The 71,650-nt window shown below is 29.8% G+C and overlaps 6 protein-coding genes and 1 pseudogene across 18 annotated transcripts in view; 5 read left to right on the top strand and 2 right to left on the bottom strand.

Moving 5' to 3' along the window:
* The first annotated feature begins 26,796 nt into the window (after positions 1–26,796).
* LOC111279686 (transcription factor bHLH128-like) lies at positions 26,797–33,443 on the top strand. 5 transcript variants are annotated; one of them, XM_022866678.2, is made up of 6 exons: positions 26,797–27,343; positions 29,454–29,773; positions 30,024–30,155; positions 31,476–31,541; positions 31,721–31,789; positions 33,039–33,443. In XM_022866678.2, exons 1-6 carry the CDS (start codon positions 27,022–27,024, stop codon positions 33,090–33,092), a joined length of 963 nt encoding a protein of 320 aa, XP_022722413.2. In that variant the 5' UTR covers positions 26,797–27,021; the 3' UTR covers positions 33,093–33,443. The 5 variants fall into 5 exon arrangements, 4 of the variants coding, with proteins under 4 accessions (XP_022722413.2, XP_022722414.2, XP_089612153.1 ...); XM_022866679.2 differs by having other exon boundaries at positions 26,883–27,343; positions 29,445–29,581; XM_089756027.1 differs by having other exon boundaries at positions 26,888–27,343; positions 29,454–29,581.
* A 77-nt stretch (positions 33,444–33,520) lies between these two features.
* On the top strand, positions 33,521–36,161 carry LOC149510951 (uncharacterized; annotated as a pseudogene). The gene is made up of 2 exons (XR_016334504.1): positions 33,521–34,373; positions 34,492–36,161. The product of XR_016334504.1 is annotated as an uncharacterized LOC149510951 (transcript).
* A 3,113-nt stretch (positions 36,162–39,274) lies between these two features.
* Positions 39,275–43,247, top strand: LOC111279967 (ras-related protein RABA5c-like). The gene is made up of 2 exons (XM_022867053.2): positions 39,275–39,737; positions 42,571–43,247. Exons 1-2 carry the CDS (start codon positions 39,404–39,406, stop codon positions 42,888–42,890), a joined length of 654 nt encoding a protein of 217 aa, XP_022722788.2. The 5' UTR covers positions 39,275–39,403; the 3' UTR covers positions 42,891–43,247.
* A 2,027-nt stretch (positions 43,248–45,274) lies between these two features.
* LOC111279308 (pirin-like protein) lies at positions 45,275–47,931 on the bottom strand. The gene is made up of 7 exons (XM_022866326.2): positions 47,618–47,931; positions 47,457–47,506; positions 47,314–47,352; positions 47,197–47,225; positions 47,016–47,078; positions 46,796–46,899; positions 45,275–46,227 (listed from the first exon to the last, which is right to left on the bottom strand). Exons 1-7 carry the CDS (start codon positions 47,842–47,844, stop codon positions 45,744–45,746), a joined length of 996 nt encoding a protein of 331 aa, XP_022722061.1. The 5' UTR covers positions 47,845–47,931; the 3' UTR covers positions 45,275–45,743.
* Positions 47,932–50,532: 2,601 nt separating this feature from the next.
* Positions 50,533–56,126, bottom strand: LOC111279684 (uncharacterized). Of its 4 annotated transcripts, none has more exons than XM_022866673.2 (6): positions 55,781–56,125; positions 55,501–55,669; positions 55,071–55,143; positions 53,593–53,642; positions 51,469–51,582; positions 50,533–51,241 (listed from the first exon to the last, which is right to left on the bottom strand). In XM_022866673.2, the coding sequence occupies exons 1-6, from the start codon at positions 56,061–56,063 to the stop codon at positions 51,091–51,093; spliced, it is 840 nt and encodes a 279-aa protein (XP_022722408.2). In that variant the 5' UTR covers positions 56,064–56,125; the 3' UTR covers positions 50,533–51,090. The 4 variants fall into 4 exon arrangements, with proteins under 4 accessions (XP_022722408.2, XP_089612683.1, XP_089612685.1 ...); XM_089756557.1 differs by having other exon boundaries at positions 55,501–55,697; positions 55,782–56,125; XM_089756559.1 differs by having other exon boundaries at positions 55,501–55,692; positions 55,781–56,088.
* Positions 56,127–58,356: 2,230 nt separating this feature from the next.
* On the top strand, positions 58,357–66,512 carry LOC111279683 (aspartic proteinase 36-like). 5 transcript variants are annotated; one of them, XM_089756408.1, is made up of 11 exons: positions 58,358–58,751; positions 58,853–58,982; positions 59,567–59,814; positions 60,781–61,008; positions 62,090–62,252; positions 62,341–62,414; positions 62,818–62,905; positions 63,680–63,755; positions 65,071–65,142; positions 65,674–65,723; positions 66,335–66,512. In XM_089756408.1, exons 1-11 carry the CDS (start codon positions 58,522–58,524, stop codon positions 66,401–66,403), a joined length of 1,428 nt encoding a protein of 475 aa, XP_089612534.1. In that variant the 5' UTR covers positions 58,358–58,521; the 3' UTR covers positions 66,404–66,512. The 5 variants fall into 5 exon arrangements, with proteins under 5 accessions (XP_089612537.1, XP_089612534.1, XP_089612536.1 ...); XM_089756410.1 differs by having other exon boundaries at positions 58,361–58,751; positions 66,290–66,399; XM_022866670.2 differs by lacking the exon at positions 66,335–66,512 and having other exon boundaries at positions 58,364–58,751; positions 59,684–59,814; positions 65,674–65,906.
* Positions 66,513–68,360: 1,848 nt separating this feature from the next.
* The window catches only part of LOC111279681 (importin beta-like SAD2), a 9,226-nt gene continuing 5,936 nt past the window's right edge, over positions 68,361–71,650 (top strand). Inside the window, exons 1-9 of the mRNA XM_022866665.2 lie at positions 68,361–68,637; positions 68,739–68,874; positions 68,972–69,059; positions 69,183–69,332; positions 69,640–69,802; positions 70,371–70,555; positions 70,646–70,819; positions 71,250–71,395; positions 71,476–71,599. Of these exons, the coding sequence (XP_022722400.1) occupies positions 68,548–68,637; positions 68,739–68,874; positions 68,972–69,059; positions 69,183–69,332; positions 69,640–69,802; positions 70,371–70,555; positions 70,646–70,819; positions 71,250–71,395; positions 71,476–71,599 (1,256 nt within the window). The 5' untranslated portion in view covers positions 68,361–68,547. The remainder of the gene's footprint in view (positions 68,638–68,738; positions 68,875–68,971; positions 69,060–69,182; positions 69,333–69,639; positions 69,803–70,370; positions 70,556–70,645; positions 70,820–71,249; positions 71,396–71,475; positions 71,600–71,650) is intronic.

Here is a 71,650-nt window from a genome sequence, read left to right as displayed (position 1 = left end):
CCGACCAACTTTTGACTCGATCCATACGTAATTTTTTTTATTTTTTTTATTTTGATTTTATTTTTTTATTATTATCTCTTAATTATTTTAAAATTATAGAAAAATAAATAAATGATTTTTTTCTTTCTAAAGAAATAAGTAATAATTTTAATAAAGTATAAAATCAAAACAAATAGCAAATTTTACATAAAATCAAAAAAATAAAAAATGATTAAATCCCTAAAAATAATTATTAAGGAAAATGGAAAGAGTTATTTTTTTTTTTCTTACTTTTACAAGAAAAATATTTCTTAAATTTCACCAAAGTAATAGGATAATTCAAGAAATTATATTTTGCTAAAAAAATGCTACAAATAAATAAAATAAATAATTGATTATTTGAATAAATCTTTTAAGATATAATTTTTAAAGAAAATTAAAAGAGTTCAATTGTTTTTAATTATTGCGAGTAAAAATATTTTTGGATTTCAAGACAATATAAAATTTAATTTACTACATGAAGATTTATTTTTAAAAAATCAAAAGGAATAAATAAATAATAAAAATAAAGTAAATAAAAATGCTTGCTTGAAAAAAAAATTTTAGTGGAAATTTTTTAAAGAAAATTGGAAAATCTTATTTTCTTTAATTATTATCTAAGAAAAAAATGGTTTTTTGGATTTTGCCAAAAAGTCACACTACAAAAGTTTAGGTTTTTAGTGGCCTTTTTTTTTTTAATATTTAGCAGCGTTTATAAATGCCATTAAAAGATTTACGATGTTTACAAAATACGTCAGTTAAAGTGTTGGCTATACACGCATCGTAAAAAATAATGGTGTTTCTATAAAACATCACTATATTAGCAACATCTGTATCTAAAAAATGCTGCTATATTAACGACATTTGTATCTGAAAATACCGTTATATTAGCGGCTTTTGTATTTGGAAAACATCGCTATTTTAATGGCGTTTGTATCTTTGAGATATCGCTAATTTAGTGACATTTTTATCAAAAAAACTCTTTTACTTTGGTGGCGTTTGTATAAAAAAATGTCGTTAATTTAACGATATTTTCTAGTAAGAGCATCGTTACTTTTATTGACATTTTATGGTACAAACATCACTAAATTATTCATTTAGCGATATTTTTGACCGCAAACACCGTGAAATTAAGAAATGTATTTTTTTTAAATAAAATTTTTTTGTTAATATTTATTATTTTCATAAACGAGCTTAAATTCAGAAACTGAAAGTAATATAAACTTAATTCACATTCAAATATGTATTTAATTAACATAAAATTTAATAATTAGTATAATAACATTCAAATTTTTTTAACACATTAACAAAATAAAAATTAAGATGTATGAAATTAATGATTGTATAGATTTTTAAGGCTACCAAATGATGAAGAAATTTTTTCACCTTGGTCACTAGCGTACTCAAGAACTTATTGAATAATATCATACAATTTTTAACAATTCATTGTAAGCTTTTTTTATATTAAAAAATATAAATATTTACTAAATATAATACCTGAGTTGGTGGACCACCGAGATCAGTTCTTGAAAATTATTGTTACACAAAATTCATAAGATGATCGAATCGATTATGCAACTGCTGAAATGTTGCACGTTATTGCTCTATTTTAGCACATTCTTCCTTAATTTTGGCATGCTCCTATTCTCTTTTTGCTTCCATTTGCTAGAAATGTTGTTGCATAGTTTACAACTCCTCTCTCAATAATGAAATGTCTTACGAAGACTGACTTGCTGAGAATATAAATTGCTAAGAGCTACATCCATAATAGGTAGATGGTGTTAGATCCAATCCAAGGCTTCAGACCCGTCCATGCTTTTCCTTTTTAGCAACTTCTATGAATATCTAATTGTTCAATTCTTACATATTGAGAGAACCATCAGATGTTACTTCAATCTCAGCAGCCATTTTCACTTTCACTTTCTCCTGTAAATTAGTCATATACAACTATCACAATTTTTTGTGTTTCGACATTCATGTAAGATTTTTTTTTTATATGTGTTAAGCGAAAAAGTTTCACACATCTAATTTTACCACCCATCTCAATCTCTTATACAAAAACATATGTTATTTAATAGGATACATATCAACCATAACTTATTCATGCATATCAACCCTGTCAATGAAGTTTCAAAATTTTAAATAATTTTAATATCATGTATTTATATTTTGGCCCCTGAACAACAAAATAGTCTTAAACAGGTGCAAATAATAAAGCATTTTATCCTTTCATACGTATCGATCATGAAAGCCAAATTTAATTATTTGGACAAGTTTAATATCATGGATTGAAGCCATTCAAACTGTTGAAGGCCATTCAAACTGTTGAAGGCCATTCAAAAGTTTAATTTGTATTTTTGCCTTTCAAAGGCAAAAATAGTCCTAAATAGACATAAACGATAACTTTTTCACCCATATCAATTGTAGAAACCAAGTTCAATCAATCAGACAAGTTTTATATCAAGTATTGAAGCTATCCAAACTATTAAAATACAACAATAACAACAAATTTGTATTTTTACTTAAATAGACGTAAACAATAACTTTTTCATACATATCATCTGTGTCAACTAAGTTTAAAACTTTCGATAAGTTTAATATCATGTATTGAAAGTATCCAAACTATTAAAAGAACAATAACCATTAATTTGCATATTTACCTTTTAACGACACAAAAAGTTCATTCATTGGAATAAGTTTAAAATCATAAACTTACTATTTTTTTTTTGCTTTATTGCAAAATTTTTTGATCACTTGTGTGGCTATATTTTTGTTGCTTTCTACTATCAATCCCAATTTGTTCTCTTTTCTGTCATAAAAAATAATTGCGTATATGATAAAAATACAAATATTACCAACTTAAGGCATAAAACACTTTCATTATTTTATTCTACTATACAAAGTTATAAATTAGTACCTCTTCTTTTCATGAGAATCAAAATCTAACTAATTGTTCATATTGCCCCCTAATCACATTACTGGATAGATATTCCATTTCTTTTTCAATGACTTAAGCACAAATAAAGTTGATATTTCAAGTACAAATCTTGACTGTAATAATATAATAAAAAAAGTTTGAATAAGTAAATAAAATATAAAATATTTATATTTTTATATGTAATTAATTATACTAATACCTCAATAAAGTTTAAAACATCAGCGTTAACTTCTACGGGAACTTTATGCCATGTTTCATAATGAATAGGTAATTTTATTCTATTACGAGCAAGCATGCCTAGAAATCCAACCAACAGTTGAGCCTCTTCACCAATTGATTACCTATCAGAGTTTGTAAATATTATAATACATTCGTTTGGAGGTAGTATAAATAATTCCTTCAAAGTTGTCCGACTTTTGGTCTTCTTTTGACCATTATTATCAACTGTAAAAAATAAAAAATAAATTTATAAAATGACAATACTTTTATCATTATAATCGAATTCTAAATATGGGTTATATGATACCTACATTCAAATTTAAAGCATAATTAATTGATGGACGTATTGCTAGATCCAATATCAGTTGAAGGGTTAGAAGTGACTGAGTTAGATCCAATAGTACGTTTATTTTCTTCCAAAGGATTCAATCCATAGCCAATATCAAAAGGTGCCACAGACGGTTCTGAACTAATATCTCTAATATGTATTCCTTTCAATCTACTCTTCGTATTATAGCTTACCTGCATCATAAAAGTGAATATATAAAATATATTAGTTTAGAACATATATAAAGACATTGGGAAGTTAAGAAATCATAAACTACAATATATAAAGAACATATCGATTTAATTAAATCAAAAGATAATGTATGATTTACAATACAATAAATATATAATAGCAAATGCGATATTAATTACATATAATCATTTACATATAGATGATCCATCAGGTTCATAAATGTCTTCAATAACATCATCGTAGACCCATTAAGCATAGGTACTGGAGATATTTTCGTCCAAATTTTTTCAGCAAAAAGATAACATTCAATTCCATGTTTAACATCATCTCTGGTATCTAACTCCATATCAAATAAGTCTCTAAGTGTGTTTCAAAGAACAATAAACTAACCCAATTATTTAGGATCTTCAAAATGAAAAACTTGTTTGACTTGAGATGAAAAAATATAAAGTTCATCAATGAATTGTTGTCCAGTGTAAATTAATCAAGAAAAATTCACAAGTGTAAATCCATACTGATATTTCTTAATATCTTTTTTACTATTCACACCAGCCCAATCACCCTAAAATAGCATAACTTTCCACTTGCCATAATAATCCAACCCAATGATGTCATTAATCATGCCATAATTGTCAATATTTCCCTCTAAACGGTTTGTGTCCCTAGTACTAGCATAGCTAGTAATTGATGAAGTAACAACAACTCATGAATTTTATGTATTTTTAAATCTCTCACAGGATTTAGTGTGAATTCTAAATCCATTAACGATGAAATCTTTGTATTGTTTCACAATCCTGTTCAGACCTGGTGAAAGACAGTTCACTTCTTCACTAACAAGCCTTCCATTCCAAACCTATAAAAGTGAAATAAATATATATTATTAATGTTAGTTATACCGTAAGCATTCTATGTTGATTTTTCACAATGAAAAGTATGGCATTACTTGTAGTTGCTCATAACCATTCATGAAAGTTTTCGATGAATAACTTATCAAGCTCTTGAAGGTTTGATCATCAATAATGTACAAGAGCTCTCAAATTATTTCTATATTCACTACAAAACATCATGATAAAGTATTAACAATAAAAAAAAAGATAATAAATTATGCCTAATGTAATGAATAATTCCCTGCTAAAAAACTTATGTGTGAAACGATTCAATTGAGTCATGATGAAAAAAAAATATATCGATGTGTTTATGCCCAAGATTTATCATCTAACTCCACCATTTCAGCTTTGCCTATTGGTTATCCAAAACTTTGAAAAAGATAACTGTAGGCAGAGTCAGTATGTTGTATACCAATATTTCTCGATGGTCTATTAAATCTTGTTTCACCATCTTTCAAATAATGAGAACAAAATGTCATACATTTTTTTACTAAATATCTTTCAGCAATAGAACTTTTTGGATAGCGTTTGTTGCGATAATAAAACTTAACCTCCCCAAAAATCAATCGCATAAAACATTAGTCATATATCTTTTTAACTAGAGGGCATGATCATCAATAAAACTTAATCAATCTATTAACAAATAATACCTTTCGATAGGATACATCATCGATAATAAATCAGCTCATCAACTTTTGCTTCATATGAAAGGTGGATAACCAAATACATCATAATAGTAAAAATTTTGGAAGAAAAATCTTAATCGTGGCTCGATCTTGAAGTTTGTCAAGTTCTTCCACATTCATACATTTCTTACATAGAGATTTAAATATGTTACTCAATTCAATTACCATAGAAGTGACTTACTTTGACATTGATGAATATAAAGCAATTGGAAGTAAGTCTTACATCAAAATGTGATAATCATGTGACTTTAATGAAAAAAGTTTTCATTCTTTCAAGTTCATACATCTCGACATATTTGACGTAAAGCCATCTAGAACTTTGACATTTTTTAAAACCTTGCAAAACACATCTTTTTCAGCTTTAGAAATCTCAAAAACAAGCAGCAGGCAATCGATATTTGCCATTAAAAAGTAACTTCTGATGAAGGTCAAGGCGAATCCTCATATCAATTAAGTTAAGCTAACTCTTTAAGTCATCCTTTAATCTTCTATTCACATTGAGAATTGTCTCGATAAAATTTTTGTAAACATTCTTCTCTATGTTCATCAAATTAAAGCTATGGCATAATAAATTATATTCTCTATAAGGTAACTTAAAAAAGATACTTTTTTCACAACTCAGACTTATTGGGATCATCTTCTTCATCATTCTCTTGATCATTTTGAACATCAAGATCACCAACTTGAGTATCAATATCACCACCTTACGTAATATGAGGCCAAATACCTTCAAAGATATCACTAATTCTTTTTCTTGATTGAGTCATTTTTTCATAAGTGAAATTGATATCTTTTAACTTTGACAAGATATTAAACCCACTAATTGGTAAAGGCAATCTCCTCAACTCTTTAATTTCATCAAAGAGATATTTTTAGAATTTAAATCAATTATTATCATCTAACCATCGATGCTGTCTCATATAACAAAACTTCTTACCATTAGGTAATCACTTCGAACATGTCTGTGTAGCACAATATGGACAAGTATAACGAGCTTTTCTACACCAATTAGATAAATCACATAAGTAAAAAAATCATTGATAGTTCATAATAAAGCAGCAGGCATATTAAAGTTCTCTTTTTTTTAATGCATCATAGGTCTCAAATCCTTCTATAATTGCTTTAACTCTTTTATTAGAGGTTGTAAATAGATGTCTATATCATTACTCAGACCTTTCTCTTCAAAAATTATCATAGACAATATAAATGATTGTTGTTTCATAGCAATCAATGGTGGTAAATTATAAGTAATCAATACAACTAGCCAAGTACTATAAGAAGTACACATCATTTTGAACGAGTTGAATCCATCAAATGCTAGTCTAAGCATAACATTTCAAGGATTAGATGCAAAGTCTAAAAACCTAGAATGAAATGATTTTCATGCAAAAAAATCTATAGGATGCCTCAATGATCCATCATCCACCCACTTCTTATAACGCCACCTTATTGAATTTATAGTTTTGGAAGACATAAAGAATCGTTTAAGTCTTGGTATTAATGAAATATAGCATAAAACCTTAACAGGCTTCTTTTTGACACAGACTTCATCACCATCCTCATTCAACCTTTTATCGAAATTTTTATCCACCTAACGAGAAATACCATACAAATGATAAGATTCTTGATTTTTTCTATCACCCCAATACAACATGCAATCATTAGGACAACTATGAATTTTATCATATCTGAAACCTAAATCTTTGATCATCTTTTTTTATTTCTTACAAGATTCAGGGATTTTTATAAAAGGAAACATTTCTTTCAGAAACTCTAGTAATAAAGTGAGAGAGTTTTCATCCATCCACATAAGATTTCAAGTGAAAATGATGAACATGGAAAGATAACCTTGAATGCTTTCTTCTCTCATAAAGTTCTTCATTCATACCCTCAAGCAATATATAAAACTTTGATGCTTCTCTTTTAGGTTGTTGGTCACCTACACCTATCTCAGGTTCACCAAATTTATTCATTTCAATATTGAACTGATTAAATCTATCATTTTAGGAAGAAAGATTACAAAAATATTGGTTAAAAATGTTAAAAGCATCTCGCAACATGCTTTCAATGTCATTTGCTATAAAAGAATTATGTCAGTGTTGGAGAGCCCTTGAAGTTAAAAGAACTCTAGTGGAAGACCTTGACGGAACAGACTCTCCATAAAAATACCAATTAACATATTTCGAGAGAAATTCAATACAAATTAAATTTTAAAAACTTCACGCATTTGCCAATCGATATTAGCACACTTCACACATGAGCATAATATCATATCATCTCCACTTGTATTCTTAAATGCAAAATTAAGAAATTTTTTCATTTCATCTCTGTATTCTTGACTTTTGCATCCAACTCTTATCAATTTAGTACTTGCTACATTATCAGACCAAATGTATATAAATAATTTATATAAAAATGAACATGTAAAATACTTTAGTTTACTATTTTTTAAACAAAACATAATAACAGGATCGATACTTATAGAATACCATAACTCCTTGTTGTGAAGTATTTTATCAGCTACTTAATATTATGAATGTTAAAACTCTACTGTTAATGTAGACAGTACTCAAGAGTATTTGTAGTTGAGGTGAAATAAGGTAAAATAGGTACAAGAAAAACCCAAAAAAAAAAATGAAAGGGAAAAAGAAATGGATGATAGGTTACAAATGGGTATTTGAGGAAAGTGGGTTTTGAAAAAAATTGTTTAAAATAAAAAAAAATCATGAATTGTAAAAGTTAAAGGAATAGTCGAATGAAGAAAAATCTAAAGTAAATAACTAATGAATAGTCAAAATAGAGTTCTAAAAAATATTACTTGAATACTAAAAGTTGAAGGAAAGGGAAAGCAAATTGTAGTTGGTCTAAAAAGAGAAATAGAAAAATAACGAAGATGAAGCTTGAAGTTGGTGATTGGATGCACTAAGTTTGAGGACAATTTTATTGGACTGAATTATTGAAGGCGTTTACTAAGAAAAACGCCTTCAATAATTTTTTCCTAAATATTTTTTGAATATATTACAAGCCTCTTCAATAAAGTCGTAATAGAATTATTTGGGATTATTAAAGGTGTTTACGCCTCAAAAATGCCTTCACTAATTTCATCTAATTTTTATGGTGTATTTATTGAAGGCATTTTTAACATAATACGCCTTCAATAATTCTATCATTTTTATCTGTGAATATCAGTAAAGACGATTTTCTACTAAAAATACCTTTAATAATTTTTTTAAAAAATTGTTTAAGATTATTAAAGGCGTCTTCTGTACAAAACGCCTTTAATATTACACTATTAAAATTTTAAGAGGTTATTGAAGGTGTTTAATCCAGAAAAACATCTTGATTAATTCGTTTTAATTTTTGAAAGAATTTACTGAAGGCGTGTTTTGCATTAACTCCTTCAATAATTTGAAGGGAATTATTGAAGGTGTCTTCTAGTGAAAAATATCTTCAATGTTTCACTACTCAAATTTTAAAATGGTTAGTGAAGGCATTTTATTCCAGAAAAACGCTTTCAATAATTTTTTTAAAAAAATTTTTAAAATTAAAGGCATTTTCTAGTGAAAAATGCCTTCAATATTTTACTATTTAAATTTTAAGATGGTTAGTTGATGATTTATTCTAGAAAAACAAATTTACTAATTTCTTTTAATTTATGTACATAATTATTGAAGGTATTTTTTGATAACAAACACCTTCAATATTTTTTTAAAAAAAAATTTTGAGATTATTAAAAGTGTCTTCTAGTGAAAAACACATTTAATATATTAGTACTCAAAATTTAAGATGATTAATGAAGGCGTTTATTTCAAAAAAATACTTTCAATAATTTTTTTAATTTTTGTATATAATTATTGAAGGTATTTTTTGAGAACAAATGCCTTCAATAATTTTTTTTTTTTTTAATTTTTAGGATTATTAAAGGTATCTTTTAGTAAAAAATACCTTCAATATTCTATTATTCAAATTTTAAGACGGTTAGTGAAGGCATTTATTCTAAAAAAAAGCCTTCACTAATTTCTTTTAATTTCTGTACATAATTATTGAAGGTGTTTTTTGAGAACAAATGCCTTTAATAATTTTTTAAAAAAATTTTTGAGATTATTAAAATGGTCTTCTAATGAAAAATGCCTTCAATAGTTTACTACTTAAATTTTAAGACGATTAGCGAAGGCGTTTATTCTAAAAAAATGCCTTCACTAATTTCTTTTAATTTTTGTACATAATTATTGAAGGCGTTTTTTAAGAACAAATGCCTTCAACAATTTTTTTTAAAAAATTTTTGGGATTATTAAAGGTGTCTTTTAGTATAAAATGCCTTCAATAATTTTAAAAAAATCAATAGTTTACTATAATTTTTTGAAGGAATTTATTGAACGCATTTTTTACATAATACGCCTTCAATAATTCTCTCCATTCTTATCACGAAAATATCAGTGAAGGCGATTTTCTACTACAAATGCCTTCAATAATTTTTGTTCAAAATTATTAAAGACATTTTTTTAAGGAAAAACACATTTAATAATTTCCTTTGAAAATTATTTTTTGGATTACTAAAGGCATCTTTTAGTAAAAAACACCTTCAATAATCTCCAACTAAAATTGTAAAGGGATTATTGAAGATTTTTCTTCTAGAAAAACACTTTCACTTATAATTTTTATATTCATTCCCCTATCTTAAACATCCAAATCACAAACTATTAGTATAAAGAATGATTAAAAGCTACATTAATCAACCAAACCAAACCCATAAACACATTTGTTTTAGACTTTTGGTTTCTTTATCCCTATCGTCGCCACCGACTTTCAACAAATCAACGGTGTGTACCACTTTGTTTACCTATATATCTTTATTTTTTTATTTACTGCATTATTTATATTATTCGATAAAGGTATTTTTTTTCGATTTCTTACTATTTACATATGCATATATATTTTTATTAATTTCACCATAAGCATAGTCGTCCAAGCACCTTTTATTGCATGTATGCTATTTTTATGTAGTTTTCTTTAAATATTGTGGTTCATTAACCTTGTTATATGATATTATTTTGCTGAATGGTATTGTATGATATTGCTAAACTGAATCATATGCTGAATGGTTTGCTGAATGACATTTCTGAATGGTTTACTAAAGGGTGTGTAGACACCCAATTAGGTCCAGGCCCAGATCAATTAGGCCTGGCCCAAATGGGTAAGGCCGAATCCAATTTTATCCTGTATTATTATTTTTTTTTCTTTTGTATTTTATGTATTTTATTATTTATTATTATTATTATGTATTAATATATGTATATATTTATTTATTTATTTATTCATTATATTAGATTTATATGTATTTTATTTATATAGTTATATATTTATTATTATATTATATATATATTTTTTTGTAATATATTTTTGGGTTTATCTTATTTTATTTGTTATCATTATTTTTTAAATTATCTGTCAATTTTATCTGATTTTTTTTTCGATTATCAGATATTATTTTTTATTTTTTTATATATAATATCTTTTGATTTATCTTTTCTAATTATCTAGTTTTTTTTTTTTATTATTTTGGAGGGCTAAGATTAAAAGTTGAAGAATCCCACTGTGGAGGGGAATTCAATCAGAAGAGTCCAATTGGATTCAAATATTGAATCCCCGTCCAAGGAGGAATTGGGATTGATCAGGAACTCCTGATCAACCCCTATAAAAGGCACCTCCTGGAACAGATGAAGAACACGGGAAAACAGTAAGCAAAGCTACTGATTCAAGAGAAAAGGAGGCGTATAGGAAGCTAAGGAAAGTTTATGAGTGTTCTGGGAGTGAGAAAAAATTTTTAGAAATTTTTGGCGAAAAAATTTTCTGGAAATTTCTGGGAAATTTCCATATTCCGGTGAATTTTTCGACAAGAGTTGAATTTTTCGGCAAGAATTTCGGCCAAATTTGAAGTTTTCGACGACCTGCCCAGTTTTCAGCGAAGAATCCCAAAAACCGGTGATCTTCTGGTAACTTTCGGTGAACTTCCGGTGAAATTTTTCAGATTCCGGCGATAATTTCCAGAATCCGACGAAATACCCACCGGAGTTCTTCAGCCCTTAGAGAGAAGGAAGAGAAAAAGGAAAGAAGAGAGAGAGAGGAGAGGGGTGTTCTGTCGAAAAACGAAGGGAAATGCCTTTTATATCCTCCCAAAACGACGTCGTTTTGGCTTTAAGTTAATCAGAGGATCCGCGCGTTTTGCCGAAAATCCGACCCGACCCGAGCGTCGACCCGCTTCTTGACCCGCGCGTGCCTGCCCCCATCCGAGTCGAGCCGAGCCGAGCCAAGCTGCCAAGCCGTTCCCTCCGAGCGATTTCCCTGCCTTGAGCCGAGCCGAGCCGATAGCCGAGCCGCTTCAAGTTTTTTTTTTATTAATTAATTAATTAATTAATTAATTTATTTATTTATTAGATTAGGTTTATTTAATATTATTTTTATCTTTATTTTATTTTTATTTTTGTTTTACTTTTCTTTATTTATTTTTATTTTTATTTATTTTTTTATTATTCTATTTTCTTTAAATAAAAATCAAAAATTCTAAAAAAAAATATTTTTAGGGAAAAGTTGAAAGTATCAATTTTCCTTAAAAATAAATTTCAAAAAGGGTTTTTGAGGAAAAGTTGAAAGTATCAATTTTCCTTGGAAATCAAAGTTTCAAAAAAAAATATTTTTGAGTAAAAGTTGAAAGTATCAATTTTCCTTAAAAATAAATTTCAAAAAAATATTTTTAGGGAAAAGTTGAAAGTATCAATTTTCCTTAAAAGTAAATTTTCAAAAAAATATTTTTGGGGAAAAGTTGAAAGTATCAATTTTCCCTACACAAGAATAATCATCCTCTCCTTCCTTTCTATTTTGATTTTGATTTTGATTTTTTATTTTGATTTTTTTTTAACTAATCCGACGACGGAGCCTCTGCAAGTGAAACAGTGGTTTTTCTTGCATACTCTTGAGGTGAGAGAATTTTCTCAATTTTTTGCTAAAAGTATTAGAGTCAATTGAGAAAATTTTCCAATAATTAATTACTTGGTAAGATTTTAAGGCTAATTGGATAACACAAATTTAAGCTGGTACCATCCTCTGATGGACGTTGTGAGGGTGCTATAACCTTCCTCACACGTAACCGAACTCCCGAACTGTTCTGGTTAGCAGACCTGAACCTATTCTTTTTGGGACCCTTAAACTTAGGTGTTCCCTAAAGGGACAGATTCCATAGGTGGCCAATCGCACCTAGACAAAAAAGATTGGTGGCGACTCCCAAAAAGTCAATGTCTAGCAATAGATCCCCGGATCTAGACGTTATGACAGGGTGTTTCTGAACACATTGTTCATTAGTTTACTAAATGGTGTTTATGTACGTAGCATGGTATTGGTTATATTTAATTATGTACAGTGTTAAATTTAGACAGTCATTTTGTGTAATTCGTATAATTATGGTCAAAATCATAGGTATTATAGACTCTAAATAACATCATTCTCTTTCTATTAAACATGCACAAAACACATATGTAGGGTAAAAAAAAAAAGAGAAAAGGCTCAAATAAACAAATTAAAGTAAGTGACATAAAAATTCATATTGAATTCAATCAAAGTGGATAGCTTATATCTGAAGGAGCTACTAAGTTGGCTACTCAAATTGGAGCCATCATTCGTAGTAGGATTTCAATTACGTACACTAGTTAGCGATGAGTTTTTGATGATCTAAAAGATGATATATGACAGTCGGTTGTGGTATGTTTAATCAACTATTTCATAAAATTTGTTAAATGATCATTTAATTAAAATTCAATGTGTGTATACTAATTGTGTTAAATTATTTAGAAACGGTTCGACATCCCAACTGACAATAAAAGGAATGTATTACAATCTGTTGGGAAAGCATTTAGAGACTTTAAAAGTGATAACGCAATATATTTTACCGTTGGCTGATAAAGGTGATGTATTAGATGTTCCACCTGCGTCATATGCAATGTAATAAGTGTTGAAGATTGGACAAATTTTGTTCGATATTAGCTTTCAGAAGATTTTTCAATATATAAACCTATTACCAAAAAAATTATTTATAAGTCTTTACGTAATATATCTTTTGATTTTCATTATGTGATTGAAGTAATTTCTTTCTTTTGTAGAAAATTAAAAAAAAACTAACGAAATATTCAGGCCAACCAACAATATCACCATCGGACAATAAGAAAGGGATATACAAATGTGAGGTATGAGCTTGTATGTATTCACACACTTGTTTTATACTCATTAATGAATATTTATGAACATTCATTTTATACATTCTAATTCTTATATTACGATAATTTAATAGGAATCAACGAGCTCTAGCATCAAAGTTTTCATATGGGATGTTTGAAAACAAGAACATCTACAGAATGATGGATCCTTTACAGATAAAGCAACCAAAAAAATGGCAAAAAAGATTATATGTATAATTACTTTTTTAATATCATGTAAGATTGACATTGTGGTTGTATGCATGATTGTATACTAGCTTGTAAAGATTTATTGTTACAGCCCATCTTATTATTGTCTTTCAGGATGATTATGCTGTCAAAGTCAAATTTGATGAACTAGCAAGCCAGTATGACGAAGATCCATTGTCTTTAGCATTAAGAGCTAAAGAAAGGTCTGGTCGGGTTCGAAGGGTTGGTAAATTTATCTTATCATCAAAGTTTTTTAGTAATCAACCCAAAACCCCATGAATGACAAATGCACAATATGAAACAATCATTGAGCAATAAACAACAATGACTTAATGACCAAGAGCAACATCTCAATGAGCAACAGTAAAGACTCGCTACTTTGGAAGCCATGTTGGCAGCAATGCAACATAACATGTCAGTAGGCTAGTCAGATAGCGTCGTCCACGTAGGATAAGCTTTCGTTGCAAGTCAGACAGTGAACCCAACCTTTGCTACCACCCATGAAATATGATTTTGTTTATAAGTTTAATATTAATTTGTTTATTATATTTATTAATTTGGTTTTAATACTTATATTTCATTAAATATTATAGCAGGATGTTAGGACTCAGAGTATGACCCTTGCTCAAGCGACCATGGATGAATTATCTAATTATTCGCTGAAGCATTTATCTAGAGGAAACTTCATAACCATTGAGTTTGAGAAATGGTTATTTGATAAACCATCATTTTTTTACATTGGTGTGGAGAAGGTTAAAAAATTTTATGAATCGGATGAATTATCAGCTGTTAATATTATTGCTTATATGAGGTTAGCTTATAAATATAAATATCACACTCAATATGTATTAATCTATATTACGGTGTAATACTAACAAGTATTGTTGAATGTTATCATGCAGCTTCTTATATATAGAGCTTAATGAGAGATAGTTGACCAACAGATTTAGATTCATTGATCCCAATTTCATTAGTAAGTAGAGTGACACAGTTGCTTATTATGCTAATCATGTGATTGAATGCATGAAAAGACCAGCTAATTATTATTTGCTTTCGCATAATGCACAGTAAGTTATATTCATATAAATAATTATTCCAACCTTACCCAAATTTGATATGATGCATAATCTGAGTATATCATTGTTATTATTTTACAGTTTTCATTAGGTGCTTATTGTGATTGACACCAAATCTTTAACGTCATACTTACTTAATTTAGTTAATCCAATGACGATACCTAACCCCAAAATTCAAACTTTTATAAAGAGGTATTACATTTTATTATATTATATATCTTTTATTTCTTCATAAGTAATTTTATTTATGTATTAAGTAATTTTTTTCCTTTCAATTTAGGGTAATGTCTGCATTCAATAAGAAGAAAAAGAAATTGAAATAGGTGTCATTATCAGTAAATGTGAAATTTATTCTTTTATGCTGAATTTGTGTAGATAAATATTTTTTAAACCTGTTTAATTTAATTTTCAGATATCTCGTCAATCCGATAATGCTGAATGTGAATATTATGTCCTTCATTTTATGCGAGAGATAGTTTTATATGATTTTATGACCACACTATTCAAGGTTAGTATAAATTTCATAAACTCGTTATATCTTTAAAAAAATAAAAAGCTAAATTATGTTCTAATTTATTAACATTTACTTTTGATTTTTCTTTACGGGAAAAGTAAAGAAAGCTTCATGGTAGAGGAACTAGATGAAGTCTGTAAAGAATGATGTGAATATGTATTATCATTTATCAATATTGATAAACCTTGAGGTTAGACATTGTTGGTTGAATGTAAATAAATGAGAAACAAATTGTTATAATGTTTTTAACATGCCATGTTGAATGAAAAATTTAAGTTTGTAGATTGAGGTATTGGTTTAATATTATTAGTATATATTTGTTTTATATGAAAACACTATATGTACTTAATATGTTATTGAGTACGATTGTTTCAAAAAAACATATTAATATGGCAATGTTATTAGTTTTAAATTCGGATGTATGGTCAATTTATTGAAATACAATAATGTTCATTATGTAAATTTCAAAATGTAATTCGTAGTATCACATATATAAACCAAATATTTTTTTGGGCATAAATATACAACTGACTTTAAATATTTTTTAGGCATAAACCTACAACTGACTTGACATATACGATATCAAAAAGTTTTTTTGATGGGATTAATGAAAGCGTTTTTAGCAAGAAAATGCTTTGAATTATCCATAACAAAATGCTATTTAAGGCATTTTTAAACAAAATCTCCTTTAATAATCTCACTTCAAAATATATTATGTGGAATATTAAAAGCGTTTTGGGATAAAAACACATTCAAGAATCTATTTCAAATATTGTGTATGGATTATTGAAGGCATTTTTGACAAAAACTACCTTCAATAATCTTTGTTAAGAATTTATTAATTGGATTATTGAAGGCACTTTCATCCAAAAATGCTTTCAAGAATCCATTCCATATTTTTTCTATGGATTATTAAAGGCATATTTAGCAAGAAAATACTTTGAATAATCCCTAATAAAATGTTATTGAAGGTATTTTTTATCAAAACTACTTTCAATAATCCTACTAAAAATTTATTGTGTAGAATATTAAAGACGTTTTGGATCAAAAACGAATTCAAAAATCCGTTCTAACTTTTTTGTATAGATTATTAAAGGCTAGGTTCTTACATATATTCTCAAGACTAATTTTTTATAATATCAAAATTTGTGTCTGGGTCCATTTCAAATTTCTTCATCCTTAATTCCACATAGTTGGTGTATTTTTCCTTGAATTGACTAAGAAAAATTAAAGATTAATTGAATTATATTAATTTAAATAAAAAACTTAATAATTTATATAATTATCTTTAAGACGTATAATTCAATGAAAAACATATTACTTATGATTATTATATTACTTAATCAATTATAATTTAAAATTATATAAAATCTATCAAAATTTTATATAAAATCCATAATTATAAATTATAAATCTTTATATATTTTTGAATTATAATTAAATAAATAAAAAATTACAATAAAAAATTACAAGTAAAATGTTATTCATTTGATAAATTTAATAGTTAAATCTTAATATCTCTAATTTACCTTAGATTATAATTTTAAAAAAATAATAAGTATCAGATGGAAAATTGAAAAAAAATTTTCCCATGATTTCACGGCAATCCCTTACACCGTTTAAGTGGAGGCTGCCGAACCAATTGAAACCGTATGATCGGATGATTAAATTAATAAAATATCCTCAAGTCATGTTTCTCCTGTTTCAATTCCGACCATGAAAATAAGTAAATAAATAATTAATACCAATTAGCAATTATGAAGCCAAAAATTTTGATTTTTAGATTTTGAATGCCGATTTATGGGACCTTGTCTTAGACATTTTACTGAGAAACATCTGTTTCTGTTGAGTGAAATCATATCATTGTGAAAGTGACATCCTCTGATTATGTTTGACATTTTCTGGTTTTAGTTTCAATCAAGCAAAACACAACTTGTGGCTCTAAATGTTCATACAGTAGAATGTTGAGATTAAGTTGTTGACCAGCATAAGTAATTGTTTCAAACTACGTATGTTGAGGTTACTAATAATTAAATTTCAACCACAATTATTAAGATTAAAATAATATTTTAATTTGAAATTTTCGAATTTGAATTTTAAGAATGAAAGGGTCAACTATTACCAACTTATTTTTCATCATGTAGAATGTTGTCGTATCAAATTAAAAGAATTATTAGGTTTTGTTCTAAGTTTAATACTAAATTTATTTATGATGAAATTAGGTCGGATCAGATCAGATTGATTTTTTAAAAAGTATGTCCAAGATTCAAATTAATGTCCAGCTTAAAAATCTGAAATTTTTAAAAAATATTTTAAAAAATATTTGAATTAAAATTAAATTAAATTAATTTATTAACAAACAAAATTTTAAATTTGATAGATAGTATTCAAATTCAAAACCTCATATCCAAAGTTTGGTCTGAGCCAAACTGGGCTTGAGGGTGTTTATTTTTTATTAAAAGATATAAAAAACTCCTGAATTATAATAAAATAATTATATAAATCTTTTTCTATAGTAATAAATCAATTTCTCAAATATTTATTTGTGTTTGATTAAACTTTTATTTGGATTAAAAAATTAATATCGTTAATTTTTTTACATCAATAAAATAGATGAAGTTTATCATATGTCTCGATTAATATATGTAAAAGTTAAACAAAATAATTTTTTTTTAATTTTCTCTTTCTCTTTTTTTTTTAAATCCTTCTAAAGGCTTAATTGACTATAATTTAAAGATTAATTGGTTTAATTTTCCATGTTACTACATTTTATCCAATTAAGGTTTCAATTGAGTTTAAATAAAAGATTAAAGAATCTATTGATTGTAATAAAATATTAAGAGTTTAAATGATATTTTAATTATAGTTAAAGGGTATTTTATATCCTTTAACCTTTCTTTTTCTACTCAATATATATATATTTATATGGATGCTTATAATTATTTTTCTATATTTTATGCAGGGATTTATTTATTAATTTATTAATTTATTTTTCATGAATGTACTAATTGTAAATACCTAATTTTATCCCAATTGATCAAAATGGATTTGGATTACATTCATGATTTTGAAGTGTCCAATTTAAATTTATTCGGGCATTTTTATCATATTTATTGTATATTAGATCTAATTATTATATATTTTTATTGATTAATCATAAAAAAAGTAAAAAAAAAAAAAAGCAGTTAAAATCTTTTTAACTCTGACAGTTGAAATCAAGCTGCAAAAAAATTTTTCTTCCTCCCTTCCTTCTAGTCTTAATGCAATTATTGCATCGAATACCAGCTACTTTCCTTTCACCAAAATTTATAGTAGGATTCTATAAGGCTTCGAAAAATCACCTCCAATCTCAGATTTTTTAAGATTTGGATTTATACTCAACACTATAAATCCAGCTTCTCAAATTGAAAAGAGAGAAAGAAATAGGGACGAGGATCCCTATTGTCATTATGCAAAAAAAAACACTAATCCACACAAACAACAAAAATGTTAATATTTACATCCCTATTTAGGGAACTAACAAAAAAAAAGCCAAAAATAAAATTTTTTATTTAAGCCATTTGGGATATTTCCTTGAAAAACCAATTTAAGAAAAGTGTTTAAAAGATCAAGGGGAGCATTTTGGGAGTTTTTGAGAAATTTTGAAAATTATTTGGGTGGTCGAAATCTGAGATTTTTTTTTTAATATTTCAACGATAGGTTAAATTTTTTTGCCACTAGAATTTGGACAATTGGCCAAAATCTAAAAATTAATTGAATTTTCTGGTGCCGCTGAAGTTTTTGACGATGACACATTAATGACCGACTGAAAATTAAGTTGTCATAGTGGCCGACGAAAGAGGGAAGAGTTTTAGAGAGAGAAACTCTTTGGGAAGACAAAGAGAAAAAAAAAATTTTTTAAAAAAAGGATCTTTTATAGTTAACCAAAATAACATCGTTTTGGGACATCTAACTTACGCCCGACCTAGTAGACCAATGCACCAATCCTCTTTTGAGTCGACCCATATGTAAATTTTCTTTTTTTTTCTTTTTTGATTTTGTTCTTTTTTTATTATTATTATCTATTAATTATTTTAAAATTATAGAAAAATAAATAAATGATTTTTTTCTTTCTAAAGAAATAAGTAATAATTTTAATAAAGTATAAAATCAAAACAAATGGCAATTTTTACATAAAATCAAAAAATAAAAAATGATTAAATCCCTAAAAATAATTATTAAGGAAAATGGAAAGAGTTATATTTTTTTCTTAATTTTACAAGTAAAAATATTTCTTAAATTTCGTTAAAGTGATAGAATAATTCAAGAAATTATATTTTACAAAAAAATAAAAATGCTACAAATAAATAAAATAAATAATTGATTATTTGAATAAATCTTAGAATATGTAATTTTTTTAAAAAAATTGAAAGAGTTCATTTTTTTTTATTATTGCAAGTAAAAATATTTTTGAATTTCACTAGAGAGTTGGGACAATTTAAAATTGTTTTTACTATATGAAGATTTATTTTTAAAAAATCCAAAGGAATAAATGAATAACAAAAATAAAGTAAATAAAAATGCTTGCTTGAAAAAAATATTTTGAGTGGAAATTTTTTAAGGAAAATTGGAAAATCTTATTTTCCTTAATTATTACCAAAGAAAAAATGGTTTTTAGGATTTGGTCAAAAAGTCAGAATAATCCTAAAATCAGTTTTATAAATGAAAAATAAAAAAAAATCTCATGATAAAATTTTAAAAATTTTGTAAATGGTCAAATTTTTCCAAAATTTTCTAAATGAAAATATATTCTATAAATTCGATCAAAATATTAGAAAATTTATAGAATGTAAAAATAATAATTTTTATAAAATAATAAAAAATGTTTTCATAAGTAAATTTTTAGAAAATTAACTTTAAATATTGAAAAGATCACATTATCAAAATTAAAAGATAACACATATTTAGTTGATGTCGTTTTTTGAATAAACGACTAGGGTTGACAACTCAACCCGAGCCCGACGGGTTTCGATCCGAACAGACCTTGTAGGGTCGATTTTTTTTTTTTTAGAATCGAATTTCTAGTCGGGTCGAATTTTACTAAGAAAAAATCAAGGTCGGATCAGGTTCGAGTTTTAGGTAAACCCGACCCGATACTATTTAAAAATTATTTTTTAATTTTTTATTTATATATAATTATATTTTTATATTTAAAAATAATATTTTATATTAAAAAATAACATTTTATTAATTTCGAAACGAATCAAATATAGTTTATACAAATATCGAGTAGTGCGAGTGTTTTTTTTTTTTCTCAAACAAATATATTTTATTAATATGGATCACAGGTACATGTGTCAAACTAACAATACTGCAGTACACCTGAAACAAATTGCATTATTCCAGTGCATATACATTCTTCTATAACCCAGCATAAAACAAAATTGTAGAATCCACTCCCATTTTAGCTAGTAAATCTGCAAAAGCATTGGCCTTCTTAAAAACATGTACAAAGTCCACCTATCCTATTTTTCTCTCAGATGATCGATCTCCTCCAGCTTTTCCACAGCTCCCATGGTCTGTCATTCTAGAATAGCATTAACAGCCTCTTTTGAATCTGACTCAATAATCAATGCTTGTTGCTCCCTCCATGGAGATGTACAAAAAATTTCCATTGCTGTTTTATTTACCAGTACTTCAGCGCACATTGCCTCTGGCAAACGTAAGGGACCATAAAACGTATCCCTTATATTACCTTTATCATCCCTTAAAACTCCTCCACATTCTGCCAGTCCTGGTTTACCTTTTGGCTAAACATCCACATTAAATTTCAACACATTCCTTGTCGGGCATTCCCATTGAACATTCTTTCTCTTCCCTGAATCCTGAACACCTAGGCTGCTTACATTCGGTTTTGCCCACCATTCTGCCTCTTCAATCCCTTTTCCTTCCTTAACTGCCTTAATCCAAAATAATGGTCTAAGTTTAATAAGCTACACCACTTCATCCAGGACCCGATCCTGATTTCGTAAAGTATAATATAATTTAATTAATTTTAATTAATTTTAAAAATTTTTATTAAAAAAATATTATTAAATGATCAATCACAACTAATTAAAAATGATTAATAATGATTTCGTAAATTTTCATTAAATTTAACAATGAGTATGTCTCAGACAAAAAAATCATTATGACACTAATAAAGAGTTTATGGATTAAATTTATTGATTGTTGTAGTTTTATTTTTACACATTATTAATCTACTTAAAATAAAATAAAAAAAAAAAACAAAAAAGGCAAGATTAGCTGTTAAATTTGAAATATAGTTTAATTAATTAATATAATTATTTTTAAAAATAATATCTAACAAGTTTAGAATTGAAATCTTAACACTTTCAATCTTTACAGCATCTTCTTTATGAAAACTAAAAAAAAAAAAAAAAAAAAGCCTAGCTGCTATTACTTCTAGCTAGCTTATCCAGTAAGGTCAAGAATAATGCACAGTGAATTATTACGTAGACGTAAACTTTAGAATGGTGCAAGTGAATTAATTTGCATTAAGAAAATGTTTTAGTGGGACATAAAAAAAATTATTTTCTGATTTTCAGTTATGGGGCCACCTTTGTCTGCGAAAGCCTAAGCAAAGAAAGTTGGGTGAAACTAGAAATTTGTCAACCATACATAATTTTTTCATGAAAGTTTTGTCTTCAATATATATGTATTAATTACCCTTAAAAATAATTTTCCTACTCCCTAGAACTTTGTTTAATAGGCCAAGAAACACATGTCCTTAAAAATTTCTTAATCTTGTGATAATTAAAGTTATTTAGCACATGAAAGTAATTGTGACTTAATTTTCTTCTCATTCACTGTGGACAGCGTGTTAAAAGTTATTTTCTTACTTTCCAAACATCTCATTTTCCGCAGTTAATTATGACAATTGATCATTGCTTTGACCGGTTCAATGGATCTTAGGCAAATGCTCAGCCGAAATTGTTTATGTTTTCTTATTGTCAACCATTTTATATAATTATTAGCTTAACTAGATTTGGGGTCTATTAAGGGCTGCAATTCGGGTAGGGCAAATTTGGGTACTAATCCAATTTTATTACTATGAATATGTTTGGATAAGATCGATTGAATTATGTGATAAACTCATTATTATTTAAATTTAATTTGATCTAATTTGAAATTTTTAATTCAAATTATACCTCTAAAGATATTTTTTGTATTCAAAGTTTTAAATAGTTATCAACAAGTGATTGGTTCAATCGATTAATGTCGTTTTCTTTTATGAAAAAATCTTGAGTTCGAATCTTATCGATGGTTACTTATTGAGATCATATTGAATCTACGACTTATAATTAATTGTCTTAAATTATTAGATACGACATATTTTACTCTAACTTAAAGAACTGAATAACTTATCTATCTTTGAATTTTTTTTTTACAAAAAAAAAATTTAAATAGTTTGTGAAGTAATAACTTACCTATCTTTGAATTTTTTTTTTTGTTAAAAAAAACGTTTTAAATAGTTTGTGAAGTTTGGATTTTGATTTTGGAAGTATTAGCGTCTGGGTTGGGTTATAATCAGTAACAGGAGTTTTCGGTTCTAATTAGTTACAATCCTAGATAAACGTGATGAAAACATATAAAGCACTTTTCTAACAGAAATCAACAGTTAAATTATATGAGTTTTCCTTTTCTTTTTTTTTTTTAATTTGGACTAGGATGTTTTAATTAAATGGTTCAATGTCATGAATATTTTTCAAATTATAATAAGATATTTAATATAATATCTAAATTTTAAAATTTTTTAATGTAGTATTTAAAACATGAATATGTTAAATAATGTAATATTTATTTTTAATGTGATTAATTTTAAATATTAATATATGATAAATAAATAATTTTTTAATTATCACATTAATTAATATATTCATAATCTAGATATCACATTAAATATTTTTAAAATTTAAGTATCGTATTAAATATTTTATTATTATATTAATTTTAATTAAAATAAGATGTTATATCTATAATTCACACATGTTTATGAGTTTTGTTTATCCTCTTTCTCTATATAAAAATATATATAATATAGGTGACGGACCAAGTTGCAAGAAAAAAATTTATATTTTTTTAACCATTAATTTCAATAAAGTTAATCTCATTCATTGAATTTATTACAATTAATCATTAAAAAAATATTAAAAAATATAAAACTTTTTTTATATAGATGAATCCTTCCCCATATATATTGTTAGACCCAAGCTAAAAGCTCAAGCTAAAATCAAGCAAATGAGGTCCACAAAAAGGTTGTCTAGACAAATATAAAAAATATTATTTGCGCGTCACTTGTTTTAAATAAACCCATCCATAGATAAAGAAAGCATGTATACATTTAACCTGACCCGAGCCATACAATTATATTTTTATGTATAAAAGCTTCAAGGTAAAGGGTTGGATGATAGGACAAACCTCACTCAATACATAACTATCCTCCTCGCTTGCATTACCTTCTTTGCATGGTTGCTAACTTGAGCGATAGAACATATCTCAAAATTCTAACTCCGACATCCTTTGATCGTTATGTTTTTAGCAGGTTATGGACCTTATAATATCAATTCAAAAATATCTTAACTTATATATTATATTGAGATCGAGATCGAGATAGAGATAGAAAGAGAATTTTATTCAAAAATACATTGGCTTGATACTAAGGAGAAAGTCAGGAGTAAAATCAAAGGTTGAATTCCCGCACCATAATTATTGCAGATGAAGAGAGCATTGGATTTTGTTTTAGAGTATTCATTGAATACTTTTGATTTCTTGAACTGATAGGGCCCTTGGGCTAGAGGAATATTCTTTTCTCCACCTTACCATGTCAGTTGCTCAATTTTTTTCATTATTTTAGGCCTGCAAATAATCGAACAAGTCATTCATCAATGGCCCACCTCAACAATTATAAGCCCCAATAACTCCATTTTATTATCATGCACCATATTGTTTGTAAGTAAGGTGATTGAAAGGGGATGGCTATCATGGTCAGTTAGTTGTTATTAGAGTTAACATTTTGAAGTTTTGGGTTTGAGAAAATTTACATGTGTAATATCTTCTTTAGTAAGGTAAATAGTAGGATATGAGAGATTTAAAAATAGATTAAAAACTTTAAAAAAAAAAAAAAAGGTGATTGAAAATAGCCTTTAACAAGGTTAAAGTGTTAGCATGATGCTCATTTGTATATTCTTATGAATTTGACTATTTTTAATTTTAATGATTAAAATTTAAAATTTTAATAATTATAAATATATAAAAAAGATATAATCTTATTAAAGATATTTTTGTAAAATATTATTTACAAAAATATCTTTAAAATCTCTTCATTCAAAAAATTTTAAAGTATTTTGTGTTTTAATTAATAAATATTTAAAGTAAAATTAAATCAAAATAAAAAATTAAATCACAAAATATATAAAACAATATTTATAGAAAAATATAATATTTGAATCTCCTCTCATCTCTTAAAACTTTCCATACATAAAAACCAAAGAAAACTAGGAGAGTTGCCTAAAAAAAAAAGACTAGAATAGTTTAAGAGAGGTTTTTTATTGGCGGAGAAGTCCTTGCTTTAGACGGAAAGAAACCCACCATTTTATTTATTTAATTTTATTTATAAAAGGAAAGTTCCAATTGCAATATTGTGAAGTTTTGATTGGGTAAAAAGTGAACAAAATTAATTGGCTTTTCTTTTTTCCATGAATTCGATTTATATTTGATAATTATTAGTATATATAAATTATAAAATAATTTTTTAAAATTTTATTTAAAAAATAAATTTATTTTTTAATAATATATTATTACATAATTTATTGAAATTATATAACATCATATACAAACACTGTGTCATTATCGTTTATCCAAATTACATGGTCAAGTTGCTATTAATAAAATGGACATCAATCTTTGTCAACAATGCTAGGTTAACTGATCTTTCCCTCAAGGAAAAAGGTCAGTGGGATTCAATGTATGAGTGTAACCCAAAAAATGGTCCCATCTTTATTAGTTTGACTTTTTTGGGAATAAAATTTTTTTTTTAAATAAATTTTTTATGGTGTGTGATATTTATGGTGTGCAGGATATTTTCTTTAATAATTGAATTTTTATTTTGTGGTGTGTATGATATTTATAATAAAAAAGAGAAGATATAAGAAAAATTATGAATTTAACTCTTTGATTTAGCTTAGAATTTTATATTTGATTATTTTAATTATGGTTTTGTTGAAAGAAAATCATAACGTAAAGTAAATGAGAAACATTTTTGATTTAATTATGAAGAGATTTTCATGTAAAATTATGAAGAATTTGAATTAAGAATTTCAAATGGTTTGATTAAGGTTAGGAATGGCAATAAGTCGAGTCGGGGTGAGTTTTTGTTCATTTCAAATTCGATTCGATTCGAATTTTTTTATTTTTTTAATATCTGAACTTGAATTTGATCTGACTTAAAATTAATAAAATATTATTTTTTAAATATAAATATTTAAATATATAATTATACAAATATATATAAATAAAATTTTAATTTTAATTTTATTTTTATATAATATCGGTCGAATTTACCTAAAAAAAAATTTTTTTTTTTGGTTTTTGGATGATTTTAATGAAAAAGATTTTTTTAATTTTATTTGACTTTTTTTTAAATTTTGTACTTTCAAAATTATAATATTGACATAAATATTAAAATATGCAAATAGTAATATTTTTATATAGTAATGTTTTAATTAATACAAGTATTTATTATTAAAATGTAAAAAATATTATATTAATATAAAAAATTAAAAGAAATACTACTAATTACTAGAACATTATTTATAGTAATATTTTAAAATAATATTATTTATAATAATATTTTAAAATATTTAAAAATGTATTTTTTATTATTAATATATTATTTATATTAGTATAAAATAGTAAAATAGTGATATTTATTATTAAAATATGAAAATATTTAATCATTATAATAGTAAAAAAATTTTAAATTTAATTATTTGAATTCAATTATACCAATGGAGTAAGAAAATAAATTAATTAAACAAAATATTAGGCAACTTGATCAACGAAGGAACTTAGAAGAAATTATGTAAAAATCAATTATATAATAATCAAATTTGAAAATTAAAACTATATATCGATAAAAATTAATAAAAAAATTAATAATAGTAAAAGTTAATAAAAAATAGTAACTTAGCAAAAATTTCATCCATATTATTATTATTATAATTTTCAATAAAAATTCTTACTTAAATAAAGTGTAAAATATATTCAAATTATTTGAAAATTTTTATATTTTTTATGTAATAAAAAATTTTAATTTATCAATTTAATTTTAATAAGGAATTTTTTTAATTTGACTTAAAAATTATACTTAATTTTGGCCAATTTGGTAATGAATAAAAAAATAAAAATATAAGAAGAAAGCAAGTGAACCATGCCAACTATAATAAAACAAAGCAAAAAAAAAAATTAAAAAAATAATTGTGGTGATGTAACAAAAATCACCATGGCGTGACGGAAACAAAACCTCAAAAGACATTTCCCGGTCAAGCAATAAGCATGCCTCCTTTCCTTATGTCTACTCCCTAGAGCTTTGAACAAAGCTTTAATTTTTGTTCTCCCCCTTTCTGTCTTCCTTTTCTTTCTAATTCTTCCATTTCTGAGGTAGAGAACCATGTACCCAGCATCTTCGTCTCAAAAACCCATGGCTCAGACCGGGTTAACTCGTTACGGTTCAGCGCCGGGATCTCTTCTAACCACCGCCGTCGATTCCGTCATCGGAGCTAATTCTAACCTTGTCGGCCACTACTTCTCCACTGACTCATCGTCTTTAACATCAGAGTCAACTTGTAAAGTCAGCTCATCCAACGATCCACAAGAGCCTAAACCTGCTGCTCCTCCTCCCCATGGATCTTACCCCGCACCTTCTTCCTCCTCTTTGCTCAGACAACGTAGCTCTCCTGCTGGTTTCCTTAGTCACCTCAAAACCGAAAATGGTAATGACCGTTTTGTCCTTGTTATATTTATTAATCATTATCCACTTAGGGGTAATTTCGGCATTTTAACTTTCTTTCGTTTGGTTGGTCGCTTTGCTTCACCTGAATAATTCACCGGCATTGGCCGTTGACCCAATTTGACATCGACAAAAATGTCACATCTCATTCAGTTTAATAGCAAAAATAACCCTAGAAGAGGAATAATCTGGTGGGATGATGATCCAGGGAATTTCCATGTAGCTTCCCCTAGGATAGTTTGGTTTAATAATTTTGATGTGGTAACATTTCCTCTTTGTTAGTTATTTATTCGTTGGAGTAAATATAGTTAATCGTTAAAACTCGAAACTTAATTTAGTTGGTTCGTTTCGTTCCATCGTTAAGAGGTTATATTTTAGCATCTGTAACCCTTTCTTTTATCTCGGATTACGATTTTTTTATGAAAAATTAGTTAATAATTGCTAGTATTTTTTATTTGGATGTAACTTGTTATTTTGGTAGAGTATTTAATTTTCTTTTGTTCTTAAATTATTTATGTTACTAACAATATGTTATAATAATTCTAGATTTGACCCTTTCTTTATCTTTTTTTTTTTTGGTTTCTTGGCAACACTATTTTTTTTAATCTGAAAGTTATGGAAATGTAATGTCCAAATGTTATATTGTATCCTCCATTTTAATATTGATCAAATATTTTAATGCTTGAATGAAGCAAAGATGGGTTATTTTCAATGCTTACAAAAAGTTTCTAGTTATTGCCAAAAGAAAAAAAAATTATAGTTTATCGAATTGTTTTTACTCACATGAAGAGATTTCATCAATTTTTTATGACTTGTTTTCCTAATTGTTCTTGCAACATTCCTTAATTATCCTTTAGAAATCTACTTTTATCCTCGTAGAATTATATTTTTCTTGATACATTTCATAGAATATGTTTAAAAAAGTTAAATTTCAAAAGCAAATGGCATTTGAAGCTACTTAAGGTGGCATTCAGTAAGTTTGGGTTCAAGTCCGAGCATATGTAATTCCTTTTCTTATTTACAACCCGCAGTCTCTTTTGTATAAAAAAGAAAATAGGGAAGAATAAAATTAATGGCTAGGCAAAGTTATAGATAGCCAATCCATGCAGCCCACTATTTCTTTTGCTGGCAGAATCTTACAGGGTATCTGTCACATGCCTTAACCCCACCGGTTTCTTAGTAATCGAACAATATGCTTTTATTTTACTTTATCAAAATTGATATAGATGCATAAAATAGTACATGCTTTGTGGGGTGGAGCTTGGACATATTGGATGTGCAAGTTGGACAGGTTGGAATAAAGATAGGTGAGCTTTGTACCACTATCTGATAGATACCAGTAGGATAATAGGGACTTGAAGCTTGCCCTATTCATATTTTTTAACTCTTATATTTAGAAAAATTATAACAGTGAAGTTTTTAAATTTCATGAATGGATTTATAGTCTTATCTTACCTCACATTCATTTAATTACAAATAAGAAAATTAATAAGTTAATGTAATTACTTAAGTGGACGTATGTCAATAATAAAAACTTGCTTTAGTTAGTAGTTTAAAAATTCCATTGTTTGTGTATATTTTAATAATTTTATATCTAAATGCATATTTTACTTGTTTACTTTGAAAATTAAGTTAGATTAAATAACCATATTACTAGATAGAGTCTAGATTATTTGTTCTATAGATATGATAAACATGTAGAATGACAGAGGTAGAGCAGTACCAAAAATAATAATAATAATAATAAAAGTAATGCATAATATTAAGGTTGCATTTTAGAAGTATTGAAATTGTATTCATTTCATTTGGGGATGAATGTTGCGACAAAAATATATTCACTGATTTATTATCATTTTCAAAACCATTTGCTAGGTTGTAGATTCCAAACTAAAACAAGTTATAGATTTCACATGAATTTCAACCATTCCGAAAGCTGCCTAAAACTTTTTTTGTTAAAAAATGACCAAGTTGAGTTGGTCTAACCCAAACATGGTTGAAATTCGTATTACCTGACTTTGTGATGCATTGATTCATTATAGAATCTGATTTTTTTTAATGGATCACATGGAGTGAATTAAACACAGTGATTGCAGGTTTCTCTCTTACAAGGGGCACCGGAAATTACAGCTCCCAAGCTGATGCTAATGGTGGCCATGGAGTGTCAAGATTGAAGTCTCAATTGAGTGTCACTAGACAAGATTCTCTTTCTCAGATATCTGAAGTAAGTGAGAATCTTGTTGATGGTGTTATCTCTAGCAGTAACCATCAAAATGCTGCACATTCATTTGCTACTGCTGGGTTTGGAATGGATTCATGGGATACAAATACCATTATGTTTTCTGCCCCACCAGGGAAGAGAGCTAAAAATATTGATAGCGAGATTTATAACTGTCTAAATGCCTTGGAAACTCAGGTAGATTTTTCTTCTCATTTTAAATGACATCAAAATCAAGGAAGAATAACTTAATGCTGTTTGTTTCCTATATCTTGTAAGAAAATGAATATTTGGGAGTTTATTAATTCTCATACTTAGCTCAACATGGTTGTTTGTCAAGTAGGAGCATGATATTGTCATCACCTTGATGAATAACAGTGTGCTTTACAATTATGTTCTTAACTTCTCATTATTGGCCTTACATACTTGCATGCAATCTTTATTTCAGTTTAGCCTGCCCCAAACAACACTTGAGATGGCTGCAGTGGAAAAGCTGCTACATATTCCTGAAGATTCTGTGCCCTGTAAAATCCGAGCGAAGCGTGGCTGTGCCACTCACCCTCGAAGCATTGCTGAAAGAGTAAGTTAAATTTCAAGAGATAAAATTACTAGTGACAGGTTGGTATAATTTCTTAGAAATCAAATTGCTTATTCAAAGGTTCATATGACCAATCTATAGCCTTTCAAATGCTCAGTTCCATCAAACTTTACGTTATGTCTCAGAAAGTTCAACGTCTTTCTTATGTACCTTGCACTTGTAGGCATTTGTAAGGGCTATTGTCAATAGTGTATGATGCAGAAGTTATATTGCTATTAGCTTTGCACTTATTGCTAGACATAGCGATTCGTGTATTCTTGTCATGTAAAATATTGAAATTCGTGTATTCGTGCCATTTTTTTTTCATGAAAATTGCGTGTTACAATTTATGTGGACATGAAAACATGTATACATTTTTTTTTTGTTAAACCCATATATAGTTATTGCTAAAATTTTAAATCGTGACATTTTCGTGTCCCTTTTTCTATCATGTCATCACATCGTGTTTTGGATTATCAAGTCTACTTATTGCATCCATGAATCCTATGAATCGTTCATTTCTTGCCTTTCGTTCCACAGTGAAACTTTTGACATTGTTAGGCATGATACAATATGGAAGAATTGGATATTCATTGTCCCCCTCTTTTTTTCTTTTCCTTCTCTTTTGGCTTAGAATTTTATTGGATGTGCACATGAAAAGCTCCAAGAATATTTTTTGAGAGTGTCCATTTATAATATATATAAAAATCTAAAAACGAATTTATCAATTTTATTGACGAAAAGGGTGTTTGTAGGAAAATTTTAGGTGTCCAATGGAAATTTTCTTTCAAATTTTCTTACTTTTGGTATCTATTGGAAAATTTTGGGGTGTCTAGTTGAAAATTTCCATTCAAGCTTTAATTTTTTCCAATTTTTGGGGGTGTCCTTGGATACCTGCCACCGTTGTCAGCCATATTCCCTGATGCTTTCACTGGAGTATAAAGTGCTCATACCTGCACAAGCATGGTAATTTCTGCTCATTTGTGGAGTAGGTGACAAGTGTGATAGGATAAGAGTGCAGCTAATAAGTGCAGGAATATGATCTTTACTTCTACTTGTTTATTCTATAGGTGTAGAAGAAGCTATTCTAATGGTAATAGAAAATCTTAGTGTGCCATTTGATCATATGTACGATGGTTGGATTAAGTGACAATTCTCATTAGCATTTTTTCTTATCATTGTCTTGGAGAAGATACTTGCATTGTACTCTATAACTTACAGTTGGTTATTAAGATACATGAGCATAGCATATACATGTTTTTTCTTTCCCCTAAGGAATGTCCAATCATACAGTGCATCATTAAACTTCTTGTATATGTACAGGAGAGAAGAACGAGAATCAGTGGGAAGCTGAAGAAACTACAAGAGCTTGTTCCTAACATGGATAAGGTAATCACTTTTTTCTATAGGGGCTTAGAGTGAGCCTATATTTAGGTTGCTTTGAATCACTTGTTTCCTTAACAAAGATTGTGAACTTATGGTTTCCAGATTATTGTGTAAGGGATCCATTTGCAATGTATATATGTTACTTTTGATGTAGATAACATATCTTTAAAATCTTCTTGCAGCAAACGAGCTATGCAGACATGCTTGACTTGGCTGTGCAGCATATTAAAGGCCTTCAAAATGAAGTTCAGGTTCGTAAATGTGTCTTGCTGAGTAGTAATTATTATTATGCTTTTTTTAGCATAGAAAATTGTTACTTTGAAGACCCTCAAATTTGATTGCTATGATTCTGAACATGATTGGTGCTTTTTACAAAGGGTCAGCATTTGAAATCTATCTATGATATATGTGTTTGTATGCACATGTGTGCACATGCACAACATTACAGAACTGATACATTTGAAATCTTGATGCATTTAGTGCATTGTACAGTTCATTTTAATTCATTAACTTTCTTACCATTATTTTGTATTGTATCCAAAGAGAATAAATCCTGTGAATTGGAATTCAAGGGTATTTACATAATTCAGACTGTCCTTGGAGACTCACCCTCAAAGATTAAGCGTGTTGCATTAGGCTTGAGTTGTGTGCAGCAATCTCATTAGCAGGAACCATGGATCTAATGCTTGAGAAAGGCCTCGATGGAAGATCCATTCCCAGGCCTTTCTCAGAAAGGCATATAATGTCTAGGCACCTGCTTTTCTCATGACCAAGCTATTTCATCAGGCCCTCCTATAAGGATCATGATTATTAACACTTAAAACACTCTGGACCTTTTGCTATCATTAACATATTTGCTACAAGCTGGAGTATGGAGTCCTTAAATGCATCTAGAAGTGAAATATACAATGTGGAAAATCACTTAACCACTTTAGAATTTTAGCAATCTAGACTAGAGGGCCAAACTGAGTTTTCTGGGACAAGTGCCTTTAAGAGATAGCTTTGATCTGTTCATTGTCTATGAACAGTTTCCATTAATTTCTTCTGCATGTGTTACTTCTAAAATAAAGCAATGGAAGGAAAATGTGGTATATGGTAACCATGGATCTGTTCATTGTCTATGGTTGAAATTGTAGTCTGCTGTTTATATTGTCTGCAAAAGTGTAAACATGAATACCCTTTTTATCTTTTTGCAAATAGGCTTTGAAGTTGGGCATTTTGATTATCTTTCCTTTCCTATAGACTTAACAATTCGTGTATTTGTGTTATGTCTATTTCATGTCAAACACATGTAAAACATAAAAATTGATATGTCATATTTCGTGTCGACATACCAAAAAACTAAACTCATTTTGTTGTTTTTGCCAAATTCATTTATGATTTTTATCAATTTTAAACCCTGTGCATTCACATCTGTTTTCATATTGTTTTCATGCCATGTCTAAAATTGTCATGTCTATTTATAGTTTTTATTTGATATTTGTATTTCCTCAATTGCAGAAACTCCACAGAGAACTGGAAAGTTGTACATGCGGATGCAAGGAAGGCTCATGATGGTTGCTAACCAGGTGTAAGGAGACAATCACTGGTCTGATTTCCAAAATTTGAAGGTGTGGATATGCTTAGTGAATCCAAAACGCATTTTGTTGTCTTTGACTTAATAATGCTGCAAAGTAGAGTTATAGATTTTGAAAATGTATATAAATTAAAGTTGCATTGTTCCCTAGTTTAAGATGAGAGGTAGAGTTGAAAAATGAAAAAAAAAAAAAAAACACAAAGAAATTGTTAAATGCAACTTGTACTTAAGTTTCCCTTTCTTGTTAGATTGAGTGTCAGATCTTGTACCACATGTTTTGGCTTTTGTATTTTAGATGGGAATAAAGAATTCATTTGATGTTTGGGGTATTTGATATTTATTCATGCAACAATCTTATAAAATGTCAATGTTATATTATATGATTGATTATTCCTATTAACTATTGCTTCAAATTGTGTTTTCTTCTTCATTGTGATTTTTAAATTAGCAAATATCTTTTATAACTAAGATCATAATGAATCAAATTATTTGTAATAATTACATTTGAATTGAAAAAAAAAATCTATTAATTTTTATATATTATTAAAAAAAAATTTAATTTTGTAAATGGAGTAAGGTAAGTGTAAATGTAAGTTTTACATGAATCAAAATGATTCAATGTAAGTATTATACATTTAATTTTGATTTTAGGATATTTATAGATGAAGGAGACAAATAAAAAATAATTTAATTTATTTTTTGAATTTATTAAATCAATAATTAAAAATATAAAACAAAACTTCGACATTGATGAAAGTTGGCTCTGATGGTAAATTTATCAATTTAAAATATAATATAATCGAATAATATGAATATAAAATATGCAAATAATATTATTTAAAATTTTAATAGTTATTATATTTAAATTTAATAAAATTAAAAAAAATATTTTTTATTTTTCTTTTAACATAAATTATAATACATATTTCATAAAATACTATATAAATACACAAACTTTAAAATTTTACACTGTATGAATTGCCAAATTCGCTCTTGGACTCAGGGTTCTCCTTTGTCACAATGACACATGTCCCCTCCTTAAATTTTATAATTTACCCAGAATTTAATTTTTGCAGTAAAAATAAAATGAAACATAGGTACAATTAGCTTCGGACGAGCAGCTTAACCAGAAGTATCCTACATCAGAATTTGAGAACTAAACCAAAGTAAAACGATTCTGCTCTTCTACTTATGCCGTCTGTTGTTACAGTTCGAGTTTAGCTTCTCCTTCTTCTGCTTTGCTTGTTTTCAAGATATGGGTAAGCTTAATTCTTCACTAATTCTTCGTTGGATTGTTGATAGTAGAAGGAGGACTCTTTCTTATTTCAGCTCTTCTTTTTCTTGCTCTTTTACCACCATTGCTACCCACATATTCAGAACTCCATAACTGTAAGGGGAAAGGGAAAGAAAGCATGATTGTTTTGATAATGTTGATGATGCCCTAACTTTGTATAATCAGATGGTTGAGAAGAACCCAAGGCCTTCCATTGTCGAATTTACTAAATCATTAGCAGCTATTGTGAGAATGAAATATTATGCCCTTGTTGTTTTTCTGTGTAGCCAAATGGAATTATTTGGAGTTTCCCACAATGTTTATTGCTTGAGCATCTTGATTAAGTGTTTTTGCCGTTTAGGTCAAGTTGATGTTGGGTTCTTTGTTTTGGAAAAAATGCTGAAGCTAGGTCTTGACCCAAGTGTTGTAACATTCTCAACTTTGATCAATGGGTTCTGTACTCAAACTAAGCTTGCTCATTCTGTGAGTTTGTTTGATGTAATGATTAGAAAAGGTTATGAACCTGATTTAATTACTTACAATACAATACTTAAAGGGCTGTCTGAAACCAACAATACCGATAAAGCTGTTAGGTTGCTAAGGATTATGGAAGAAAGAGGTTTCCAACCTGATATTGTAGTATATAATTGACTTGCCTTTGTAAGAACATGCTGCTAATAAAGGCTTTCTACCTCTTCTCCGATATGAAGGGTAAGGGCATACCACCAGATACTGCTAACAATTGCTTAATTCATGCTATGTGTAATTTGGGCCGGCAGGAGGCAATAAGGTTTTTAAATGAAATGGTGGCTACCAATATTCCACTTGATGTTTTCATGTATAGTACATTGGTTCATGCACATTGTAAGGTGGGGATGGTTTCTGAGGCTGAAGATATTGTTGAAACAATGATAAAGCAAGGCATTGGCCTGTCATTGTGATGTATAATGCATTGATTGGTGGTCATTGCTTGGAAAACAAAATATATGAAGCCAAAAGAGTATTTGAGTTGATGATTAAAAGGGGTTGTGCGCCTGATATATTTAGTTACAACATCATGATCAATGGATATTGCAGAGCTAGCAGGTTGGATGAAGAAATGAAACTTTTTTTGTGAAATATCTTGAAAAGTACCAATCGCTAATGCTGTTACATACAACGGTGTTATACAAGGCATGTGTCAATTAGGAAGATTTTCTGCTGCACTGGAAATTTTCAAGGAGATGTGTGCTTCTGGTCAAGTTCCAAATCTAATGACCTATTCAAATTTTCGTTCAAATTGTTTCAAACAATGCAGAACAGTGGGTTGGAACCTCATGTTGTCCACTATAGTATCCTAATTGATGGCTTGTGCAAAGTTGGGCATATTAAAGTTGCAATGGAATTATTTCATGAACTCTCTGTCATAGGTTTAAAACCTAATGTTTACACATTTACTATAATGATCAATGGACTGTGTAAAGAGGGATTGCCAGATGAAGCATACCAGTTGTTTAAGATAATGGGAGATAATGATGATTGTTTGCCTGATAACAGTTGTTACAACATGATGATCCAGGAAACAGCTATAACTCAAAGGCAATGCAACTTCTTAAGGAAATGGTTGATAAGGGCTTTTCTGCAGATGCATCCATTGCCACCTTATTTGTGGATCCCCTCTTGCGATGTAATAGATTGGTCGTGTTGAAATGTTTCACGGTTTGTGTGAAGATTGTCACTTTGCAAATGTGAATTGATTTTGTCATAATCAATTATGCTTATGTTATAGATTCAAGATTTTAGAAACTAGAAATTAAGATTGTTCATTTCTATATTTCAGTTTAGATGTTGTCCTTTTAGCATTAAGCATAAAAGAATACTAAATCTCATAACTTTTTAAGATTATTATATTGTATTTTACATTTTGATTTTGAGTTTGGTAAACAAAGCATCATTTCACTTAGCCAAATAAATATATGTTATCATATTCTTACTTTCCGGGGTGGTTTGAAATAGAATTTTCTTTTTTTTATTTTTTTTGTACATATGAGGTCGTAATCTAAGGATAAGAGAAGAGGTTACAGGTGTTGAGATTTGAACTTCAAATCTATTAAATGTTATCTCTTAAAAGATAGTTGCAAATACTAACTGAAGTAAGCTCCGAGTTCGAATTTTCATTCTCCTTTGTCCATGATCCAAACTTGGGTCTCATCAAAAAGTAAGAACGTGGTTAGAAATAGAAGAAATTACAAGGGCTGGTTCCATGGATAAGGTAATCACGTTTTCTATACTGGACCTCAGAGTGAGCCTATATTTAGGTTGCTCCTAATTATTCATTTCCTTAACAAGGATTGTGAACTTCTAGTTTCCAAATTATCGTGTAAGGAATCCAGCCTAATTACGATGTATATATGTTATTTTCGATGAAAATAACGTATCTTTAAAATCTTCTTGCAGCAAACAAGTTATGCAGGCATGCTGGACTTGGGCATGCAGCATATTAAAGGCCTTTAAAATGAAGTTCAGGTTTGTAAATATGTCATGCTGAGTTACCAACTGTTATTATTATTATTATATTTTTTATTCTGTTTTGGCATAAAAATTTGTTTCTTTTAAGACCCTCAATGTATAATGATATGACTCTGAACATGATAGGTGCCTTTCACAATGGGTCAGAATATGAAATCCATCTATGACGTGTGTGTGTATATGCCCATGTGTGCATGTGTGCAACGCTACAGGACCGATACATAATGTCTAGGCAACCACTTTTCTCATCACCAAGTTATTTTATCAGGCTTCGTATAAGGATCGTGACACACATAACATACTGGTTATTTTGCTATCAATAACATATTTACTACAAGCTGGAGTACAGAGTCCTCAAATTCATCTAGAAGTAGAATTTACAATGGGGAAAATCACTTAAATAGTTTAGAATTTTAGTAATCTAGAACAGAGAGCCAAACCAAGTTGTCAGGAACAAGTGCCCTTTTGTAGCGTAAGGGATAGCTCTGATCTTATTCATTGTCTATGACCAGGTTCCATGAATTTCTTCTGCATATGTTACTTTTAAGAAAACCATGCAATATGGTAGGAAAATATGGTGTATGCCTTTTGTTAATAGATGAACCTGAAATGATGTCTGTATTCTACTTTTCTGCCTCAAAACAATTAACAAAAAGCTATTCTATTTGGTAGTGCCTGTTAAAAATTTAGGCTCCATAGCATCTTTGTATCCCACACATGAGAGATTATTGGTGTTTCGTTCAGTTTTTTTTTTCCGTAACTTGAATATAAATGAAATGAATGTAAATATTGAGATTCGAATCTCAAGCTTATTGATTGTCATATCTGAACAAATTGACCCAATCTCCTGGTTTTGTTAATCAAGAGCCTTGATTGCATAGATGGTGGTAGAACATAAAAGATGTCAATGGGAATATTGTAGTCTACAGAATTTACCCACACAGTTTTCATATATGTCTGAGTTTGCTGTAATTAAGAATAAGAACTGAAATGGCATCAGATTATAAAAGATAAAAATCATATGAGGTATATATTTGTTGTATAACATAGCCTTAGACCAAAGCAAGAGATTATAAATTTCATTAATTACATTATTCTCCCGATGTTAGAAGATAGTAGACTATGAGGCACGAACACGACATTCATCCTCTCATACAGGGTTATACGAGTTGATATTATACATAGATGGACACATTATAGAAAATGAACACGTTCTTCAAACGTTTTGATACGACAAATCACAAAGTTTATACTAGAAATTCGGGCAAGAAAAATCAATTGGATCATTTTTTTTCATCCAAAAAATTTTAGTAGGCAAACTCACAAGAAATACCATAAAGGCAGTCATTTTTTGTAAATATAGAGAAGCAAATTTTAGTAAGAAAACTCAAAAAAAAAAACAAAAAGGCATTTGTTAGGATATATGGTGATTAAAAGAGTATAATGATTTTTTTTTCTCTTAAGATTTTTAGTAGATAATTAGAGATATCTTTATTTTTTATGTCAATTTGACATGTTAGATTGATCTGATATGATCTGATATGATCAATGTCATTTCAGCTCAATCATGTCTTAATTATATTTTTTTTAATTTACCTAAAAATATTAAGATTCAAATATCATGAAATCAGGTTTATCCATTCATTTTTTTTTACTTTTTATTTTATTTTTTTAGACTTGATTCTTACTTGCATGCGGGATAGAGTGTAAATGCAAAAAATATCACTTTAATCAATTTTTTTTCTGTATTTATAAAAATATCCCAACAGTATCCTAATTTTTTTAAATATAAAGAAGCCAAATACAAAAACGAGAAAGAAAGGAAAAGGGTCTGAAGGATAATGGATTTTGATTCATTTGAAGAGAAAAAAAAAAAAGAGAAAAAGAGAGGGGTGCTTGGGGGAAGAACCGACAATAAACTAAAAAATAAGGTAAATTCAAGAATTTAAGTATATTTGTTGATTACTTTTGGTACGAGGCAAATAAATTAAGACTTTAAAAAAAAATCAAAGAAAATGAGACGGAAAAATATATCTCATAATCTCAACTCTAAAAATAAAAAAGAAAAAAAATAAGAGTAAGACAATAAAATTGGTTGAAAATCTAAATTGATCATATAATAAGATTATAATACCAAAAACAAATAAACATACAAACCCATGCAAAACACATTTAAATTACTCTTAACGGCTATGGTCAATGTCAATTATATATTCTTCTTCTTCTTTTTTTTTTTTTTTTCCTTTGTAAAAGAATTAAATTTCTATTACCTTCCTTGTGTATATAGTATTTTTTTTTTATATAGAAAGATTAACAATCTACTAAAGTAATAATACTAATTTATTAAAAAAATCTCATCGTGAGCCCACTTCTCACGTTCATTCGCTGTATGTCTTTGCCAGCTCAGCTTCGGACAGAACTCCCCAGACATCCCATGATCCCATCCCTTCTCTCTGACTTGCTTTTTCAGACACCAAAATCCCACCGCACAAAACCAAAGCCAAAGTCATGTCAGACGACGAAAGTGGAGGAGAAGAGTACCTTTTCAAGATAGTAATAATTGGAGATTCAGCAGTCGGCAAATCCAACCTCCTTTCACGCTATGCTCGAAATGAATTCAACCCACATTCCAAGGCCACCATAGGAGTTGAGTTTCAGACCCAAAGCATGGAACTCGATGGCAAAGAAGTTAAGGCTCAGATTTGGGATACCGCTGGTCAAGAAAGGTTCCGTGCTGTCACTTCTGCTTATTACAGAGGCGCTGTTGGTGCTCTTATTGTTTATGATATTAGCAGGAGAACCACCTTTGATAGTGTCGGTCGGTGGCTTGATGAACTCAACAGTAAGTTTGGTTATTACTTTGTTTGCTGGTTTTTTAACTACCCTTTTCTTGGTTCTCGTTTTCCTATCGGGTTTTTGATGTTTGCTGGACTGAGTGAATTATATGGATTTTTAACAGGTTTTATGGTTTTGCTTTGTCATTGGAGGATTTGTTGGTTTGTAGTTGTTGGTTAGATGAGAATCAGGATCAGGGGATATCTTTTAGGTAATATTGACTGTTTAACTTGATTGGATTTTAACATTTGATTTTGGTGGATTTGGCACTAAAAAGCACTAGTTATAAGAAGATCAATTGGAATTTTTAGTTGGTTGGTTGTTCTTTGGTCTTCTTTTGTGTGCCTTTTTCAGGAGTCTATCTTGATTTGTTGATTCAGTTGGTTATTGTGTGTTGGAGTAATAGATCTGATTCTGTAATGACTGTAGTTTAAGGCTAAAGTTAGAAGAAATAACAAGTGTTTCCTAGAAGAAAGTAGGAAAAGCTGGCTAAGGACTGATTTCCTGATGCTTTTTTTACTTTCATGCTCCCTAGGGTGGATTTTATCCGTTAATGTGGCATTTGTTCATATAGGATATTTGTTAACTTGCATGTTGCAAATTCTTACCTTGTCTTGTGGATGCATATTGCTAGATAGTGCACTTTTTCGGGTGGAATTATTACATGTGATTTTCCAATTTCCCTAAATGGTTTTAAGAGGCAATACAAGAACGGATCTTGGATTTAGTTGTTCGTCTTGTTTGACTGTTTATTGTGCTGGAAAGTAGAGACAACGTGATTTTGGTGATAGTCAATTTCTCCTTTTTCCCCCTTGGTTTCCACTGATATTCGTGCTTTTGTCTTTTAGAACATGAACCAAGGTTATCAGAATTAGGATTTATCATGAAATTAGTTTCTGTCTTTGAGTAAAACTAAAAGAAAAAAAAAAAAAACTGTAAGAGTAGAATAACACCAAAAATGATACTTAAATACTCAATCTACAAAACCATATTTTATTCTTTTTTGTTCCATAAAATCTGATCTCCTTCATATATATTATTAACCCTGTAATAACTTCGCAAGCACTCATATGTCATCTTACATATCTCTACTGGCTAAGTGAGCTCTATGAAACAATAAGTAGTTGCCAACCAATAGGCAACTATATAAAAGAAGCTATATTTACAATATGATTTATATTTCCTGCTCGGTGCTCTGTTACCTATTTTGAGAATATGAAAAAGTATTATCCAGTGAAAGATAGATAGAAACCACAATCCTAGCTTCTTTGTGAGTAGTGTACCTAACAGATGCAGTACCACCTACTTGCTAATACTGCGAACAGAAAGCAATTCATATTGGACATACATAACCTGAATCAATAGAATCTTGAGGCCATGTGGGTGGATGCACAGCCAACCAAGTCAATTATACCTATTACTTTCACAAAGCAATCCTAATTAAGCATCTCCTTGGAAAGAAAATCCCTTACCATAAATGCACTTGGAGTTTTACTAGTGTTCTCCATTGAGATTTTTTAATCTTTTTCTTTTTCAAATGAAACCATCATGAGTATAGATTATGAGAAGAGTTCCAATACCTTTATGGTAGGGATAATTTTTAAGGCATTTAATATCCTTTTCCCTCGAACCAAGATTTGCACATGCCACCTTTAGGTCTTTCATCATATCTTAATTTTTGAATTCTCATCCAGATCGAAAATTCATTGGTAAACCATTGGATCAACTAAGAATTTACCACTTGCAACCAATTACTCTATCTTATGGGCATAACTTACATTAAGCAAACTTCCTAACCGAAAATCACTACCTCTTAGTTCATAGACAAATCCATTTACACAAGATCTATATCTCTTTTTCTTTTTTCGATGCAGGAGAACATTGAGACATGAATCCTTAAAACGTCTCTAATTTTGGCTGGTAAATTTCATTGTTTGGCTTGTGTTTATGTATCTCTTCTAGAGTTAGAAATAGGTAAGCATAGAATCATTTGCTTGATAATGATTCCTATGTGTAGTTCTTTTTGGTTGGCATCTAGGGCTTCTTCCTGCTAGTGGATGCATGTAACTGATAAAGAATGTCTTTTAGGCGGCCATAGGATTGTAAAGCGGTAGTAAAACAAAAAGGAATAGCCACAAGAATGGAACTCCTTCCATTGCTTGGGATGTTGGAAGGCAATAAAACATGTATAGTTTCAGGGCTCAAGTTTTTAGGTGCACTAGCTGATTTTTGTGTTTCATATTCTTGTAATCCTTCGTAACTGTGGTAGATTATCTCTCATTCATGAACATTAGCTGACTTTGTTCAATCCTATTAAAAATTTTTATTATTTGAATAGACATTGGTATTGGACACACTTTTCTAACTTTACAAGGATGACAGAGTGGAGGGTTTGACATAGTATCAATTTTAGTTATGCAATGGCCTCGATGTGTCATGAGTGGGGATGTGGCAAATATGAAGGTGTGTGGCTCTGGGGTGGTTTAGTGAAAAAGAGGGCGAGGACACTCCATTTTGTTGGACACATTGTGTCGTTTGGGTGTTGAATGCTTATATATTTGTCTTTGATTCATAACATTCCTGTGATTGCCCCAGTGAATGGTAAAGATTGACTTTGTCATCTTTTCAATTTAGTGTTAATACACACATACACCCCAATGCAGACAGGATTGTTGAGTAGGAATAGAAATAGAGTGTATAAATTTGAATTGCAATTACTTCTATTTGCTTCTCAAGGTTTACTTTATTTGTAATTTCAGTCTTCTTTTAAGCTCAACAGCAATTTTATATTTGCTTTAAAGTTCGGAGATGTCAAGGCTTGTACTTAAAACTTTGTGCAGCTCATTCTGATACGACAATAGCAAGGATGTTGGTTGGAAACAAATGTGACTTGGAAACTATCAGGGATGTGAGTGTTGAAGAAGGCAAAAGCCTCGCTGAAGCGGAAGGGTTGTTCTTCATGGAGACATCTGCTTTAGATTCAACAAATGTCAAGAAGGCTTTCGAGATTGTTGTACAAGAGATTTACAACAATGTCAGTAGGAAGGTCCTCAACTTGGATACTTGCAAAGCTGAATTAACCATCAATCGGGTAACCCTTACTAAAAGTGAAACTGATGGATCAAAGCAAACCCAAATTTTTTCTTGCTGTTCCAGGTGATCTCTTTCATTCAGAAAGCGTACAAGTCAGGCCCTTCCCATGGTTTGTTAGTTCAATTTGGTTGGTTGATTTGTCTGTTTGCTAGTTTTCTCAATGCATATGTCTTCAGGGATTCATTTATCACTGAATAATATAATATTATATAGTTAAAGTTAAATTATTGTGTTCTGGCTATAGAAAATAAGACCTAAAATATTTTGCTTCTGGATACAAAGCTGTCCTGCTGAAAGTGAAACAGGCAGCCATGTTACTTCACATTGTATTACTATTTATTTTGAATTCGACATCTAGCTATCGGATTCATTATTTTTCATAGCCATCAATAGCATGTGATATCGATAAATCACTACTTTTAAAGCCGGTTTGCAGTATTTATATTAGTTTAATCAGGGCCTTGGTTGATGTCTTGGAACTATGATCAATATTCCTTTGATATTTCTGAATGTTCTTTAGTTGTCATCACTAGAAATGTAGATTTGTTCTTGTGGCTGATCGAAGAGATATGCCTGCTCTAATCACGGACTATCAAATAAAGAAAAGAAAAGAGAGATGAAAGAAAGAAAACTCTCAATTGAATTTGATTCTTGGGTAGCTGAACTATCATTATATTAATACATAGTAACTTTCATGCTGGGACATGGTTAGTTTTTCTAATGTACAAATCATTGCAGGATTGAGTATATATATTAAGTTCATTTGGATTGCATGGTGGGAGAACTTCCACTGCATCCTGCATGTCGTTTTATTTATCGGACTTTTAGAGATGCAGTCACAAAACGCAGCTACGATGTAATGACGCAGTAAAAATTTGTCTGAAACGCGGTGGGAGTTCCTTTTGTTGGTGAATACCTAAGTTTTGATATTATTTGTTGGATTAAAAAATTTCAATTCAATCACATCAACGGAAGCGAAATTAAACAATAAATCAAACACATAAGAGACAATAATTTAACGTGATTCGATCTAATCAACTTACATCTACGGATGAAAAATAAGAGCTATTAGTTATAGAGAATTACAAACATACATCAAATCATCAATTTCACTCAATAATCAGTATTCATAAGACACTCTCAATCTCTTCTAGTTTTATGGAGTATTCTCAATCCAAACAAATACAAACTCAAATTCTTGTTCACCTTTTCAACATAACTAAACACATACTTACATGCTCTCGTATATCAATACTTTCAGTCTCTTCTAGTTTACTCACAAAGAAACATATACACCTATAAGACGTGCTCTTATATGTCATACTTATGTGGACCTTTTCAGTCTCCTCTAGTCCACTCACAGAGAAACATACATACCTATAAGACGTATAATCCCGATACTCTTATGAAATATCTATCCCACAAAATCTTATAACTTTCTTATATTTTTTTCTCATACTTAACCCTATAGAGACTTTACTTATTTATAACTATATAAACTTACCTATTAAGAATCTCTCTCTTTTTAGAATTCTTCTCATATAAGTCAAACTTACCTATTAAAAATATCTTTTATTTTAAAATTCTTTTCTTGCAAGTCAAACTTACCTATTAAAAATCTTTTTTCTTTTAAAATTTTTTTTTTACAAATTTTTTTATCCATCAAATAATAACTGATAAATCTTAAATAAATCTCTAATAAATTTTAAGTAAATTTTTTATGAGATTTGAGTTAATATTCGTAACTCCTTTCACCATGCAACCAAGGACCCTTTATCAGAGTACTTGCTGTGGTAATATTCCATTTTGCCTTCATAATTTTGGGCTAAAGTTTAGATTCCATAATTAACATTTTTGAGCGAAAACTTCAAATTTTGAATTGGCAGTGTTACTTCAATCCATAGTCTTGGAAACCATCTTGCTTGGTGGTTGGGAAAAAATAAGGCAGTTCAGTTGGTACTGGCAATTAATGCCTGTTAAACTTTATTTTCAGTATCATTTTCCTGCCATGGTTGGCCCATAATAAATCAATAAAGTGAAATTTTTGTACCTTATTAGATGGGACGATTTGATAATTTTAAATATAAGATATTTATATAATATTAAAATGATATTAAAAAAATATAAAAATAGCTTAGATTTAAATTTTAGTTAAAATTTATATGAGTTTAATAAAAATAAAAAATATATATTTTGTTTAATATATCCATAAAAATTATGATATCATAATTTTTATATTTTATATATATTTAATATAAAATAAACAAATATAAATGTTATTAGATATAGACATGATCACATGAATTTATACTCCAACCCCCAACCTTGCATTTTAATTTTTAATTTGATAAAGTCATGATCAAAACCAATCTCTCTCTTCCCTTCCTTTGGCTAGTTAAGTAGATCATGCAGTTGGATGGTAGGTTGGGGATGGTCAACTGTTGGGTGCAGTAGTTATAATTAATAATCCAATTCAAAAGAAAGGAAAAGGGTTACCCCTAGTACAATTTCCACCACCAACAACAAAGAGAAGGGAAAAAAACCCTTAAGAAATATACCAAAAGGGTCAGCAAAAATATAATATATAAAAGGAAACAAAAATTACCCAAAGAAAAAAAAAGATTACAAAAATCATGTTAAAAAAAAATAGACTCAACTAAGAAAAGCTGACCCCATCAATCATCATGATGACTTTGGTGATAAACTATATATACTCTCCCCCAGCTGCATTTTGAACCTTCTAGAAGCTTTTTGCTCTAATGAGTAGGAAATCTTTCATTTTCAGCTCCTGTCTGACTGCTCTCTAATGGATGGAGATAGTGACTGATAGAGATAGAGATAATGGTGGTGCCTCTTATTTTTTTTAGCAGTAGAATTTTTGGGATGATGTCATTGTTGGTAAAAGCCATTTCAATCCCACTCAATGAGATTTCCAGTGCTTAGCCATTTCAAAACCATTTTTGCTGTAGTGATAGTCTTCAATAGTTTGATCAATCTCAGCTTGTGTGTTCATCACAAAAGGCCCATACTGAACCACTGGTTCATTAAGTGGCTGACCAGCAACCAGCACAAATCTCAATGGCTTTGAGGACTTGTTCCACACACTTACACCATCTCCAGGACCGAAAACAACCACATGGTTGGCTGATATGGGTGTTTTGTTTTGGTAGCCAAAGACTCCTTCACCTTCAACTATGTATGCAAAGGCATTCCATGATTCTGGAATGTGTTGATGAACTTGAGCTCTTGCCCTTAAACTAAAATCCAGGTACATTGTTGGAGTTCTGGTGTAAACTGGAGATCGAACTCCCATTGATTCTCCAGCTATGACTCTAACTTCTGCTCCATCTTGTTCTGCACTTGGAATGTCCTCACTCAAAAGCTCCTGATACCTTGGTTCAATCCTGCCAGGTTTTTCATTTGTCATCTTTCTTGGATATGTCAAACATGCAATTCAAAGTTACTTCCTTGACTTGTGAACTATTACAAATAGTCTGGGATTTTGCTAAACAGGAAATATTCTAGAAGATCTTATGAATTCACATGAGTTTGACAGACAGATATGGGTTAACAATAGTGCAATCTGAAAACTTTTCCACTTTTCCACAAAAAAACAAAAGAACTCATTCTTCTTATCAAATTGTTTTTAGCCTCATAAATTATTTTAAAATCCATTGCTCCACAAACTATATGTAGATAAAATACAACTAATATTTGTATATTATATTAATTAAAACATTTTTTTAATGGGAAAATATTATCTTACCATCCTTTCTTTATCCCCAGGTACTACTAATACAGATTAATTAGCTAAAAATAGTTGGCATAAATCTGAAGGATATTCAAATAAAGAATGACCAAGAGTTTTCAAAGTCAAAGGGGGCTTGAAATATGGTGAATTTTCATACTGGCTCACATAATCCATGGTTGTGTATGAAAAGAAACAGAAAAGTAAACTCAAAAGTTTCTTACATTTTGTCTTGAGAAGACAGATTGATCCAAAGCTGCAATCCCTTGTGGACACCTTCTCCAGCAGGCATTTCAGAGTGGATAATCCCTCTTCCAGCTGTCATCCACTGCTCAATACAAGGAAAACAAACCCAGAAATAGAAGAAAAAAAATGAATGAAAACCCAGAAATAGGATCAGATCTGTCATGCGGACTTTAATCATTCAAAGAAGAAAATTTTAACCTGTACATCACCAGTGTGAATTGTACCCTTATGCCCTGCAAAGTCTTGATGAGTGATACTCCCCTGAAAATCCAGAAAAGCCCCAAATGGTAGTTCTTTCTTAATAAACCTTTCAAGCTTCAAGGACCAAGCTTTGATCAAGAATGTATGTTTTACAAAAATAATGAAACAAGAATTATACCTGTAGCATGTATGTAACAGTTTCAAACCCTGTAAAAACACAACTTTTACATCAGAAGAATATGACAGAAACATTAAAAATATAGTCCTTCTATTGGATTTTAAGAAATTCAAGAACCTCTATGAGGATGATCAGGAAATCCAGCCGGAGGAGACACTGCAAAATTATTAATACAACAATAAGAATTGACCAAAAAAAATAAAATAAAATAAATTCAAAGAAGCAGACCAGGCTACGGTAAACGAGTAATGAACCCATACCAGAAAAATCATCCATCATGAGAAAAGGATCCAAAGACTTCAATTCAGTCCTGAAATCAGATACAAAGAAACAAAAAAATGAATCAAGCAAAAAAAAAAAAAAAAAAAAAACAACCCAGAAAGGCCAAGAGTCAAAGACAAAGAAAAAGCTTTTAATAAACCTTCCAATGCATCTCCTGACAACAGCACCATCACCCTCACGTTGATGCTTGGCAAGAACCTTCTTAATCACCAATCTTGGTGCAGAGAAAGAGGTTGGATCAGTTTCAGACATAATGTTCCTGAAAATGATTCTGTTTCTGTTAGATGTAATTGATATCTGAAACGATTGTAACACAGCAGGCAGCAACCTATGACTTGTTCTAGCACTAACAACAGCAGCTCTCATATAAAAACCTTGTATGTAAGATTTTAATCCTGAACTTGGGTTTATATATATAAGTGCTGAGACTGGAAGATGGGACAAAAAAAAATGTGAAAAACATAGAATAAAAAAAAGTAGAAAGTTCTGTTTTTAGGATTGGTTGGAGGTTGTGACATAAGGGGGCAGTTGAACGGTGGCGTGGGGAAATATTTGGGGTGGGACCCATTTATTCCTTTCCTTGGACCAATCATCATCATGATGTCAAGATTTTGTCATCATCATGGGGCCTTTCCCTCCCTCTCTTTCTCGCTTCAATCATAGCATTAGAAGAATTTTTTTACGAAAGAAAAGATTATAATTATTGATATTTGAATTTATGTCTATCGAATGTTATAAATTAATTAAATTAAATTTTAATAAATTTCTTAATAAAGAGACAATGAATTTTTCAAAAAAATGAATAAAAAAATTTCAATTATGACTCTTATCATCTTATTTTATATAGTATCTACTGATTTTTAGGTATAATGAATTTAATTTTAATCATTATTTTTTAAAATATTATATTAAAATAAAATTTTTATAAATATATTTTAAAATTTTTAAAATTCAAACTTTACAAATTTTATTTTTAATTTTTTTAATTTTATGATCTAATTAAAAATGATGAATAAAGTTGGTTTATTTGAAAAAAAAAAAAACCTAAATAAAAAGCATAAGAAATAAAAGAGGAAATACTTAAAAATAAATTGAACAATTCATGAATTTTTATTGTGTAAAGTATTAAAATTTATATATTTATATTATATTTCACACGAAAATTATGTGTTATCATTCACGTCAAAATAAAAATATAAAATATATGTGTTAAATTTATATATAATTATTATTAAAAATTTAAATCATATTATTTTCGTATTTTATTTTTTATTGTATTCTTATGGTGTTTAAATTATTAAATCTAATTTAAAAAGGTCTAATACTTTTGAATTTTGGTGTTGAAACCCTAATTTTTTGTAGAACCATAAGCCGAAAAAGTAGATCATCCTTTCCTTTCTTTAATCTTATAATAATAATAATAATAATAATAATAATAATAATAATAATAATAATAATGTTAAATGACATCTTTCACGCCTCTGCATTGCGTTTGCATTTGTTATTCGAAGAACAAAAGGGGGTCAGATTTTGTCGGTAGGAGATGAGGCTTACAAAGTTTTTTTCTTTGTAGGATAATGATAAATTTGGAGTTTTGTATTATGAAAATAAAGAAAGTTGCAATTCTAATTTAAACTTTTTACTCGAATTGGACCTTATTTTATCATTATTATGGGATGGTCGGCAGCTTTGGTGTTAAGAGCAAATAATGGCAAACCAAGAATAATAACAGAGCCATCATCTGCTTGGGACAGATTTCGTCACTGAAATGTAAGTTTTGAAGCATTTTTGGCGACCTTCAAATGTTGAATGTGTGGTCAGCAAATAACAACTGATGGCTTTGGCGGGGGTGGCCATTTGTCTTTCTGAATCAGTACGCGGGGAAGAAAACGGCTGCCCTTATACCTCGTTCAAGGATAAGCTTATCCATCATAGATGAGAATTAAAAAAAAAAATAATAATAATAATAATAAAATTTATTGTAAGTATAATTTTAAATTTTATTTAAATTTTGAACCGAATTTTGAATAAAGAAATTAAAGCTTCCGTCAAATCCTTATAAAATATATATAATTAAAATATTAAAATTATATAAATATATATGTATTTTTTATTTTTTAAAAAATTAATTTTTATTATATAAATTAAATTTAATGAAAGATTTTAAATTTTATTTTTTTAATTTAAATTGAATTTTAAAAAAATTTAAAATAAAAAATATTAAATCAAATCAGATCTAAAAAATACATACAACCTGAGCAGGAATTCCTCTATTTGCTCCCTCCTTATTAAAAAATATTCTCACTTTTTAAAATATTTTCTTTAAGCATTTTAAATTTTAAATAAAAAAATATATTTTTAAAAAATAACATTTATATCATCCAAAGCTCTGCGTCATTGTGATATAACTCAATTGCATCCTTTGACTTGCTAAAAAAATGTGAGTAAGCCGTTGTTTGGTTGATAAAAGAAAAATAAATAGCAAAGCATCAATTAAACAGAGACTGGCTTCTCAAACATATCACCTTTATGCTAAAAAAAAAAAACTCACAGTTTCAGTATGGGGGAAGGAGGATACTAATTCTAAACCCATGGAATGCTACATTTTAAAATTGACTGCATAAATTAACTAAACTAAACTCCGGATTCTATCCTAATCTACAATATGTTAGCAAAAGTTTTCATAATGAGGAATGACTATTAGAAAGCTAATGCAATCAAAATGGAAAGTTAAAGAGAAAGAGGGGGGGGGGGGGGGGGGGAATCATTCATAAATCTTAAGGTCATTGATTCTAGGCTTAATTTGACATTCCATCAGCATCAATCAAGACTCAAGCACATTAACTTGAAGAAGATGTAGTGGAGAACTCCACAATTACCCTTTGGAAGGGCATTTTTCTAATGGGATTTACATCAGCAATGATAGAATTTCATGAGCAAATTTAACACTCAATCTTCCACATAATCATTATAAGCAAATCAGGTATCTAGTTTTCAGTCACTGAGCTTTAAAAAAAGAACCCAATAACCTGATATGGTCAAGAGGTAGATACATTCTATTTCTTTTTTGTTGAAATTATGCATAAATAGATTTGAATATCTTTCCATGTATACACTACAAATCACTGCAATTGAAAAAGGAACGCATGAATCTCCCCTTGACATTAGTTTTGAAGAAAAAGAGACCTACACATGGCCTGAACCAATGGTCACATAAGTCAACTTCTAGAATAATTTGGTGGTGATTCCACTGAAGATGATAGTGGGAGCTGTTGACTTCTCTGCCATGACTTTCATGTAATTCTTCAGATTCTTGAATTCATCGGATTTATATCATTTGGATACCAGGGAGATGATACAGCCGAGAGTCGTCACCCCTGGCCTAATTTCCATCTAGATTCTCTTGGATTATGATTTATGATTAGAGACTTTGAGGCTTAGGGAAGAAACATGAAAATGGATCAAGCAGACTATGAAAGTGAAATCCATGAAAGAGAGACCACGGAAAATAAATTTGCATAAGCAAAGCATGGCAAGGAAAATGATGTAACCTAATCTTTTTTTTTAAACAAAAATGCAGGATACATGCACAAAACAGATCAAAATTTTTTATCAATCTAACTGTTCTCTATCTCCAACCAATTCAACACTTTGGCCCTTAAATTCATGGCCATTTGGAATTGGACCATAAAGACAGATGCGCAGATCACCTTGAACTACTTGCTGGTGAAAGTAGTTCTTATACAAGTCCCAGAACTCATCTCTGCCAATTAAACAAAACATAAATGAGTCAAGCATGGGTCAATCTCAAGTCCATGTAGGGACTTGGTGTCAAAATGTAGCATGGAAGTTGAGGGTGGGGAAACAAACACATGCCTACACACCAATTGCAAAAGACAAGCGATAACTATATCTAGATAAACACAGATAAAAATGAAACTTAACAGTGAGGAAGACAATGATAACTTATAAGTTAGCTCATAAACAAACCTGACTTGAGGAAGTGTAAGCAAGGAATAGCCCTTGACATCTGTGTGAATATCAAGCAGAATCACTGATAAACGTGAAAGCCCCAATGCTTCAATGTCAATTAACTTTTTAATTCTGCAATCCAGATTACAAGAGAACAGGAAAACCATGATTCAATCGGTAATGGGATATTGCCACATCACACTGCCAACCCAAATCAAGAAAAGATCATGATAGAAATCTGTAATTAACTAATGATTTACCATTTTGTTTAGCCTATGATTAGTAAATATATTTAGCTGTATCTTTGGCATGTAATTCATGATCTGACACATAGAAGATCTATAAAACATTTTCTGATTATTCTATGCTACCATAAAATGGCTTAGGCAATGAGAACCTTTTTTATGATAAATAAAAGTACCCTTTTCCTTTTTTATCCACTATTTTGATCAAATTTATCATTTTTACCTACTTCACGCTTCTACAATTTAACAAATATATGATTTTCTTATGTTGGATGATATATGCTTTTCTGTTTATCCATGCAGACAATATTACTAGCATTAATTGACATAAAATTTTGAACTACAACAACTTAAAATTATTTAACAATAAATTTGACCGATTTCACATTTTACTTCAAATACACAACTTCAGAAACATTATTATCGTTTCATTAATCACACTAAACAATAACATGTTAGTTATTCACTTAACATGATTCACATAAAAATTAATAATTAAGGTAAAAGTATTAAGCTTTCTCCGCACAGTCATTCCTTGACAAGGGAAGATACATGAGGAAAGACCTAAATGCAACAGACTGATGAAGGGTCTTTTACAAGGGGGTACTAGGAGCTAATCTGAAATGAAATTATTTGAATAAGTAAACCATTGAAGAGGTATGTCATCTGAACCCAAGTAGAAAGTACCATCCGGTATAATTTGCAAAACAAGTTTAAGGGGAAAAAAATAATATGTTAACACAACAGTATAGAAATTGAATTCATTATTCAGAAAATCAATCTTACCAATTAATTTCAACATATTTAGCACTTCATCTTCTAACCGTTCATCCTTTAATTATGGGGCAGGTTAATTTAATCCATCAAAAAGCAGCAGACAACAAATAATGCCTTTTCCACTATGTGAAGTCAACTATAAGGATGATTTATGTCATTTAGGATCATATCTTGAGAATAAAAGGCGTGTTCCATCCATATCTTCTTGTCTCCATTTCCCATTTTGACATTGTCATCCTCCATTAAATTGCATCTTCTTACAAAGATCATTTGCAGGGATGTGTCTCACATGTCCAAACCAACTTAATTCTATCTCCTTCATTCTTCTCTCAGTTGGCACTATGCCAACTTTTCCTGGATGCACTTGTATCTAATGTTAACTTTCCTATATTACCACATCCACCATAATATTCACATTTTAACCACACCAATCTTCTGCATATGTATCTAGCTGTCCAACACTCAATGCCACAAAGCATCAGAAGGTTATCCTTGCTCTAAGAAAAACAGTCAATTTGCGGTGTCTCTTGCACATAATTTTACTTGCAATTCAAGTACTCATAACTCCTCATATAGATCACTACTCCACAATGCATGTCTTTAATAGCTTGAATATATGCAATGTCGAATTACACACTCCTTTCCTGTCAAGGCCATCCAAAGGACTTTTCTAAGGAGCCAAGGACCTTAACATAAGCTTTTTCCAGATCAATAAGCATTATATATCAGTCTCCTCAGTAACTGGTATATAGCCCTTAAAAATTAAATAACTTCCACGATGTAAAACCAAATTGACTTTCTGATGCACAAGTCTTATAAAACTCAATGTTTGCATGATAGCTCTTTCCCATGATTTTTACCCATAACTCATCAATTTAATACCTCTATAAGAACACAACTTTCTACTCCTTTTGTTCTTATGTATAAATAAGTGATCTTCTCCACCCACCAGTTTAATTTAATCTGATTAAGTTAAATTATATAATTACCCAAAAGGACCTTCATGTTTAACTTTCATCACGAGATGACTTTCTCAAAGTTGTCCTAGCAAAACTACTAGATTTTGGCCTTTTTTAGTGATAACTGCTAGTTAATTTGATGGCAAGGATTGATGACTAACCTAGTTGGTGTACCACTAGCAATATTAACTCGGTGCTTCAATAAAGATACCTGTAACAACCAAAAATGAAGCAAAATAAGCACAAGCAAACTAAGAAATAGGGCCTTTATGTAATACGTGCCAACTAACCAGAGGCATTGTAATAAAGCTAGACCAGTTAATTAACAAGCCACCACATCAATTTGAATAAACAAAAATTGTTTAATTCCTTTAATTCAACACAGGTAAACAACATAATGGCACTATATAGAATCAGCAACAAGTCCATGGTACCATATCCAGATGACATATATTAAACTTCATTTCTTTAATTAATCAATCAAGGGGAATCATTTACTTCACATCTACCAAACCGCCCCAGTTGGACTCCATAAAGCTTAGCTGTGTCCTAAAATATTTCAGGAAACAACGTATTGTAGTAAAAACGAAGATGACATTAGATTCAGAACATGGAACATCCAAGTCTCAGACACAGAATAATAAATGATGAAAAATTTTCCATGTTCAATATTTGACATCAAGAATAAGGCATCCTAATGCTATTTTTATGCAGCAAAGCTAGTGGGGGGCTACAGACGTGAAAACTTCATCACATTACTAAAGGGAGCCTTTCATCAGAAAATAATTTCAGGTTTGATACCAATTGGGGAGCCTCTCACATCTCCCCATCCCATGCTATCAAACACACTTCAAACCAACTAGTAACATTACAGGCTACGACAGACTCTGCAAACTAAATACAAAAAAACTGAAAGAATTTGGTATCAAACAAATAGCAGAATGATATTAAGCAGAGCTATTCCCTCCAACAATCAATTCACCCACAGCAGAATCCTAGCACCTCTTAATAATTGTCTTCGATGCTTGAGATCACAAGATGGCTGCCACCAAATTATCAATCATATCGTGGGGAGCTAGGCCATAGCATCGGAATCCAGTCACACATGAATATCATTCCCATACCCATGTAATATCATGTCAAAACAGGAACATCAGCTAAAAGCGTGCAAACAGTGTAATGAAGATTAATGAAACCTTCTTATGTCTTCAAGCTTCTATTTTGGTTAAAAAAAAAATTTTAAGTGAATTTCCGTAACTTATATCTTGAATCCCAAGTTCTAGGGCACGGGCATGTAGCTTCTTTCTTCTTCCTTTAATTCAACTCTATTTTAGATTGGAAATCAACCCTAAATCAAACCCTTTAAACGCTAGAGTAGTAATTTATCTGACCCACCAGCACAAATCTAAATCTTCAATATAAACTATACTGCATTTGTTGAAGTTTATCTTTTATAAATGACTATCCAGTCCACCAATGGTCAATTACATTCTAAGCGACAAAAGAACAAAACATTTTAGGCATAGCACAATCACACAAAATACAAGCCTCTCAGCACCATAGATTCCATCCCATCTACAAACTAACATAATGAACAAGTATCATTCAAAATTTGAGACTCAAAGTATAGTAAAACTACCTGTTCATCAATTTTCATGTGCTTTGAAAATAGCTTTACAGCACGACATTCTTTAGTCAATGAGCGCATGCCCCTAGAGGAACAGAACAAAATTTTCAGTTCCTTTCTAGCTAGAATCTAAAATGAATCAAAATTTAAAACATTTTCTTGAATATGCAATCCTAGAAACAGGGAATCACAATTTGCAAGTTCTAATTATTTCCTCTTCTTTTCACTTCTCCCCATTTTGCTATCCAAACCAAAGAAACCATTAAATTTATTTTCTCTCCAACTCTCAATCAAACGAAAGAAACCCTTAAATTTCTTTTTTTTTCTCCAACTCTCAATCCAAATGAATGTTAACCAATGGCTCTATCAAACATAACTGTGATTTCTTTTTTTCGCTCTCGGAAACAAATGAAAAGTAACAAGGAAACCGAGGCTAACAAACCTTAAAAGTTCAATAGATCGTAAAGCTGAAGTAGCAACAACAAGAACTGCAGGACTTCCTGCTTCAATCTTCCCTTCAATAAGCTTCCCTTCGCAAAGCTCTTCTTTCCATCTGGCCGCAAAAGCTTCCCTTATATGTTTCTCTAGCCTCATTACATCTTGACCCAACTCTTCAGAAACATCCAATATATAACTATCAAAACAAAAATGCAAAGAAAAAAAAAACTCCAATGACCCTCTTTAAGTTTTAATAATCACCGATTAATAAATTTTAATTTTACCTTTAATTGATTCCAATTCAAGAGAAGAGAGTTTGACCCCATTGGCGGATTGAAACTGACTAACAAAATAACCCAGTTGCTGGGACGTTGATACCGGTGGGTTATCGTTGTTGTTGCCGGTTACAGTAGTCGTTTTGTTTTTGGTTTTGATTTCGTTGGTGTCGTTTTGGCGGTTGTTGTTGCTCTTCGTCTTCTTCTTAAACTTGGATTTGGGTTTTTTAGGGTGAAGGAGTTTTGCGTTGGGTTTAGGGTTTTGGCGAGGTTTATGTTTCCCGCTCCCCATTTCTCTACCTTCGGCTTTTCATCCCACAATTGCTTAAGCTAGGTTTTTAAACGTTAAACAGTAACCGCTATCGCTATGCTTAAGATAGGTTTAACGAGGCTCGGCCTTTCAAAAGGCCTGCTCCAGACCCGGCCCGTCGGGCTTAAAGATCCGAAATTCTTTTAAATACAGAGTTCTGGGTAATTTCTTATCTAAATTATATTATTTACATAAGTTAGTATTTATAAAACAAATTACGATTTGACATCTTAATTTTATTTTATTAAAAATTTTGTATCAATAGCAGCTATGCATAAAAATGCATAAGTGAAAAACGAATTTTTGTTCGTTCAAACTTGATTTAATTTATATTTATAATATTTAAATTAATTTAATTTAATAAATTTTTTTATTTTTTATATTTAAATTTGATTTAACTTGAAATTAATAAAATATTATTTTTTAAATATAATCTATTATTTTTTAATATAAATATATAAATATAAATATAAAATTAAATAATTAATTAAAAAATAATTATATATATATTATATCGAATTAGATTTATTTAAAATTTGATCTTGATTTTTTTTTATTATTATCCGAATGCTACCTAAAATCAAATCTTTAAAATATAAAAATTAACTCTAAAATATTAAATCAGATCGAAATTCCGAAAATAAAATGAGTTACCATCTTTAACTATTCCCTTCTAAAAAATGACGAGAAATTTAATTCGTTTGAAAATTACTATTAACTCAATCTCATGTGGCTAATATTTGCGATTGAGAAGATCTATTCTATCATATCAATAAGGAGTTAAAAAATAATAATTTTAATATGAAAAATTATAGTTTCTCCTCATCTTTTTTTCCTGGCGAAATTCCCATAATGCAGGTACGTTCTGTGAGACAAAATCCTATTCTACTGTTGTGCACTGAGGCATGCTTTACCTGTTTGTTTCATCTTGATTAGGCTTGTGATGGTTGCTCTCATGCCAAAAAAAAAAATGAAAGAAAAAAATTTCTTATTCTTCCATTGATGTATTTAAGAGTATTAACCGTGCAAGGAGACAGGGGCCTTGTTAGTGTTACCTGATTACAAATAATATGACAGGAACCCATCTATGCCACTATTCTTGTACCTTTCCCATTTGAACCAACTATTTTCTTTAGTCTCACCCAACTCTGCACTGCCGGTTTCCGCCTTTGTCAAGTTACCTAGCCACGTAGTCAATTTCATCCTAAATTTTTAACTTTAAACCCGAGTTTATTATTAAAAAAAATTTATAAAAATTGAGATTTAAATTTTAAATATGTTATATATTATTTTTTAAAAATGAAAGTATGAATAATATAGTTAAATATCATGTTTGATTTTTTAATTTTTTTATAAAAATATAAATAATATATTAATATTAGTAAATTATTTTGATTCGATTAAAATAAAATTTGAATTCAATTTAATTATTATCGAATCGAATTTTAGTTTGAATAATTTGATTTATCGATCAAATTAAATTTGAGTATTTTTATATTCAGTTTAATTAGTTTGTAAATTTAATCAAATTTTTATAATTTAATATATTTTAATTAATAAAATATTTTAAATTTGAGTTCGAATTCAAACATAAATAATCGATTTTTTATTGAATATAAGAATTAAATTTATTTTATATGTTAATCAAACTTAAATAATAAATTTAAATAATTCAATTTTCATTTAGAATTGAGTTCGAATTAAAAGAAAATTTGATTAAATTTGAATCAAATTTTAAATATTAAATTTAAAATCGAACTGAATCTTAATTTTAATGTTATATTAACTCATATTAAATCGATTATATTTTATTTTTTTAATACTTAGTAAATATCTTGACTTCTTTGAGCTTGTATAATTATGCTTATTTTTTAAAAATTAAATTATATTATTATTTTAAAATAAATTTTTTATTAATAAAATAATATTTTATTTATATTGGGTTGAATTTTAAAAATTATTTCTAAAGTTGGACTTAAACAACCAAATATGGAAGTTTTGGATTTGAAACAATCTTTTTTTTTATTTTCTTTAAATTTTATCATTTAATGAAGATATATGTCAACATCAAAACTTCAAGATAATTATCCACATTAAAAATTAAAATAAATTTTCTTATAATAAATAATACAATAGGTAATAATAATTTTCTTTTAAATAAACGAATAAAAAACAAAGCTTAATTAATTAAATAATTTGATTGGATTAAAAAAATGGAAGAAATGCGCGGGTCCCACTCCGGCAAAGGCAAAATCCTCTCAGCTCTTGCAGATTTGACAATGGACGTTTTTAAAGCAAATTTCCATTTGTTTTTCTTTTTTAATTTTTTCAATACGAAAAAAAGAACTGAGAATCCCAAAAAAAAAAAAGAAAGAAATTCAAGAGACAAACGAAGTAGAGAAAAAGATTACTGGTTTCTACTTCCATTAAAGCTTTAACTATGTTTCTTCGGATCAGCTCTTACTATTCTCTGCTACTAATTACGTTTCTCGTAGTTTCTTCTGCTATAAGCAGCGCTTTCAGTTGGGGCGTTTTTAACGTCAAGTACAAGTTCGCCGGCCGTCAGCGTTCTCTTTTTGACTTGAGAGACCACGATAGCCGCCGCCAACTTCGAATTCTTGCCGGCGTTGATCTCCCCTTGGGTGGTTCTGGTCGACCCGATGGACTTGGGTTAGTTCTTCTTCCTCTTTTGAACTTGCTAAGTTTTACAAGAGTCAAATTTTTTTTTCAACAAAAGTTTGTGTTTTTGAATTTTTTGAGTTCTTTTGTAGACTTTATTATGCAAAAATAGGGATAGGAACGCCTTCGAAGGATTACTATGTGCAAGTAGATACAGGAAGCGATCTAATGTGGGTTAATTGTATTCAGTGTAAAGAATGCCCCAAAAGGAGCTCCCTTGGTGTAAGTCTTCCCCCTTTTTTTTTTTTTTTTAATCTTTAGGCTTTGTTTGGTTGTTAATTATATTAATTATTGTTTGCTGGTTTTTTTTTTTTTTTGGTACAAGGCGGCCGTAGTGTGTGTGATATGCGAAAGGTTTTCAGGTGCTAGGTTTGCTAGTTTTTTAATATTTGATTTGTAAAAAAAAAAAAAAAAAGAAATTTGTAGACTAAAAAGTAGTAATAGAAAGTAAAATTGTAGTAATAATTGATTAAAATTGAGCAAATGGTTAAAGCACAACATCGATTTTAGTATTACTTTTCTATATAAAAGTAACATAGGTCTTTGAAATAGTTATTTGTTTTTACATTCAAAATGCAAAATGCAAAAAGTAAATGTAACAATGGAATACAAACTGAAAAATGTGTTTTTTTTTATCCAACAAATTATGCACTTTTAATGTTCAATTTGTCAAATATATATATATATATGTTTTGCTTTTACAGGCAAAAGCATTATTTAGATAATAACCAAAAGAGAATCTTAGATTCTTGGTATCTTTAATCTTATTTGATCGTGTTTGTTTTATTTATATGCTATGGTTACAGATAGATCTTACTTTATACAATATTAAGGACTCTGCCACTGGCAAGTTGGTTTCATGTGATCAAGAGTTTTGTTATGCCATTAATGGAGGTCCATTGGTTGGTTGTATGGCTAATCAGTCCTGTCCGTATCTTGAGATATATGGAGATGGGAGCTCCACTGCAGGATACTTTGTAGAAGACATTGTACTATATGATCGAGTGTCTGGCGATCTTGAAACCTCGTCTGCAAATGGAAGTGTTATATTTGGGTGAGTTGTCAATCCTTCTGTTGCTCTTCTCTAATTCATACTTGTAACACGTATGACTATCTGTTAGCTTTTAAATTCTGAACTTGTAACTGTCTATCTATGCACTTTTTTGCTAAATGTTCTAACTTGCATGTGTAACTACTGCTGATGTTATCGCAAGTAAATCTCTTCTAACTTTTTTGAATTCAGAAATTCTTGTTTTTCCACTGTAGATGGCAGTACATGATAGGTTTCTAGATTGTAAGAATTATTTGCAAATTATTCTGAAAATAGAAAAAGTTTTCAAAAGATTCAAGCCAAGTTCTTTCATGGCTCTACATACTTCCTTGATTAGTTTGTTTTATGATTCTTTGCACTGTAAATTTTGAATGTCATTGTGAAGTTGATATCTAGCTTATTATTTAACACATACAAGCATACCTTTTGTGCCTGCCCTTCTCTTCCTTTCTTCCCCATATCCTTCCTTCTATTATAGGATCGATGATGGGTTATGAATGAGACAGAAAGCCATTCTCTGTCAACAGGTTACCGTTTAATGGCTAAGATGCATCATCTATCCATCAAAAATTGGCTTCAAATAAATCACTTTTAAGTATTTGATATGATTTTAGATGATATATTCATGATGAGAAGGTACTGTCTAGGGTAGGTAATGTTTGTATTGTTTAGTTTTCACACAACAGTTATTATTGACCATTGACTGAATTAAGTTTTAATTAGTTGAAGTTTGTTGGAACATTAAGAAGTTGCATCAAATATCCCATTTAGGGTTCTTTGAAATTACATTAGGAGATTACTTTGTGTCTCGAACATGCCTGGGCTTAATGAATGTTTGCTTTTGCATATATAACTTATGCATACTTGTGTCTGTAAAGTATGTGCTCATAACATGTGTGTGCATTTGCTGTTTGCTTGTGCTTCTTTTTGGTCGTATTATATGGTTATTTTAGCATTTTTTTTTCATAGGTGTGGTGCTACACAATCAGGGAATCTAGATTCATCTAATGAAGAAGCACTTGATGGAATACTTGGTTTTGGAAAATCTAATTCATCAATGATTTCCCAGCTTGCTTCATCTGGAAATGTGAAAAAGATGTTTGCTCACTGTTTAGATGGGGTTAATGGAGGCGGTATCTTTGCTATTGGGCACGTTGTACAACCAAAAGTTAACATGACTCCATTGGTATCAAATCAGTATGTTACATCTTTGGTGAATATCATTGCTAGTTTTTTCCATCACAGTTTCCACTTATTACTTGCTTATATATTACTTGTATTAATTTGGTTTATTTTAGTATTATGTGTTTTAAAATTACGTTACTTTTGAAGGAAAGCATCACACTTCAGGGGGAATCATGATTGTTTTCTGAACGGACTGAATGACAATCATGTGCTGCTAATTATTTTTTGTTTTGGCCCATGGATTATTTGTGTTTACAGTACATGGGCTTGTAGGGCTAGCTGAAGGCTTAAGCGTTAACTTGCCTGAAATGATTTGAATAATCATCAGTAGTAGTTTTCATCACCCAGATTGTGGTGGTTTGACTGAGGAAGATTGCTCCATTTTGTTAGCAGCCACTTCGAAAAAAGGAGAGTGACTAGTGAGGAAACGAACTTCATTTTGTACAGGTTGATTATGGTTAATTCAGCTGATGTTATAGTTTATAGCAAGCTCCATTGCATGATAACGGTCAATGGAGAATCACTGAAAAATATAAATATTATTATTCTTAGTGTCTTTTTGCTGAGCTATTCATGATGATTCACTATGATAGTAGGAGCTTCAAAAGTATGTGGTTCCAAGTGGTCATTCCAGAATTTGATTTTTAAGTTAGCAAAGATTGAAAATTTTGTAGCTGCTGGATTACAAGTAGTGGCTTCTAAGGTTTTGTGATGAGGGATTAGGAAGAGAAAATATAGGACAATTGGGTAAGGAAAAGTTGAAGAGATGAGATGAATGAGTACTGAATAAGTATGTTGTACGGAGCATAATTGAAGTGAATAAAATCTGGTATGAAATGCTGTGTGAAATTGTCAGTCACTACATTTTCTGTTGTCTCCGTCTGAAGAAATTTCTCTATGGCTTGAAGCCATTGTTTAGCTCATAATTGACAGCAACGAATTGGTACAGACTGGATCAGAGACTAGCTTCATTATGATACATTATTATTCAACTCATTTTCATGATTTCCTTTTGAGTTCATTCTAATTAACATTTAGTATATGAATATGCAATTCCATATATTGAACTCAGTCTTGTCATATAAAATTTCAGGCCACATTACAATGTCAATATGACGGCAATTCAAGTTGGTCATGATTTCCTAAATTTTACAGCAGATTTATTCGAGTCAGGAGACCGAAAAGGGACAATAATAGACAGTGGAACAACCTTGGCATATCTACCAGAAATGGTTTATGAGCCATTCGTAAGTAAGGTATGTGATTAAAATTGGTTTCTTCTTCTAGAGAATTTCACTTCAGTCCGCTAAAGTTTTTATGTTTTTCTTTTTTATCTTTGTTTAGATATTTTCTCAGCATCCTTATTTGAAGCTTCAAACTGTTCAGGATGATTATACATGTTTTCAGTACTCTGAAAGGTATGAAGCATAGGATGTAGCAATTGTGACCTTTGAGCACCTATTTACATCCCCTTCTTGTCAATGCTTTGAAACTGTTTGTCATGTTTAATTTTGGATATTATTCATTTTTTCATATCTTAAATGCCTTTATTTATTTCATATTATTAGCATGTTTCTTGATGCCATTAGTACACTTTTTAATGGCTGATGATTTAATTCGTCATTCTAGCTGTATAATTCTTGATGATGCTGGTAGTTGTACTTGATTCCTTTTTCTCCAAATGTTCTGAATAGTCTTTTGTCACTGTTGTTCTCTGCTTCCTTTGGTTAGATTATCTTGACTAAGTGACTGCTATATTTGGTGTTATATGCTACACCTTATTTTGATATTAATTCAGATTATATATTTCTTTTGTTGCAGTCTAGATGAGGGATTTCCAAATGTCACTTTCCATTTTGAAAATTCAGTTATTCTGAAAGTTCATCCTCATGAGTACCTATTCCCCTTTGTAAGTATGTTTAGCTAGACAAATTTAGAATCTGATCAAATATCTATTTTTCTTGAAAGATTAAATTTAGTTGCCTTGTCCACAGTTCCCTATCTTTTCTTGTTAAACTTGTCAGTGTCACTTATGAAAGTGTCTTTCTTCTTTAAGAGAAGTCCACATGGAAACAGTTTACCAGCCTATTGTTTCAGGTCCATCCTTAGTGCTGTGCAGGGACATTCGCCCTTGTAAGTATTGGGTGGGTTCAACCCAGGCCAACAGCAAAAAGCGGCTGTCCCCCCTCCCATCTGTGTTGAACTGAAAATTATTTTCTATATAGACCACTGAATTTTTTATAATTAATGGTGACAATCTCTTAATGTTCTGTTGAAATAAATATATGTAACTCCATTCTGTTTGTCAATGCATAATAATTGTGCAACAAAGTTGTTAAAGAACACATGCATTACTCTTCCTGGTCTAATTTTAGTTTTGGAACATAAAATGTTTTTATTGTTGCTATTATTTATGGGCCCCTTGTGTGACATTTGCCTTGTCTGAGTCTTGCATGATTTGGCACAGTAACTATTAGATTAGGTTGAATGAACTTTAAAAAGGTTTTATTTTGTGAGCTGTGGATGTTTCCGAACGCATAAGCAGAACTATAATTTTAACAACTACTTCATATTAGGATTGTTTTTGCCATGTAGTTGAGTCTACAGCATCTTACTGGTTCTTCAGAGTATTATAAACGAGTAGTGTTTGCATAAATTGATAGTTACATGTCATTTTGTGCAGAATGGTTTGTGGTGCATTGGATGGCAAAACAGCGGAATGCAATCCAGGGATCGAAAGAACATGACCCTCTTGGGAGGTATGTCTTCCGACCATGCTTTTTGTTACTTCTGAATGAATATCTATCGTTCCAAGTATAATTGCTGTGCATTTCGTATACCCTTCCGCTCGTGTTTAAATCTCTAATTGTTATTTGAAAACAATATTTGCAGTAGTGTAGCTTAATTGATTTTATTCTGATTTGTTGAGCATATTCCAACTTATAATAATTAATTTATTTTGAATTGATAGAAAATTTTATGGAACTTTTTTTTATTTTTTAAGCATTTTTCACCGATAATAGTTGATTTTGCTTTTTATTGGTGGACAATTTGATATAAAGCTTTCTGTTCTGAGTGGGTAACTTGCCAAAAACAAAACTAAGGTCTGAGTTGCTTAAGAGCAAGGTTTACATGACTTGATGTAGATTTTGTCCTTGTGCTTCAGTTCATAACATGAACTTAATTACTTCATCTGGCTCAATGTTACAGTCTGCAAGTAGGGGTTGCATCAATTTAAAGCAACTATAGGGCTGCTAGAAGTTGTTATAGGTTTTAAATGGATGAACAAAATAGTAGGGTTTGATGGTTGATTTACGATGGAAATAATTGAATCTTACAGGCTGCAACAATTAAAAAGGAAATAAATCTTGTTCCTGATCTGGGTCAGCGAACACAATGGTACCTGCAAATGGTAATTCAGTTGATACCTCTTTGGTTCTGCTTCAAACTGAAGGGCCCAAAGTCTTCTCAAACTTAGGATTGCCTCACACAATCCCCAATGAGAATAATGATTGTTGAAATTTTCATGAACGTGCTCTCTTTATTGAAAAATTTTGCATGCAGACTTTCAAATCCAAGGTAGAAAACTATCAAGATTGACTTCAAACAACTCTTAAAACTATAAATAATGACCTGACATAAGTAAAACCTAAAATAAGATTCTAAGGTCAAAATCTGCAATTTCCATTGAATCTGGAACTCACCATGACACTCGTTTCATAAAGAAACATATACCCCTGATATTAGGTGCCCTATATGCTCCAGTTAAAATTTTTTCTTTGCATACGCATATTCTCATAATTTATTTCATGAAAACATCTTTTTGCTGCATTGTTTTCAGACATATCTTATGCTTAGGTTGTCCTCGATTATTGGTTCTCTATGAATAGAGTTTCCCTAATGATTTTATAGAAGAATAATAGGATGTTGTTATAAATTGGATTAAAAAAGAATTGGTCTTCAAATCCAAGTGACTGCTAGATGTATTTCTTGATTGTGCATTGATTAGTAATTGATTTTGTTAGACCTTACGGTGTAATAGTTTTCCCTGGAATTCTGTTGTGTTTTTTACAGATTTAGTGCTTTCAAACAAGCTCGTTTTGTATGATTTGGAAAATCAGGCCATTGGATGGACAGAGTACAATTGTGAGTATCCTGTTACTTTCCTTTCTTGTTTTCTTTATAATTTTTGTACTAATAGGTGTAAATCCTGGGCTATTATTGTTTCACATGTTTTATGTGATTATAAGAGATAATTCTGCTCTCCTTTTCCTACTTGATTGAATCTTGATTCTGAAGTATTATTATTACTGGATGTTTTTGATGGGTTGGTTTTGTACTGCCTGTTTGACAACTTCTATCACTATTTCTAACACTAAGAATTCTAGAAGTCATTTTTTCTTTTTTTTGGAAGGTGGAAGGTGAAGACATTGTTTTATGTACTTAATCATGTACTCCTAACTAGCAACTTGTTCACATTAAAAAAATATTTTCAAATCTACTTCTCTTTTCGATTTTCAAGTGAATTTGAGTCTTATGGCAAAACATTAAATGTTGGATGGTATTCAACAGAAGTATTGGTGCTTGCTAGAAAGCACTACATGATCTTCAATAGAGATGTAGAGTTTCTGTGTTCTATTTTCTTGACTTTTTTTTTTTTTTTGGATTTGACTTCAGGCTCTTCAAGCATACAAGTGTTGGATGAACGGACTGGAACAGTGCATTTAGTAGGTTCCCATTATATTTCTTCTGCTTGCCGTTTGAATACCCAGTTTATTATAATTTTGATTTTGTTAGCTACGTTACTACACTATCCAGACTGCTGATATTCCATAGTCTATACAAAATACTAACTGTCAATTAAGATAAAGAAATCATATATAGAAATGAAATCAGCATATTCATCTTGATATAGTTTGTTGAATGATTAACATGATATTATAGAATACTTGACATAACTGGTAAATCTATTCCCATACCAAGTACAGCAACAAACTGGGATAAAGACCTTGGAGTAATACATTCACTATTGCCATTTTTACTGCCCGTAGTGAATCTGTAGAAATGCAGGAAACTAACCAGATTCGCTCATTCCATTACTTCCCATCACTTTGGCTGATCGTAACTTTAGCTTCCTTTTCAATATGTAACATGATATCGCAAGGTACACATGTATGTAATGTATGTAATGTATGTAATTACATTAACCATTTGTATAAAAAAAAAATCAGTATTACTAATGAAATGTGAGTTTCAATTGTATCCTGAGACATTCTTTGTATGTGCCAACCAGCTTTTCTTCATTTTGTGATGCACCGTAATGATTAATACTTAACAGAGACCAAGAGCAAGTCTTTGGAGTGATGGACTCAAGTTGTTCAATTTCGCATACTCTATACTTGCATGATGTGTTGTGCTGTATCATGTTCTGCTCTGTTATTTAAATGAATTTGATTGGATATCCATTTAAATGACTAATGACTTTCACGGTTATGATTGTTTGAACAATGAGTTATGCTCATTGATTTATGGTTATGATAGTCTTGGTATTGAAGTAAAGAAGTCTTGTTGGTGTTGGGGACCTGCGTTCTTTTTTAATAAGCTTAGAGCCTCAGACCCCTACAAACTTTCTGGTTTGCGAGTCTTGTTTTGCAAGAAAAGCTTGAAAGGACCTCCAAATGATTCTAAAGTTTTGTTTGACACTGTGGGAAGTTGTTGTGAGAGTTCTTTCAACCCCACTGATTTTTTTTTTCCACTTGAAGTCTCCAAGTAGAAAAAAAAAAAAAAAAAGAGTCAATGCCCAACTTTTCTCAATGTCAAATAGCAATTTGTTAACAGTCATGTCGTGTGATTTATTGATATAGTATTAAACTTTTAATTTGAATTTAAATTTCAATAACTTCCTATAAAAAAAATGACACCTAAGACAATACAAACATAAGTACAAATATCATTGTCATTGTTTTAAGAAGAGCAATAGCAGCCTCCTACTTTTGAGATCTCAATCATTGTTTTAAGAAGAGCATTAGTGGTAGCAGCCTCTTACTATTGGAAATCTCTCAATCATTGTTTTAAGAAGAGTATTAGCAGCCTCATACTATAGAAATCTCTCAATCTTTGAAAATTATAGAAATCTCTCAATCTTTGAAAATTTTCTCAGCCTCCCTTATCCTATAGCTTATACCAAACAAAAGAATAACCAAATTTACAACACCTTCACAGCACAAAAATAACCAACCACCAGTTATTGATTTACATAAATGAAGAAACCAAATCCCCAAGTCAAGCACCCATTCTCTTCCTATAATTTCCGAATCCGAAAAATCCCCTCGCGGGTATTTGCTTTCGTCCATGAATCCTTCATGCAAGCCCAAGGCATTTTTTGGGTAATATGGTTGGTGCAATGATTATTATCGATTCGTAATTTTATATATAAAATTAAAATGATAACATATGTCTTTTAAATATTTTAAAAAATTAATTAAAAAAAAGTCGTTTTAATTTTATTTGTAAAATTAAAAATTTTTATTGTTAATTTATCAAATAATTTCTCTTAATATGAATGCCAAATTTTTAATTTAAATAATCTATCTCTTTATAAAATTGGTAATAATTTTTTAAAAAAAGCCGCTATCTTCTAGATTTAGAAAACAAAAGTAAAAAAGAGTTGAAAAGAGAGTTTCCTTTTAAATAAAAAGGCATATTATAAGAAAAAGCTTTAAAGGTTTAAAAGGCAAATGGCTTATAGTTAAAGTGAAACAAAATAAATTTAAAATTTAAAATTTAATTGATTGATGTAATATTTGTAATTGATGGCATTTAATAAACTTAAAGTTTAAGTTTTAATATTTAAAACTTTTTTATTTTTTTAAATTGTGATGCTCTTTAAAAATAATATGAAAATTAAAGAATTTGATAAAAATTAATGATATAAAAATATTTTAAATTATAATTTAATGTAATTATTATTTTATTTTTCATTCAATTGATTTTAAAATTATGAAATATAAAATTTAATTTGTTGTTGTGACGTTTTTTGTAATAAAAAAAATTTATATAGCAAAACAATTACTATACTTTAATATAAAAATTTGAGCTTTTTTTAAATAATTGAAAACTAATAATTATTTTAATAAAATGATTGATTATTTACTATTTATTTTTGGTGATAAATAAAAGTAATAGTTTTCTTACGTGAAAAACACGTTGGTAGAAATACACGTGCGGCTTCCATCCAGCTACTCTCAAGTTAAACACTAAAAACGACATCGTTGTAGTAAAACGGGAAACTTGAGTTCACCGCTTGTGTACAACTAAACGAAGTGTGTATTTTAAGTTAAAACAACCGGAAACCCTAACCATTTAAACACCCTTTCTCTTTCTCTGCAGCTCTCTAGCTGTCTCCCTCCGCAGTCTTTTCTCTCTCTCTCTCTCCCCAGTTTTCCTCTCTTTCTCTAAACCCTAGGCTCTCATCTCATTACACTGAATTTGAGAAGCTGGGGTTTATATTTTTAAAATTTTCCATTTTTTTCATAATCGAATTGAAAAAATATGGATCTTCCAAGTCTGGCTGTTGTTCTTCAAGCTGCTCTTAGTCCCAATCCTGCTGAACGCAAAGCTGCGGAACAAAGCCTTAATCAGGTTTTTCTTTTTTAATTGAAAATTTTAATTGTTATTAATTGGTTTTGATTATTAGTTTTTCACTTAAAAAAATTGAATTTTGGGATTTTGTTTGGTTGCAGTTTCAGTATACGCCTCAGCATCTGGTGAGACTGTTACAGATCATCGTTGATAATAATTGCGATATGGCGGTTCGTCAAGTTGCTTCTATTCATTTCAAGAACTTCATTGCTAAGAATTGGGCTCCGCTTGATCCAAGTATTTAATTTTTAATCAATATTTTTATTATTATTATTTTTAAATTTTGCTATATTTATGTTTATGTTTATTTTTTTTTTATTTTTAATAAATGTAGATGAGCCACAGAAAATTTTGCAAAGTGATAAAGATATGGTTCGCGATCATATTCTTGTATTTATAGCTCAAGTTCCTCCTTTGTTGAGGTATAATAATTTGGTGTCCCTATTTTTTAAAAAAAATTTTTGGTTTAGAATTATTTACTGTTTCATTGGTAGGGAGCAGATTACGCTTACGTTGTTCTATGCATCATATTGGTTTTATTGAAGGGTGCAACTGGGTGAATGTCTCAAGACCATTATCCATGCTGATTATCCGGAGCAGTGGCCACGGCTTCTGGACTGGGTGAAGCATAACCTACAAGATCAGCAGGTTTATGGGGCTTTATTTGTGTTGCGGATTCTTGCTAGAAAATATGAGTAAGGATATGCCATAGTTTTCTCTTTTTGGGTTGCTTGATTTCTTTATATATGTTTTATGTTATTATATTTGTTTCAATGCAATCTTTATTTTTTATGTAAGTTGCTCGTTGAAGGTGATGGAAAGTATTTGTTTAATTCAACTAGGACCTTTTCACGGCCTTAATACTTGATTGCAGCCCATTCAAAAGCGTTACTATGTCTTAATTCAAATAACTACTCATTGTTTCTCTTAATTTGGTTCATGTTCACATTTTTGTCTTTATATTTTTTAGTACTAATTCCATCATTTTCTTTGTCATTCTAGGTTCAAGTCAGAGGAGGAGAGAACTCCAGTTCACCGCATTGTTGAGGAGACATTTCCCCATCTTTTTAATATATTCAACAGACTTGTCCAGATTGAAAAACCAGCAGTGGAAGTAGCTGATTTAATCAAGCTTATTTGTAAAATTTTCTGGTCATCTATCTACGTAAGTTTTTAACTGCTAGTTTTATATTGCATTTTCATTGTCTTTATCGTCTGATCTATTAATGGGATGCTAAAGGGCAGCTTCTGACATTTATTTAACCTTTTTGTTTATATTCTTTTTAATCATCCATTTTCTGTTTGTCTCTTTTATTTTTCTTTTGAGGTGAACTTTTGGGCATAGTTATGAAAAGAATTTGTTCTTATTTGAAATTATTCATATTATTGTTTGTAAACAAAGTGTTGTTGGTGCAGATTTGATGGTCCTATATAATGCTATTGTTATGAACTCTTGATCTCTCCTTATGTTATCACCCACAAGATAATAGGAGTATTTCTTTTTTCTTTTTTTAGTTCAGATGTAAAAAGTTTCTCAATCTATTACTAGTATGCTAACTAATCCATTTTAGAGTACTTTTATTTTGAGCTCCAGGAACAATCTCATGTCAAATAGCTTGAAGAAAGCCACTTGTACTACAGTGTTTTTATGTCTACTGTAACTACCCCGACCTGTTTTTATAAGATTAGTATGATTTACTTGCCATCTTTTGGTTATTGTCTCTACTTCTCAGTTGGAGATTCCAAAGCAGCTACTTGATCCAAATGTGTTTAATGCTTGGATGATGCTTTTCTTAAACGTGTTGGAGAGGTCTGTACCTCCAGAAGGCCAACCTGTGGATCCTGAGCTCAGGAAATCATGGGGATGGTGGAAGGTGAAAAAATGGACAGTTCATATTTTAAATAGGCTATACACTCGGTAAGTTTTAAAAATTGTAACATATTTGGAATAATTTATAATAGACTTAAGTTACTAAGCTTATTTGTGCTTTTGGTGGCTATGTTATAGGTTTGGGGACTTAAAGCTTAGGAATCCAGAAAACAAGGCTTTTGCCCAAATTTTTCAGAAGAATTATGCAGGAAAAATTTTGGAATGCCACTTAAACTTATTGGCTGTGATTCGTGTTGGTGGCTATCTCCCTGACAGAGTTACCAACCTTATTCTTCAATATCTAAGCAGCAGGTTTGCAATGTGGTTCTGCATAAATCTTGTTTATAACTGTTGCTTTTGATTTTCCTTAGTCAGTGTAAGATACTAAGTTATGCTTTTGACAGAGCTTGCCATTCTTTCAAGATAAACCTGTATTTAACTGAAAGAATATGATTGTTTTAAATGTTTTCTTTCCAGTGTTGCCTGTTACTTTCATTCTATTGCACAGAGAGAGAGTAATGTGCTTAGCTTATTGATGGATTTATGATTACCCTGGAGTTCTGGCCATAACTATGAAATTTTTTGTGTAGCAGTGTTAATTAGAATCATTTCTTTCTGTATTACGTATGGAATCTTTCACTGATGCCATATTCTCTTTCCTGGGTTTCCGTATTGCTAATTGTATTTAAATTTAGATATGTTAATAATGGATTTTGATTGAAAAATATTTAATTATATGCAGCATCTCGAAAAATAGCATGTATACTTTGTTGCAGCCACAGCTTGATGTTCTTCTTTTTGAGATAGTTTTCCCTCTCATGTGCTTCAATGACAATGATCAAAAGCTTTGGGATGAAGATCCACATGAGTATGTAAGGAAGGGCTATGGTAAGCAACGAAAGCTGGTGTGCCTGTTGGAAACCTTGAATGAGCCACACTGATTCTTACATTCTATTGTTGTACTGCAGATATAATTGAGGATTTATATAGCCCAAGGACTGCTTCCATGGACTTTGTCAGTGAGTTAGTCAGAAAACGTGGAAAAGAGAATCTTCCAAAGTTTATTCAATTCATCGTGGGAATTTTCAAGAGGTATTCTTTTACTATGGAAGCCTAGTAAATATTGGGATTCTTTGATGTTGA

The sequence above is a fragment of the Durio zibethinus genome, chromosome 27 (genome assembly GCF_047325235.1).
Source record: "Durio zibethinus cultivar Kanyao isolate XHJ-2024 chromosome 27, ASM4732523v1, whole genome shotgun sequence".
Lineage (NCBI taxonomy): Eukaryota > Viridiplantae > Streptophyta > Magnoliopsida > Malvales > Malvaceae > Durio > Durio zibethinus.
Note: the sequence above shows the minus strand (reverse complement) of the source record. Positions and strands in the feature narration are given on the sequence as shown.

Bases quoted from the DNA above. Each gene is read 5' to 3' on its own strand.
- LOC111279686 (XM_022866677.2), top strand. From the start codon at position 27,022: ATGTACCCAGCATCTTCGTCTCAAAAACCCATGGCTCAGACCGGGTTA. The intron at 30,156-31,475 runs GTAAGTTAAATT...GTATATGTACAG, and splicing joins CTCGAAGCATTGCTGAAAGA to GAGAGAAGAACGAGAATCAG. The intron at 31,542-31,720 runs GTAATCACTTTT...ATCTTCTTGCAG, and splicing joins TTGTTCCTAACATGGATAAG to CAAACGAGCTATGCAGACAT.
- LOC111279967 (XM_022867053.2), top strand. From the start codon at position 39,404: ATGTCAGACGACGAAAGTGGAGGAGAAGAGTACCTTTTCAAGATAGTA. The intron at 39,738-42,570 runs GTAAGTTTGGTT...AACTTTGTGCAG, and splicing joins GTGGCTTGATGAACTCAACA to CTCATTCTGATACGACAATA.
- LOC111279308 (XM_022866326.2), bottom strand. From the start codon at position 47,844: ATGAGAGCTGCTGTTGTTAGTGCTAGAACAAGTCATAGGTTGCTGCCT. The intron at 47,353-47,456 runs GTATGGGTTCAT...ATAATTTTGCAG, and splicing joins CATGATGGATGATTTTTCTG to TGTCTCCTCCGGCTGGATTT. The intron at 47,226-47,313 runs GTTCTTGAATTT...GTGTTTTTACAG, and splicing joins TCCTGATCATCCTCATAGAG to GGTTTGAAACTGTTACATAC.
- LOC111279684 (XM_089756557.1), bottom strand. From the start codon at position 56,063: ATGGGGAGCGGGAAACATAAACCTCGCCAAAACCCTAAACCCAACGCA. The intron at 55,698-55,781 runs GGTAAAATTAAA...CATTTTTGTTTT, and splicing joins TTGAATTGGAATCAATTAAA to GATAGTTATATATTGGATGT. The intron at 53,643-55,070 runs GTAGTTTTACTA...TGGTTGTTACAG, and splicing joins ACATGAAAATTGATGAACAG to GTATCTTTATTGAAGCACCG.
- LOC111279683 (XM_022866668.2), top strand. From the start codon at position 58,522: ATGTTTCTTCGGATCAGCTCTTACTATTCTCTGCTACTAATTACGTTT. The intron at 62,415-62,817 runs GTATGAAGCATA...CTTTTGTTGCAG, and splicing joins TGTTTTCAGTACTCTGAAAG to TCTAGATGAGGGATTTCCAA. The intron at 63,756-65,070 runs GTATGTCTTCCG...TGTTTTTTACAG, and splicing joins GAACATGACCCTCTTGGGAG to ATTTAGTGCTTTCAAACAAG.